At 32.7% G+C, this 72,089-nt stretch overlaps 6 protein-coding genes across 10 annotated transcripts in view; 3 read left to right on the forward strand and 3 right to left on the reverse strand.

The window, feature by feature from the left end:
- Positions 1-5,301: 5,301 nt before the first annotated feature.
- On the reverse strand, positions 5,302-13,282 carry LOC129904571 (glutamate receptor 2.9-like). 2 transcript variants are annotated; one of them, XM_055980132.1, is made up of 5 exons: positions 13,003-13,282; positions 8,993-10,299; positions 7,441-7,756; positions 6,381-6,775; positions 5,302-5,839 (listed from the first exon to the last, which is right to left on the reverse strand). In XM_055980132.1, exons 1-5 carry the CDS (start codon positions 13,280-13,282, stop codon positions 5,417-5,419), a joined length of 2,721 nt encoding a protein of 906 aa, XP_055836107.1. In that variant the 3' UTR covers positions 5,302-5,416. The 2 variants fall into 2 exon arrangements, with proteins under 2 accessions (XP_055836107.1, XP_055836108.1); XM_055980133.1 differs by having other exon boundaries at positions 6,381-6,580; positions 13,003-13,242.
- A 5,236-nt stretch (positions 13,283-18,518) lies between these two features.
- LOC129903645 (protein DCL, chloroplastic) lies at positions 18,519-23,155 on the forward strand. The gene is made up of 3 exons (XM_055979193.1): positions 18,519-19,084; positions 20,397-20,511; positions 22,617-23,155. The coding sequence occupies exons 1-3, from the start codon at positions 18,705-18,707 to the stop codon at positions 22,791-22,793; spliced, it is 672 nt and encodes a 223-aa protein (XP_055835168.1). The 5' UTR covers positions 18,519-18,704; the 3' UTR covers positions 22,794-23,155.
- An 8,126-nt stretch (positions 23,156-31,281) lies between these two features.
- Positions 31,282-36,233, forward strand: LOC129902177 (ABSCISIC ACID-INSENSITIVE 5-like protein 5). Of its 3 annotated transcripts, none has more exons than XM_055977255.1 (5): positions 31,282-31,411; positions 32,014-33,246; positions 35,134-35,205; positions 35,282-35,311; positions 35,870-36,233. In XM_055977255.1, exons 2-5 carry the CDS (start codon positions 32,071-32,073, stop codon positions 35,942-35,944), a joined length of 1,353 nt encoding a protein of 450 aa, XP_055833230.1. In that variant the 5' UTR covers positions 31,282-31,411; positions 32,014-32,070; the 3' UTR covers positions 35,945-36,233. The 3 variants fall into 3 exon arrangements, with proteins under 3 accessions (XP_055833230.1, XP_055833231.1, XP_055833232.1); XM_055977256.1 differs by having other exon boundaries at positions 31,296-31,411; positions 31,867-33,246; XM_055977257.1 differs by lacking the exons at positions 31,282-31,411; positions 35,282-35,311; positions 35,870-36,233 and having other exon boundaries at positions 31,465-33,246; positions 34,269-35,206.
- A 1,054-nt stretch (positions 36,234-37,287) lies between these two features.
- Positions 37,288-44,971, reverse strand: LOC129902476 (THO complex subunit 5A-like). Its single transcript, XM_055977730.1, has 8 exons — positions 44,618-44,971; positions 43,163-43,453; positions 41,934-42,270; positions 39,587-39,921; positions 39,232-39,488; positions 38,271-38,865; positions 38,047-38,181; positions 37,288-37,708 (listed from the first exon to the last, which is right to left on the reverse strand). Exons 1-8 carry the CDS (start codon positions 44,825-44,827, stop codon positions 37,442-37,444), a joined length of 2,427 nt encoding a protein of 808 aa, XP_055833705.1. The 5' UTR covers positions 44,828-44,971; the 3' UTR covers positions 37,288-37,441.
- Positions 44,972-46,191: 1,220 nt separating this feature from the next.
- Positions 46,192-53,452, reverse strand: LOC129903897 (annexin D5-like). The gene is made up of 6 exons (XM_055979419.1): positions 53,295-53,452; positions 52,038-52,183; positions 51,583-51,801; positions 50,862-51,077; positions 50,697-50,786; positions 46,192-46,594 (listed from the first exon to the last, which is right to left on the reverse strand). The coding sequence occupies exons 1-6, from the start codon at positions 53,368-53,370 to the stop codon at positions 46,391-46,393; spliced, it is 951 nt and encodes a 316-aa protein (XP_055835394.1). The 5' UTR covers positions 53,371-53,452; the 3' UTR covers positions 46,192-46,390.
- Positions 53,453-68,957: 15,505 nt separating this feature from the next.
- Positions 68,958-72,089, forward strand: part of LOC129903104 (uncharacterized) — a 4,856-nt gene continuing 1,724 nt past the window's right edge. The window contains exons 1-7 of one of the 2 annotated variants that reach the window (XM_055978592.1): positions 68,958-69,176; positions 69,273-69,339; positions 69,742-69,850; positions 69,963-70,055; positions 70,162-70,848; positions 71,264-71,624; positions 72,051-72,089. The exon at positions 72,051-72,089 is cut by the window's right edge and continues 43 nt beyond it. In XM_055978592.1, coding sequence (XP_055834567.1) covers positions 69,142-69,176; positions 69,273-69,339; positions 69,742-69,850; positions 69,963-70,055; positions 70,162-70,848; positions 71,264-71,624; positions 72,051-72,089 — 1,391 coding nt within the window. In that variant the 5' untranslated portion in view covers positions 68,958-69,141. Of the gene's footprint in view, positions 69,340-69,741; positions 69,851-69,962; positions 70,056-70,161; positions 70,849-71,263; positions 71,625-72,050 lie in introns of both variants that reach the window. The other variant, XM_055978591.1, reaches the window with a different exon arrangement.

A 72,089-nucleotide genomic window follows, 5' to 3' on the forward strand; every position in this document is an offset into this window, starting at 1 on the left:
TAAACATAACTACAAATTTTAATCTGTTATCAGTTGGACTATCGATTAAACTATTGGTTATATAGAACGGGTACATGTTATTTTTACGAAATTCAAATTTTTTTGGGATAGAATATATCTATTAGTTTGTTGGTATTCAACGGGAAAGGGAATATCCATTTTTGGTTTACTTTATTCTTTTTTGACTTTTTATGGTGGTTGATGAGTGAAAATATTGTTATAGAATACTGATATTTGCAGGTTTCTCAAATAGATAAATTTATTGGGTTACAAAGGTCGATTTTTTTTATTTGATTTCAGTTAAATTAGTGCACAAATTAAAATTGTACTCAAAGAATTAAAAAATATTTGCAATGTGAGCAAGTGACTGATTTCTACCTATTTAACTGTGGTTTTTTTTGCGTTGCATCTGCTCTAATTAATCCTGTTTGATTTTACATTTTTTTCATAATTTTTTTTCTTTTCAAATAATATATGTTACTTCCTCTATGAAATGTGAGCAGGTGAGTGATTTATACCTATTTAAGTGTGATTTTTTTGTGCTGCATCTGCTCTAATCCAGCTTGATTTTATGTTTTTTTTCCATAAAAACTTCCTTTTTTACTTTTCAAATAAAAAATCTTGCCCTCTATCTCAATTTATGTGATACTGAATAGAATTTTGAAAGTTAGTCAAATATTGTATATATTTTTTTAAAAAATATTTTGAAGTTGTTAATTATTGTAATTTATCGAACTTTTTTTTATGTAATTTTCAAATATATAACAAACTAAAAAGGAAAGTAAGACAAATAAATTGAAATGCTTAATTTTTCAGCTACCCTCGCCTAAAAATAGGCATGTCGATGAACAACTATCTACTTATAACCACTTATTAATGTAATGTTTGAAACTCATAAAAATAAAATATGTATCTATAAATTAAATTTTAATTCTTTATATTGTATATTTTCAAACAATATTCAGTCTTTTTGACCTCGACAAACAAGTCATCACACAATATCCATAATGATTTTTCAGAGAAATTGAACTTGTACTTTTTCCATTCAAAATCATTGTTTACTCAAAATATTATTTTACAATAGTGTACATTAATATCTCGACATACACATGTAACGTGTTGAGAAATTAGAATTTAAATCTTTTTGAATTGTGTGGTCTTAAATTTAAAATATATAGAATGTACCAAAATGTTATTTAGTATTATTGTCTTAAATATGTCATGTGAAAAGTTAAAATTAAAAAATTCTAAAAAAAACAAATGAACATCCTTTTTAAAAGGGACTAAAAAGAAAATTAAGAAAAACGAATTAAAACGAAGGGAGTATCTACAATCGATTGACGATAGTAGGATAGATACTACATTTTGTTAGCCGGACTTACTTGGCCCATCGACATGAGTAAAACACTTCAATGTATTTTTGGCTTCTATGTTTAGGACTCTATGCAGGAATAGATGATGAGGATGTAGAGACTTGAAAGAAATGAATATTAATATTAAGACAAAGTAGTCAAAGTTTTCAACGTATAAATAATTATATATCATCTACTATATGTTATCACACATGCAACGCACATGCCGAAAAACTAGTATATATATATATATGGTTAAGTACTCAACTACTACTCATGATTAAGTACATTAATGTTGCAAGTTGAACTCAATAAATTCATAATTTATTAATTAATGAGTTATTATAAATATGGTACTAGTCACTACGACATCAATACGTAGCAATTAGTTGAACAAATACAATTAATCAATGTGTTAACATAAACATTCACTTGTTGAGTCGCTTAATTTGTAGATTTATATGATAATTTATTTAATATGTATCATTCCAATTTATTGAGTATTCCCGATATTTTTGGATCATCTAGAAGAGGAAGAAAACATTTAGTCAAGATTAATATTTTAAATCTCAGTTACCAAATTCTGGGATGGGTCCACGAATCTACACGTAAATAGTTGTACTACCTCTAGTCAATAACTCTTCCTATAAACAAAATATAATTAACGGCTTCTAAATTCATTTTCTAGAAAGTCTTTTTTTTTTTTAAATTCGATATTCGATATTCGATATCCACTTTAAAGTTCGATCAAATTCATTCACGCATTATAAGACCTATTTCTAAGGGTCACTCAGTACAAAGCTCATTTCTAAGAGTGGTGCTCTCAACAAGACCTTTTACATTTCTAAGCTGACTTGAATTCAAAATCTCTAATTAAGGTGCAAGGATTCCGAACCATCCCACGACAATTCATTTTTTTAATCGGGGTTGTATTTTTCATGTATTAGTATTGTATTGTCATTTCTAAGAAAAAAAACTCAAATTGGTACTTGCAAATTTTGCAGCATTTTCTGTCTTATTATTTTGTAAGAAAAAAAGATTCAAATTATGTCACGACCCAAAATGGGTCATGAGTAACACCCACACTTAACCTCCTAGGTGGGAGAAACAACGATACAAACCCCAACTAATAAATATAACAATAATTCAGAAGCTCAATTAAATACGTTTTCCCAAAACCTGAAAGTCATCACATGAAGGACATCTAAATTCTAAAGCTAAGTCTCGAATTATCAAACACCCAATAAATAAATAACATAACGTGTCCGAAAACTAAAGACACCATGCCATGACAAGAGATTTCATCGCCAGCTAGAAGGATAGCTCACCCTCAAATCTTATGAACTGGAGACTGACTAGAGCTGAGGTCAAGTCGAAGTTGATGGAACACTCGCTGCACTCCACAAAATAAAACAAGAAAAGATACAAGTAGGGATCAGTACAGGACAATATGTACTGAGTAGGTATCATCGGCCGACTCAAAATAGAAATTAATAGGCATAAAGTAATAGCGGAAAATCAACAATAATACTTAACAGGTGGAAACCAATGAACAATTATATAACCAGTCAACACTATCAAGATCACACATGAGGACTCAAGCCTCCACATCACACTCTTTTGGAAAATTAGTTATTGGAGATTGGGTAGTATTAAGTCATTTTAATTTATTTTCCTTTAATATAACCGTGCCGGAATGTGACACCCGATCCAAATATACCATGTCGAAATGTGACACCCGATCCAAATATATCGTGTCAAAATGTGACACCCAATCCAAATATACTGTGTCGGAATGTGACACCCAATCCAAATATAATTAATTTATCATTCTTCATGATTACATTCCACTTCATTAACAATATTTATCAAGCCTTCTTTATTCAAAGCACCATTTTTGATAAGGCAAGTTCAAGATTATGGATTTTACGGTCTTGGGATTTCAGACAAATCACAAGAACATACCAACCATTCAAACCACAACAATTAAATACATAGTAAACTTTACGCATTACTCAATGACTATCAATCATTATTAAGAGTCTATCTATGATATAGAATAAACCATAACTTACCTCAACCGAAGAACCGAAGTAAAACAAGCTAATCCACCAATGTCATTTCTTTCTTCAATGCCTCATACCGTTTTCAATCTATCAAATATATAATATTTATAAGTAAATTAGTCCGTAGACAATAATATTATTTATATGTTTAACCTAGACCCAACAACTCACCCAATATTTAATCAATTTCTTAAAATCTCAAGTCTAGGGTTAAGTCTTAATTCCTCCCAATAACATAACTTTAATGGTATTCATATAATACAATACAACTACTATTTAATTACCTACCTCAATATATTAAAACTTGAATTAAATTGTGATAATTGTGAGAATAATCACTGCCGAAACTAACAAATTTGAAAGCAGTGGCGCACCATATCAAATCGCTGAGCCATTCATCATGCCATCATAATGGCTACCATCTTTACTACTTAATGTATGGCACTGTAGTACTATTTACTCTAAAGTGACCTCTACCATATACATATAATGTAGATTTAAGGTGTAGTTACCTGATGCAGTCGGTGCTATCTCTTCTCTTTTTCATGTTTCTGTCTTTCTTCGCTTCTTTTCTTTTACAAATTAGGGTAATTAATTATAAATCAATCAATAAATAAAAGTTAAATTTCACTAATATATTTTTATATGTATTGAACAAGTGGTATAGGACATTAAATAAATTACCACTTTAGCCCATTAACTACATTATTTATCTAAAGTTACTCTTCAACTAAATAATCATAGTTATCGAATAGTTCAAAATATCCATTAAAAATTTACGGGGTGAGTTTTTTATGAAATAAAAAGCCCTAGTACTCAAAACGACCTAAAGGGTCGTTACAAATTAGTACTTAAAAATTTCATGTATTAATATTGTATTGTCATTTCTAAGAAAAAAAATTTAAATTAGTAATTGAAAATTTTATTTATTCCTAAAAAAATCAAGTATTTAAAATTGGGAATGAGTTATTTAATTTTGAGTTTTTCAAGTGTTCTTCCGTTAAAATTAAGGGTGGATTTGTACCAAAGTATAATGAGAGGGGTATATTTGAACCAAAAGTATAACAAGAGGGGTATATTTAGCCTGAAAGTATAACGAGTGATATATTTAAATTATTTCCAATAATATAGGGATATATTTGACCCTTTTCCGTTTATTTTAATCTTGGAAACTGTACTCTTTTTCCAAGAAATTTACCTAAATGTTCGATTAAAGAAAATATTCTCAATTTTGCTTCTCTTTCAGAATCTGCTTATGTTAGACTTGTTTACTGATTCATATATGTATGGGAAACTTACATAAATATACAATATTAAGAAAATATTTACCATCTATAATAATAAAAAAAAATCACTGAACACTTATAATACATTTATAATATAGTTTTAATACATATTGCAGAGAACTATTTATAAAACATATATAATACAAGTTTTATAGATGGATAGTACATTTATCACATACTTTAATAGACTTATAATACATTATGTCAGTTTCTTACTGCACAAACATAATATATATTTTAAAACACTTATAATATACATTTATATTGTATGCATAATTCACTTTTAATAAAAGTGTAGATTTATCATAATATTGCTATGTATTGCTATAAATTGTAATAAATAAAAATATCGCTAAAATCAGTAATTAATTTTTAAAAAACACTCAATTAAGTAATTTTTCCTATATGTATCCTATGTGTGCGCGTTTGCTTAAATTTATGTGATGCTCATAACTATTTACATAAGCTCTGAAGAAATGGAGCATTAGATCCATCATAGACTAAAGATTGACAATGTTAAGCTGCATATGTCTGTTTGGAGCTTTCACCTGGTGAAATTTGAAATGATACAAAAACTACGTATAAGCCCCCAAAAACTAAATAAATAAGCAGTGGATTTACAAGAGCACATTAGAATACGATTTATTAGACAAGAGAAAAGTAGCAGTTGATCAATTTCTGTCCATGATTTGCCAGCTTTTAATTTGGCCCATCAGAATACCTCTGTAATTTCACCATTCTGTTGAATATTTGGCCTTTGGTCAATCACAGTGTTGCAATTTTTAACTAATCTTGGTCCTACTATTCTTGTATAGCACTGAGTTAGAGCCAGAGAAGCCCATCTAAGAACTATATTTGCATATTTTGCAATTATAGAGCTTAAATATAGCCAGTGTTTTCTGACTAAACGAGCGATTGAGATCAAAAGTACAATTCCACATATAACACCTGAAATCAGTAATGGACCTGAGAACAACTCTGGTCCTAATCCAGGAACCTGTTCCTCAGCTGATGAAGAAGAGCAATTTGTAGAACTAAGCATTTGTTCTTCTAGTTGATTTATCTCTCCACTCTGTGAGACTTTAAGTACAGCTTCGGAGATATCAACTGCTAAGGGAGAACCCTTTGGAAAAACCTGATAGATTAAAACATCAAATTGTCATAAAGAAACTAGTTTAAAAATTTAACAGGCTAACAAGATGGTTAATTTTTTGCTTATGGTCACCCACCTTTGTCCATTGTAATAAAGTAACTAAATTGTAATAAAGTAACTAAATTATATTTTGTCATATTTAAATAACTATAACAGTAAAATCACTAAATCAGTAAAGATGCTAAATTATCTTTGTCATATTATAGCAATTGAACTTTACCCAATATAATAGTAAAATCGCTAAACATTAATGTTGTAACTTTATAATCTACCCATCAAGGGACTTTACTGTAATAGTTGTAAAATTTAATGACTTTAATGTCATAGTAGGGTAAAGTTTTGTTACTCGGTGATGAAAAATAGCTTAATGACTTTGTTGTTATAGTAGGTAATGTTCATAAAATGACAACAATTGTAAATTTACTGCTATACCGAGTAAAGTTCAGTGAGCATATGTGAAATTAATCTGCTAAAGATGGAGAAGGCAGATTGAAAAGCTAAAAAGATGAATATTTGATCTTACAAAACCAAATCCACCAAGTTTAAAGACAGGTCCTGATTTGGTGTAACCTCTGCAGTACTTTGCAAGGAAAACTTTGGCATGTGGAGCTACAAAGAAAGCAGCTGAAATTTCTCCCTTCCCAAAAGCTTTAGGGTAGTCACTGATTGAACTGATTTTCTTGATGTTCCCTGGCTTGAATTGCAAATTCACCAGATATCTGACTATAAATGAATTACCATTGCAACCAACTGGGGCGTTAGTCCTTAGAAGATAATCAACATTTAGTAAAGAAGGTTCCAGCCTAGGAACTGTCATAATGGAGGAAAGAACTGCAGTAAAGCAAGCTGTGACAACCACAACTACACATAGCCATGTAGTCAGCACAAGTCGAGATAGATTGCTTTTGATCGATTCTCCTGTTATGAATTAGACCAAAGTGTAAACAATAGTTCTGTATATATTTTTATTCTAAAGGGAGAAGTCCAAAGCTATCTCTCTATTATACAAAATATGTTGGATTTTATCCTCCGTTATACTTTGGATCATTACATATTTACCATTGGCACATCCTCTATGATTTTCCCTTGACTTTAAGGAAGCTCCATGTAGATTAGGAAGGATTCCATGTGTCAAAATATTTCAGGAAAAGTTCTGAATTTACTCAAATACTTTTCTCTATGGTTTAACATTAGTCCATTACCATCTGTTATACTTCAGGTGAAGTTCCGTTAAGGTTCAAGGACAAATTCTAGATGATTTGCTAACAAAAAGAGTATGACAAAGAGTAAAATTAAGATATTTCATATAGTAAAAGAGTACTTTTTAAAATCCTTTTTCCTATTCTATACTCCCTCTGTTGCACTTTATTTGACATAGTTTGACTCCACATGTAGTTTAAGAAAAGAAATAAAGACATTTAAACCTTGTGGCTTTAAACATGTCATAACATTCATGTGCTATAAAAGCTTCTCATTAAGGAAATATTGAAATGTGACATTGTTTTTTGTATGGATTAATAAGGAAATATTGTCAAAGAAGGTAGAAGGGAGAAGTCTAATGTATTTCTAAGTTTGAAACTTACTTTGTGAAAAAGAGAGAACAGTGACAGAGAACCAAAGCACGGATCCAATAAGCTGAGGGAAAGAACCTCTGAAATCTGGGTTGTCATTTACGTACTCATTTAACCAGATGACAACCCCTGTGGACATGCTCATCACTGCCAGCTGAATCCACAACTTCAACTTGAAGGCCTTTATAACAATAAAATGGTGCTTTTTGAGTCTTGGTCTTTCGGTCACTACCATGACAAGTCCAGAGTCAATATAGGGCTGTGAAAATTCTGCATACTCATAGCGATCCGCCAATATATCGGTATCACCTACCGCTGCATCCAGATTCTATTTCATGAACTGGTGAGTATTTACAGATGTTAAAGACAAAATCACTAGCAACAATGAGCTCTAAGCAGCAGACTTCACTGATTGATGATGATGAAAATCTTAAGGCAAAAGGGTCAAAAAGTGCTCTCTGCTGTACGAAATATCTTAATTTTACCTTTCATTATACTTTGAGGTCTTCCATACCCTTACCGTTAGCAAATTGTCTCCTATTACCAGATGTAGATCTAGAATATAAATTTTATGGGTTCAAAATTTAAGGTTCTTAGCATTGAACCCATTACTATTTGTTGCAATTTTAGTATTTTGATACGTTTTCTTGAAGTATTTTGATACGTGGAATCCACCCAGTTCACGTTGGAGATCCTTAAAGTCAGCCACAATTAAAATTTGTTAATGACAAGAGGTATAAATGACACTAGGTGTGTTTACGGTTTGGATAAAAACCGATCCAAACCGAAAAACCAAACCAAATCGATCAAATAAACCGATTTTTTATTTGGTTTGGTTTGGTTTGGTTTTACATTTTTAAAAACTGATAATATTTGGTTTGGTTTTGGTTTCGTTCAAAAAATCCGAAGAAATTACCGAACCAAACCGAACTGACAAATTATATACATATTTTCTTATAATTATAATTATATATATATATATATATATATATAATTTTTTATGGACACTTTTTTATGCAAAAAAATACAACACACTAATTTAAAATAGTAAGATATGTTGCATCTTTTATTTGTACAATCATATCATTAGCTTATGCCTTATTCGGTGAGTTTATGTTGTTTAGTACATTGGATTAATTAAAAAAATAAGCAGGAAGTTAAACATAATTAATGTTCTGGTATAAGAATTATAAGATCCAAAACAACACGAAGACAATTTATTTTCGCTCTTTTGAATAAATCGTTTCTTTTATTTTTGTGTATGGTTAAAAACTGAATAACCAAACCAAACCAAACCAAAATCGATAACAACCAAACTGATGGATGTATGTTTTATTTGGTTTGGTATGGTTTTAATAATTTTAAAACCGATTAAATTGATTTGGTTTAGGTTTTGACCAATAACCGACCCAAATCGACCCGTGAACACCCCTAAATGACACCAAAGTATAGCAGAGAGTAAAATTGACATATTTTGTATAGTAAAAAAAATAGGTCTGGACCTTTGTCCAAATTTGAAAAATTAAACCAGAATTCACTAGGAAATGCTAAGAGCCATGCATACCTTATTTGAAACTCCTACCACCATTTCGTCATAAGTTCCATTGAAGGGAACAAGAACATAGGGCAGATAATAGGGAAGTTCCCTCACGACTGCTTCAAAAACATGAACTGAAAATCCATCAATCAGAGTCTCATTCCTCTCTTTGTTAATATTAACTGTCACAAACTGATTAAATGCACCCTTTGCAGGTACCCCAATCTTAAGTGGTTTTTCTGGGCCACCTATTGTCCACCCTTTTGGAACAGTTTGCTTACCACCAGGCCACAAAATTGACCCCAAATCCCCTCCTAAACCATTGCCAATTTTCAACTTCACCCCATTGTATTCAACAAGATCCTTAGAAAAACCAAACTCTGGTGACCAAAATGACACTTCTCTGTAGCTTTTGCCAATCACATTAACGATCCTAAAGGTTGTCTTTTGATATAACATGCCATTCTTGAAGCTAACTTTCCCACTTAAACCTTCAAAATCACTCAACAAAATGATTTTCACTAGTTCACTTGAATTGCCTCTGGATAACTTTTGCATGGCCTTAGCAGTTGCCCAAGTTGCATCATAAGCCTTGAGGGCATATGAGCTAGGACTTGGATATCCTTCTTCTTCTTCAGGATATTGTGATCTGTACTTTCTCCTGAACTTAACATTGAACTCTTTAAAAGACTCAGTTTTTTCATTAACATTTGCCTTAAACCCAATTACACCTTGCATGTTCAGTAAAACAGAAGGTTCAACAGAGTCAAGAAGACTTGCCATATTGTCTGAAATAATCCATACATAATTTTCCCCTATCATTCCCATTCCATTTGCCATCTCAAAAAGAACCAAACCAAATTCTAAAGAACACTGTAACACCACAAAAACTTTAACATTCTTGGTTCTTAACTTCTCCAGCTCTTCTTGAATGAAAGTTTTTGCATTTGACATAGAGAACAGAGGAGGAAAAGCTAAATGATATTCAATAGAGGAGTCAACAACTTTGAGTGAGTCTGAGAAGTGAGTGATGAGTCCAGAATCCATATTGGAGAAGCTGTTACTAATTTCATATAAAGCTATCACTTTTCTCCACTTGAAATGTCCAATTAAGGCAGCAAGGCATTGCATTTGGGAGTAAACATCATTACTCATTTGGATAAGTGAAGGTGGTTCTGTGAGTAATACTGTCGAATAGGTGGCAGCTGGACTTAGAGAAATAACGGGGATGCCCTTGTAGGCTTCATCATCTAAATCAGAAAATAGAGCAGCTTCTTGTTGTGTCAATGATCCCAGGATGGCATGTACTTGCTTCTTGTTGGCAAGATAAGTTGCTGCAAAAAATTACACACTTTAAAACAAAGAATTTTACATTAGTAATTTCTATCCATTTGAACAGTATATTCTTTTGTGTATGTATATACATAATTCACATCATAAAACAAAGCTATGACTTGGTATATCCTTAATTTCAACAAAAAAAGTTTCTATCTTTTAAAATTAGTGTTAATGATGGTCTAAAGTTGATTTTTCAAGTTATTTGGCTTTAATCACAATTGAACTGTTTAATAGCATAGGTATATATTTACACGTAAACTTATGATAACAAAATACTAGTTTATAAGTGCAGACATTATGCCACTCTAAAAGAGGTGTTCAATTCTAGTTAGAGTTCTTGGAGGCTAATCAACTCTAAACTCTAGTTCATGCTTATATAAAGAGTAATATATATTCTTTGAAGATGCATCTCAGATATCTCATAAATTATTGAGTATTCATAAAGAGCTCGAAATTTCGATATCTCATAAATTCTTGGGTATTCATAAAAATCAAAATCTCAAAAATTATCCTTAATTCGAGAAATACACTAAGAGAAAAGAATCAAGGGAGAAATATAATTATATTTATATTGCTTTAATATCAATAAAATTATGTTTCTTCGTATTTTATTTGTGATTGCAATTTATTTTTCATCAATTTAAAATTTGTTGCAAACGAATTGACATGCCCAATGAGACTAAATCTTCAAATATGAAGCCACAAAACCGCAAAGGTGGAAACTCCATATATACTTCAAGTCTCGTTTTTGAGTTTCATCAAGTCTACACTCTGACAAGCATTGAAGTAGGGGGAATGCATTTGTAGAATTTATAGGATTCTACAAGCCGTGTTCAATTTCAATTGGAACACTGCAAAACATGTTCAATTTAAGTTAGGGTTCTTGGAGGTTACTCTATCCTAAATTCTAGTTGATGCATATATATATATATATATATATATATAAAGAGTATTATATTCCCTTAAATAAACATTGCGAATGTCTCATAAACTCTTGAGATATTCATAAAGAGATTAAGGAGGTCCAAATCAGCCTTAATACGAGAAATACGCTACAGAATCAAGGGAGAAACAAAATTGTACCCATATTGTTTTAATATCAATAAAATTATATTTTTTCATATTTTATTTGTGATTGCAATTTATTTTTCATCACTTTAAAATTTGTTGCAAAGAAATTGGCACGCCCAGTGGGACCAAATCTACCCTTTATCTCTTCTCTCATAATTCAAATCTGTAAATCTGAAGCCACAAAATCGTGAAAGTGGAAACTCCACTTTTATGGGTACTTCAAGTCTCGTCTTTGAGTTTTATCAAGTCTATACCTTGAAGTAGGGGGCATTTGTAGATATTCAAATTTTATGGGACTCTACAAGATGTGTTCAATTCTAGTTAGGGTTCTTGGAGGCTACTCAATCCTAAACTCTAGTTCATACCTATATAAATGATAATATATTCCCTTGAAAAAGCATCTCAGATATCCCATAAATTCTTGGGTATTCATAAAGAGGTCGAAATCTCAAATATCTCGTAAACTCTTGAATATTTATAAAGAGATCAAAATACGTTAGACTCGTCTTGATAATCTAATAATTCAATAAGATCCATAAAATCATTTCATGGAGATCAAGTCCAAATCATTCTAGTTTAAAAAATATGCCACTAACAGCCCTCGAATCACGAAAAAATCTTAGGAGAGAAGAATTAAGGAATAAACAGATTTATATCCACAATGTTTATCAATAAAATTATGTTTCCTCATATTCTATTTGTGATTGTAATTTATTTTTCATCACTTTAATTTTATTTTTTTTGCAAAAAATAAGCTTTTCATATTATTTTTGCGTTAACTCATGATAACAAAAAACTCATTTATAAACTTTTCATATATTATGCAAGCATTATTTATACTTTAAATTACGATAACAAAAGGGTAATTGTTTAATACTGCAAATTTTATACAAAGATTATTTTCCTATATAGGTGAAAAAAATTGTGAAATCTAAAGGACTCTTTACGAGCATTAGCCCTTTAATTTGAAGTTGTTGTGTTCTAATTTTATAATTTATATATACTAAATGAGTTCTTTCAGATAAATATAAGGTTTATACTACAACTGGTGGGAATGTTGAACTTATAGTATAAACGGTACATTCGCACCTATGTAGGAGAAAAAAGGAAAGAGACAAGATGATATATTTTTTATGGAACTCGTCACATAAAACTTATCTAGTGTGGTTTGCGGGGATAGTATGGGTTTCCTTGTCATTTAAAAAGAAGAAGAAGATATAAAATAGGCATAATACATAAATAAGACCCTTAATTTGACTTCAAATTATAATTTTGACCTTTAATTTTGACAGTGAACAAGTAGGCACTTTAACTATCCAACATTTAAATAAACAACACTCGAATATTGCAGCCCAAATGTGTGATACGTAGACGCTCCGACGTGGATTACAGAGTCACTCAGTGACTGTCACCTAATTAAAATAAGTATACATGGATTTTAAAAATAACCTTTAACTTTGACAGTGAACAAGTAGACACTTTAACTATCCAATACTTAAACAAAAAAACACTCGAATATTGCCCTCAATTTTTATCCGATATATGATATATGATATATATATATATATATATATATATATATATATATATATATATATATATATATATATATAGATTAAGATATTTACCAAGGGATGCTGCAGGACCATGAGAATAAGCAAAGTTGAAAACTAAGTGCGAACATTTGGAATTTTGGGCATTGAAGTCATCAACTGCCATCTCCATAGCTATCTTTTGCTCTTTGCCCAGTCTTGTTGTTGGATCACTAATTGCTCCTATTCTCCATATTATCATGTTACAATCATCATGTATTGAGCCATTCTTGTTATAAGCCAATGAAAAAGTTACATGATCATGAATCAATAATAAAAAATAGACCAACAAAGAGAACAAAGTAGCTGCACTCATTTTTGCACCCAATTGTTGTCAGACTCTACTCTTGGTTGGCAGTTGATGTGGTCATTATATGAAAGAGCTATAGAGAAGGACTAAGACTTTTCTAAAATATTAATATCTCGACTATTCTATTGAATACTCGTGATCATGAAGTTATTTTTGTCCAATGAATATAACTAATCATTACTCCTTTACTATTTTTTCTTTTAAATTATACTTTGACTACTAGTATATTAACTATCACCTATCAACACATACAACAGGTAATTCTTAATCCTAAAATTTAGATTGAGTTTTAAAAAAAGAATCATCAATTAACTTTTTTTTTATCTATATTGAAAGTTTAATTTTTAATTTTCTATGATTTTTACCTATTTCATTAGTCGCTAGACTAATTGCACAAGGAATAAGACTTTACTGTAATTGTAGAATTGACTATTTTGAAGAATCTTCCTTTGGAACTTGTTCAAAGCTCAAAGTGTTTAAAGAACAACTGTATAAGTAATTACTCCATCCATTTCAAAATAATTAAATTATTGGAATATGGCACACATCTTTAAAAAAAACATAAATTAGTCATGTTATTTCATTTTTGTCCTTTTCAAAAATATCCCCTTTTATCACATTTAGGATCAATTGGTGATTAAGTATATCTAAGTCAATTTCCATGATCAACAATGAGCAAATAACAATTTCATCCATTCATAATTGCATTTAGGCTATCATAACATTTCATCAAGTTTCATTTCAATTTCAAGTCAATGAGTTCACATTTACGATCAAATCATAGCACTTAATTAGCACATAAGTTTGTTTTTACTATCCTGACCATGCTAACCTCTCAATACTTATTTAATTCATTCTTGGAACTCAACCTTGAAATTTAATTAATGAATGGTAAAATTGGAAAAAAAATCAACATCTATCTTGAATGGTGAACAATTCAATTATTTTGAACACTAAAAAATACCCCAACAATTCAATTATTTTGAAATGGAGTACTACCCGCTACAACAATATTGCAAGATCCGCGAACAATATAGCAAGATCCGCGAGCTTTGACTGAGTTGATTTGGTGATTGATTTTCCACAAAAAAAAATCTGCAATTGATTTTCCTTATCAACAACCTTTTAAGTTAGAATTCATCACATTAGATTTGTCTGGTGTTTATAATCTATTACACAAAAACATATTTATTTAGTGTGCATAAAAAAACAATATTGCAAGTTGAACCAAACAAATCCATATATAGTTAATGAGTTAAATATAAACATGGCTCTAATCACTACTACATCAACGTGGCAAGCTTTTGATCAACTCAACAAATTCATAGTTAATTTATGTGTGTTAATATAATTTGCATCAACATAATTCTAAAAATATCTCCTGATTTTTTGGAGGGCGCTATCGATTGGTGCATGTTATTTGCTATCTTTTCTCTATCGTTTTAACCTATCAAAGTTTAAATTGTTATTAATTTGTTTATTTATTAGCTTAATCAGGAGCGGAATAAGATAGGGCCAAAGAATTTTATCCAACAGAAATTATACTGTTTATATATGGCTAAAAAATATATTTTTATATATATATACTAAATGTTGAATTTTCTAGGTTTGTTCTTGTGCTTATTTTCTTAAATATTTTTAACCCCCGTGATGAAAATTTTTCTCCGCCAATGCTTAGCCCATTCAACACATAAAAATTTGGGTTAATATCTAGCCTAAATTGATTTATGAGAAATGTTGTCAAAATATATTTTTGTAAATTTTTCTTTTATTTGATGTGTTATATATAATATAATAAAAAAATATTAACTTTATTAGATGCTAAAAAATTAAAAATAACAAATAAAATAATTAAAACTTAGAATTGGATGAGCCATGGATTGAATTTTGATCCATTTTTAGCTCATTTCAGCTCAAATAATTTTTGAATAGGTCAATAACACGTTTATTTATTAATTCAATTCATTTTAATCAGTTCAAATGTAGTCCAGTTCGTCCGTTTGCCACAGCTATACTGATTGGTATTTTCATCCAGAAGGAAGAAAACTTTCAGTCAACATTAAAATTCAATCTTAGTACCCATATCTTGGGAAAGGTCCACGAATCTACACGTAAATAGTCCTATGATTTAAATGGCATCTAAACTAATTTGCTATTTTTAATTTTTTTCCTTGGTCTTATTAGTTATTGGGGTTAGAAATTCAATCAATATTTATTTGCTAACTTGCACAAATTACAAAATATCCCAATCTGAAACATTCTTTTAGAATTTCCCTTAAGAATAAAAAGGGTAAGGAAAGAAAACTATTTTGCAAACTAATTCGAACTCCCTGAACGTATGAGTGTCTTGATATATAGATAAGTAAAAATGAATGTCTATTGTTAATAATAATAAATAAGTAAAAGTGGACAAAAAAATATTTAACTTATTTAAATAATCATTTAAAATTTGAATGGTTAAGTGGTCGATATATTTATTTATAGGTTAATTTGTATTTTATATACATTAAACTCTTTTTTTAATTTGGTCAACTTGCGCTACATTACTAGTCCAAATCGACAAATAAATGACTTTTGTCTAAACAGAGAAAAAAAAAGCTACATAATTTGTCGTGAATACTGTACTCTTTTCCAAGAAATTTACTTAATTGTATGATTTAAATAAAATAAAAATAGACTATCAAACTAAATTATTATTTTTTTAAAAAAAAAAGATAATCAGATTGAAGAGTTGAATTATGATCCACTCATAAGTCATTGAATTCATTTTGGCATATCCCATTTAGTCCAAACAAAATTTAGATAGGTGCGATCAAGCGCAGATCTAAGAGGCGGAAGGGTGTTTATCTGAATCCACTCGATAAAAAAATATATATTATATATATAATGTTGTTATTTTTATTTTTAATGTATATATATAAATTTTGAATCACTGAACACATAATTAGAGGTTGATTACTTGACTCAGTAGTTTAGAAAATTCAAAAGTCATCTTCAGGTTCCAAGTTTAAATCCTAAAAGCTGTATATTTATCTTAAAATACTTATTATTTGAGAAGTTCAATAAAAATTAATTATTTTTTCTCATTTTACCTTAAGATAATTGTTCTTGACACGTAAATAGAGTGCCTACTTAATAAAGAAATATTATATATTAAGGCATAAAGATAAAATAGTCAAATAACTCTTTTAACTAATATTTTATTAAGAGACGTGTAAATGAAAAAACACAATAAATATTTTGAGACCAAAAGAGTAATAATCGTGAATGCAATATAACAAAGATAAAGCTCAAAACAATCCCTTATCTTTGAGTTGAGACTCAAGTTATTCTTATTCTTTCCCAAAAAGCACTAATAATTCATCTTGTTTGTAATATTGGTACACTTTGAGTTCTCCTCCAAATTTTCGTCTATTTTTTAATGTTGATTTTATCTACAGTTTAGTGTATGGAATGTGCACCCATCATCCTCTTTGATTAGTAGAAACAATAATTTCATGTGAGAGAAGTTGAGAAGAAAAGTGCTTCTTATTTTACCCAATTCATATCATTGCAGCTAAATAATCAAGAACTTTTATTTTTTGAATTATTCTCTGCATTTTTCAGGCTTATATTGCTTTAAAAATCATAATAACATGAAGCTCTCACAAATATAATAGAAGACTAGCTATATTTCGAAACTCAATACATGAAGAAAAATTAAAGGATCGAGATATAATAAGATAAGATTGAACCTAACACTTCAGGCTGTGCAGGAACCTACAAGTAAATAAAATATAGTGAATAAGCTTCTAGCAACCCCCTAATATTAATCAATTTCATAGCTGGTAGGTGCTCGTCCGATAAAAAATACTCTTCGTTTCGTATTTGAATCTTATCTAATTAAGAATCTTATTTAACAGAAGACATATCCTCGAAGATATGAGGGAGGAAAATGAAAATGAAAATAAAAATACAATTATTTTAAAAATTATTCAAGTTAATTACATGTGTATATAAATATAATTTATTTTCAATATAAAGAAAAAAAATTATATGGTACATTTCCTGCCTCTAATTTAAGCTTCTTTTTTTTGTCTAACACCTTATTTATTTGGACGGTTGACACTTCTTGTATTATATTATTAGTTTAAATACAATATTTATATTGATACTTAAATTTTATTGTATCATGTCGTTCAATTCATCATTATGTCACGAGAAAAAGTCTCATTTTGTGTAACGATCGATTTGGTGTGATCACATCGTTATCTTAATATTTTCTTCTTATTTTATCTTTATTTGTTATTTAATGATTTTATTTTATCCTTTACACTACTTTTGTATTGAGCTCTATTTCATACTACTCCCTCCGTCTCATTTTAGTTATTAGGTATACTAAAAATAGTTGTCCCAAATTAGTTATCAATTTAAACAATCAAGAAATAATAATTATTTTTTTCAACTCTACCCTTAGTAATTAAGTCATTTTGAAATGTAAAAAAAGTTATTGCTACAATTCTACTTTATTACTACAGTTTTTAGAAAAGTCATTTTAAAATTACAAGACTACTTCTCGTTAAGCTTTTGGTATTCCTTACCTATCATTCAATACAGAACACATCAATCAATGAGATTTAATGTATAAATTTAATAATCCATTAATAAAGACTAATTCCTGGAGAATATTTATAGTAGGGTTATATTAGTCAAATTGCATCCCTTATTAATTTTTCTTAAGGGTTGTGCCAAACCTTATTCTGACAACTAAAATAAAATGGAGGGAGTATCACTTAAATTGTAGATCTGTGACATTATGTAATAACGGAAAATGATACAATCTACTTAAATATTGTATTGCAAAAATTGAACCGACCAATAAATCGAATCGAAAAAAGTGCTATTTGTTTATTGCTAATAGATTATTGGGTTAACGGTTATTTAATGGTTTTATAAAAAAATTATTGAGTTATTAGTTTGGTATTAATTTTTTAATATTTGATTATTAGGTAAATCGATAACCCATTAAAACTATAATAATTTACTAATTTAATTTTTAGTTTTTACTCATACACAAATATCAAACAAAAAGTATTAATATAAATATATAATCAGTTAATCACTATATCATACTATGAAGTTTGAGAATTTAATTAAAACATAAGAGATATAAAAATAATTTTTATGGTAAAAAAAATAACTTTAAGCACTTGAAAAAAAAAGTTAAATCCTTAACTTCATTTTTGACTAGGCTTAACGCCCATCCAAACGGGCTACACTTATCTTCTTCTTCATGGTAAAGCAGCAATTTAGTTTTGAGCACTGTACAGTACTTTGCCACGAGACCAAATTCTCCTTCTTCAATTCTTCTATGTTGTTGCTAAAATGTTGAATTGTGAAGTAAAGCAATAAACTCCATTAATAGGCGTTTTCGAATTTCAGGCGCAAAATGGCTTCAATTTGCACTTCAAATTTTCACTTTTCATGCAGAAACAACCCTAGCCCTATTTCTCATCACCTACTATTATCTCCGTCTTCTCTATCCTTCTCCCGCTGCGGCGGATTGCGGTTGTGCCGTTGCGCGGCGGTGAAGACCGGTTCAGAGGGTGGAGGGATTCGGAGTGATAACGCGGAGCTTCTGCGGAAGCCGGTAATTTCGACGGAGTTGGAGACGGCGTCAGCTAGTGAGGAGTTGGTGAAGGAGGAATCGGATGATGAAGTGGGGAAGAAGGGCGGAAATGGAGAGGGTTGGGTTGATTGGGAAGACCAGATTTTAGAGGACACTGTACCGCTTGTTGGCTTTGTTAGAATGATTCTTCATTCTGGAAAGTAAGGTCTCAATTTTACTTCTTTTTCAGAATCTGCTAATGTTAGACTTGTTTACTGTTTCATATATGTATCCTATGTGTGTGCCTTTATCTCGGAATATAGGATACATGTGGATTTTCAATGTAGAGACTTTCTGCAACTGCTTCATGTTTCTTTCCAACTGGAAAAAAAACTACTGTATTATACGAACTAGCAATAAAAAAAGGAAACTTGAAATGCAGGGAATACAAAGTAATCTCCCTCTCTCTTCTTTGACTGCTCATTCGTTGTAATTATGTTTGCAACGAATTACAACGAAGTCTTTGTTTATTCGATAGCAAAGGGCAATTAAGTTGTAATTATGTTTGACTTAAATGTCTGATGCTCATAACCATGCCCATATGCTCTGAAGAAATGGAACATTAGACTCCTCATAGGCTAAAGATGGACAACGTTAAGCTGCTCCAAGCAAAGGGAGCATTAGACCCCTCATGGAGCTTTCACGTAGTGACTTTATATGTCTTCTGCTTCAGCAATTCCAGTCCATTGAATCTTTTCTTATAGCTTTTCTGGTAAACTGAAACATGGGATGAAGATGAACTATGTTCAATCAGTTCACAATCTCAGTGAGTCAAGCTGTTATTTCGCCATCCATGTTGTTTGGTAGCTATAATAATTTATGTGGTTCTCTGTGAAAAGCAACTACTTTCTCATAGAAATAGATGTCGGCAACTTGGAGCGGAATACCTTACCTAGAAGCTTAGACAGTTTATGCCCTTATGAGTCATAAACGCCAACTCCCTCACAGTGCGAAAGCATTTGGTGAATGTTGACATCTGGTTGTTGAATAGTGCTGTGGATGAAGTGAGCCTTTGAACTGCTCAATCAAATCACCACATTGTTTTGCTGTTATCGCAGAACTAAAAATATTATCTTGGAGATTGTTGGTCATCAATCTGTTTTCACCCCCTCTTCCTTTTCTTTTTTTCAATGGAGTTACTTCTGAGTTGTTGACAGAGATAAGATACTTATCAACCTCTCTCTGAGAAGTGTATTTTACAAAAAGGTACTTGCCTCAGTCAGATGTCTTGTATGTCAATACAACAACAACAACCCAGTGAAATCCCACAACGTGGGATCTGGGGAGAGTAGAGTGTACGCAGACCTTACTCCTACCAAGGTAGGACGGCTGCTTCCTGGAGTACCACTATGCATACTAGATATAAAATGTTTAAATATTCCTACAATCTAACCCCAACCCCTGGAAAAGAACATTGATATCATTTCATTTTTATTTTTTTCATTTCATTTGTTCAATCTATGAATTTTGCAGATATGCAATTGGCGATAGGTTAAGTCCTGATCATCAGAGAACAATTCTACAAAGGTTGCTTCCATATCACCCGGAATGCGAAAAGAAGATTGGCCCTGGAGTTGATTACATCACTGTATGCCATCCTCCTCCTCTTTGCTTCATTTACAGATCTGCCTGCATTGTTATCTCACATCGCATCTTTCTCTGTTCACTTAGTTCAATCTCTCTATCTGTCCACACACAAATGCTTCTTCTTGGTAGAACGACTGGATAACTACCTTGCATGCACTTGAAAGTTGAAACTAGTGTGAGCAATCTCAAACTAGAGGTACAACAACAACAACAACATACCCAGTGAAATCCCACAAGTGGGTTCTAGGGAGGGTAGAATGTACACAGACCTTACCACAACCTCATGGAGATAGAGAGGTTGTTTTCAAAAGACCCTTGACTCAAAAGTATCATCCCCAAATAAGAGAGAGAGAAGAATCAATATATATAACATAACGGCAAAAACAAGCAACACAACACAATAGCAATAACAATAGCAAAGTAATGAGATAATCAAAAGGCACTAACAACACAACTATAGTGGCACGCCTAGACCTACGACCAACCCTAAACCGTCACAGGACAAGACACCATACTATTCCTACTAGCCTTCTACCCTAATCTCAAACTAGAGATAATATAATCTTATTTTTGGGTAAAGAATTGAGAAAAGGTTTCCTATCTTAATAGCTTTCTTAAACACTGTTCATATTATGGTGAAATATAGTACTATCAACTTCTTTATTTTTTGATGAGGAAATTAAATATTATATAGTAATACCAACTATTTCAGGTTATATCTCAAACTTTATATCTTGCCCTCTGGGCAGCACTTTCTGTGTGTGATGTGTAACCCACAAAACAATTACTGTCTGAAACTTGTTAATCTGTTAGCCGGGAACTTCAGTTATTTCTTGAACTCTTTCATATTTGTTTTCTATTGTGGATTGTTTTAGGTTTATGGAAGGTCAACACTGCGATTTTTTATTAAAATAATGATTGTTGTGGACATCTATCCTGCTCATACTTCTTAGGGTTGAAACAATATCAAATCCAATCCATAGGTGAATTGCCCCAACTACTGTATGGGAAGGGGTGCTTGTGAAAAGCTGTGATGGTGAAGAAAGGGATGACACGTTTGAGGTCAAATGGAACTACAAACAAACAGTAAAATTAAGGGAAGTAAATGGAATGTGGAAATTGCCAAGTCTGAATGGTGTAATATTTTAGGGAAATCCAATGTTATTGATAGTGATGAAGGGTGTTCATGGAGATAGGGAGATTGCACAACTGTGGAAGAATCCATGGAAGACAAAATCTTGTGAAGTAACTATGATGTACATCACGGATGAGCAAGATATGGAATATTGATTAGAATATATTTTGGACAAATGGTTCGTGGATTATTCTGCAGATGACTGATGAGATATATAAGCCTATCATTGAAGCTGAAAAATAATGAATCAGATTTAAGAGTGGAATAAACTGAGGGAATTCAGGAAATTTTTGGTAATATCTTGGTGACAAAATAAGAGAAGGCAAAGGCATTATAAATGAATGTTGAAGAAACTGTAAAGTTGGTCAGAGGGAAGTGGCCAAAAGAGCAAGTCATACTTGAAAAAGACCAAATTCAAACATTACCAGGGAATTGAGGCGATTGAAACGTAGGTTCAGGATAATTTTTCTGTTATAGAAAACAAGATTTTAGCTTTAGGGTTTTAAAGGATCTAGTAAAGAGTTGGTAGTGCAATGGAGAATTTTTTATCTTTAAGTTGGACTACATCTTCAAGGTTTTGCATACACTTCTACTTGGATAAATAAGTGAATACGGGAAGATAAATAAGCTAGCATAACTAAGCCTAGTATTTAAGTGGAGAACAACCAAGTTGTTATTCATTAACCTAGGATGGCCCCCGTCCTTCCTCCCAAGGTTTTTTTCTATTATCCACTAAGTGGGAATTCCCTATTTAAGCACATTTCAGTAACTTGCAATTCCTTTGTTTTAGGATAAGTAGCTCATAGACCCGTGTTACTTGTGAAATAGTTTTGGATTGTTTTATGTGCTATTTCCAGGAAGTTGATTGTACATTTTGGTTTCTACAACTTTATATGTGCATGTGGAGTGCGTGGAAAGATTCTCTTTCGCAAATTTCTTAACATTGTATATCATTTGTTTTTGCTTGACAGGTAGGGTACCATCCAGATTTTGAAAGTTCAAGATGTTTATTTATTGTCCGCAAGGATGGTGAATCAGTGGACTTTTCATACTGGAAATGCATAAAGGGGTTAATTAGAAAAAACTATCCACTCTATGCTGACAGCTTTATTCTCAGGCATTTTCGGAAGCAGAGGCGTAATGACTGAATGTATCATTTGGAACTCGTAGCTACCCTGAATTTCATGCAAAGGAAATTCTTTTACTATGGTCGAGCACATTATGCTGAAGTGTCGATCAAATATTTTTGAAGGTTGTGATATAAGTTTGTCTTTAATGGGAGCCTAGTGCAATCTAATCACTGTAGAATTGCCCTTCCAATTACTTTGTCTAAAAATCTACACTGTAGAATTCAATTTACTGTAGTGATCAAAAGGAATTCAAGTTAGTGTAAGTTTTGCTTAGATGGCCAGGTCTCATACTGTTGCAAAAGAAGCATTTTAGTATTTTACAAACTGTTGAAGTAAAAGCTTCCTTTCCTGCCTTAATTTTATTATAAATTTTGCTCTTCCTTGATCTGCGTCTCTTCTTCTCTCATTTTCTCCTATCCCTGCTCTCTTCCCATGACCTTCTGTTTGGATTTTGCAGTTGGAGGTTCCTTCTTTTCCTTATTGTGACATCATTGTTGTATCAAAGTGTCGTATATGAGTTTCAACAAAGATAATTTACTTATTCTAATGAGTATATTGCAGTCCAAACTCAGATGGCATTTCAGATTGAAGTTTGTTTTTCTATAACTAGACTAGAGTCTTAACCATGATGTAGATAAGAGAACATGCTATGACTTCTTGCAGAAAATGACAATCCTGCATTACACAGGTAGCTACTTTTTTCCACTAACACAGATATCGAGTGACTATATTCATCAAAATTTGAATAGATGGAAGAAATCATCTATAGTAGTGTTTTTGCCACTACTGAGAATTGAACCTGAGACATCCATGAATGTTATTAGGTATGAAATTTATCCGAATATTATGATTATTAAAAAAAAAAAAAAAAAAAAGTCTTCGCGTAGATTACGTGTTGTGTTGTTCACTAAAGCATTAGTAACATCCATATGACCTAAGATCCAGAATACAACAAATTGGAGATCTTTTGAAATCTCAGCTAAGATATTATGACTAACTGACTGGTTAGAAATGTGTGTGTCTGTCCTTGTTTTATTGGTTGCTGAGTTCTGCAACCATTCAGCAACCCAAGTCAAATCATCAGATAAAATTTATAGATCAGTCTATCAAGAAAACACATAATTAGTCCACTAATTATGAATGCAATGACAACTATCGTTAAGTATTCTTTCATTTTTAACTAGTGAAAAATTCATTAATTATGAATGCAATGATAACTATCGTTAAGTATTCCTTCATCCTCATCCATCCTAGTTAGCTGTTTCAACTCCGTATCAAGGTTAGTATCATCAATAAGAAAAATTTTAGGTTTCTCATTCAGATATTTATTCAGAAATACCGTAATGAAAAAAAAAGTGTATTATTAAGTATTTGATCAAATAAGATTGTCCAGTTCCTAATACTAATAAATAAAGTGGATAAAAACATGAGAGATCAGGACTTTTATGGGTACATAAAAAATATATTGAATCGATTCTTTAAGTCAAGTAAATATTAAACGTGATCTAATAATTATTCGCATAAACTTGATTCAAATAAAATCCTTATTTTTTTTTTTTAAAAAAAAGAAGGGTCATTCTAGATACTCTTTTATGGTACGTACCTTTTGTCCCTTTTAAAGTTTGCAACTTTGCACCATGGTGCCTGAATTAATTTGACATTATCAAATTTACAAATTAAACTAGTGGTGCTAATAAGACATGTTGAATTCAGACACGTAGCAGTGGTGCGGCTTGTGATATTTCATGGGCAGTTGAGCACTAAAGTTTAAAGATATTTTTGTTTACTAATCACTTTTGTCATTTAATTGTCTTAACTTAACTCACGTTTTCTAGAAAGGATTTAGAGAATTATCCACAATTGACTTAAAAATAATTTTATAGTGTAAAATATTGTTATGTTATTCATGTATATAAAAACTAATCTTATCTAGAGTAAGCTGTTTTATTCCAAAGAAAGCATGATAAATTTAAAAAAAAAAAAAAAAAGATGGATAAATCCAGAGGACTGATTGTGCCAATACAAATAGTTTCTTTGAAAAAGGAAATTATACTTGGCACTATAAGAAGCAAGTTATATATCCTAAAGTATTTATTTATTTTTAAATGTGCTTTGAATGTAGCTACAATAATGGATTGATTCATAAGAATGGTGTTGGAGGTGAGTTGGTTTTAAATATTTGATCTCCCTGGTATCATGATTAAAACATCAATTTTTTTAAAAAATGATTATTGATTTTAAAGGTTTACTCATGAAAAAAGTCGAGTATCAAAAGTTCAATATTATCCATTTTCAAAATTGTACAACAGGTGTTGACTAGAAACATTTTTTGATAGGGTTTTGATAAATAATTAAAAAAAAAAAGGAGTTTGACTCTTTTACGGCAAATACTTTTGGATTGGATTTTGACAAATGGCTTTATTATATTATGTCTCTGGAGAGAATATTATATAGTTTGAGTGACTAGAAACATTATTATTATTTGGTTAGACATAACAAGGACGAGACGCGGTTTAGGTCAATTTCTAAATCAACTGCATTTCTATTTTGCATTATTTTTTGTGAGTGCTTACTCTATCATTATTCGTAAAAAAAAATTGATAAACAGACTATATCTTTAAAAGATAAAAAAAAACAAATAATACATATGACTATCTATATATATGTGTGTGTTTTTCATTTATTTGGACTCTATTTGTTAAATAATGGCTTTATTGTATTCAAAAGGGTTTTGCCTTTGTGGCGTAGACAAAAATTTTACAAAAATATTTAAATATTAGATAAGTAAATTTTCTTTTGATGAGTGGGGCATCGAAAATTTTAAAATCAAATTATGTAATATTAATAATCATTTTTATACATATATATTGATGCATAAAACCATTTACTGAGTAATATTTACCTTTGCTGAGTTCACCAGCTTTGACAACGATACAAACGATATACAAAGAATGAGGAGCACAACTAAACGAGTTTTATTTCTTAGTTTTTTGTGTAGCCTTTTTACTTTTGATTTTGATAGAGTTATATATATAGAACTTTTAGAATTTGATTATTAACTTTCAATTAAACCTCCGCGCAGCAGCTACGTCAACTTTTCCTGAACTCCCTAGACCTTTGAGCTACCTCATCTAGTTGTGTCAACGGTGTTCGCCTGCCCATCCTTGATACATTGTAGCTCCATCCCTACTTGCTTGTATTTTTCCAAATTTTCTTATTTTTTTTTAATTTCAAATTATAATTTTTTTAATCTAACAGAGTATCTGAGGCAAAAATATGAGGTGTATATATATATATCCTTATCTTATAATCCAGTCTCATGTAGATATATATAACTAACATTTTGTCACTTACTTTTAATACATATATTGTCACTATACAGAAGTAAACTGAACTTTTGGGACTCTCTGTTTATAAAGTGACAATTACATATAGGATATCTTTAAGAAGGACCGTCTCGATCATAAAGAGATATGTATATGTATATAGTACATATATATTGTTAAAAAAAATCTCATGTATTGATAAAAAAATTTTAAAAAAATTAGGTATAAAATATAATAATTTTTTATCTTATTTAATATAGAAATCGTTGTAATAATTGAAAAATGAAATAACGTTTAGTTAATTGTAGCTTTCTTTTCTATATGACTATATTTTTTGTTGCCTCATTTACATTCTGACGATTATCATGAACTAACATTATTATTCTTACATTTACTTTTTTGTTCCCCTTTCACTATTTTTATTCTCTCATTATTGAATATTCTAAAGTCTCTCAAATGGTCAAACCTTCTATATTATGTAAAATCTATTGTTGTGTGTTTATAAAAAGATCAAATTTATTTTTTAGTGTCTTCTTCAAATTTCAAGCACTAAAACTAATCAATAATTCTACACTGTTTTAATATCATTATACCAACTTATTAAATTCAATGCGACGCTATTTCAATATTTATATAACTTTTTAAATTGTTTAGTCAATTTTTATTATTTCAACTTTAGATTATATATTTTTTATTGAAACTTTACATTGTTTACATTCTTACTGCAGAATGTCCGTGTATATCCTACCTCACCAGATCTTATTTGTAGGGCTATATTGAATATGTTATAATTATTCAATTTTATATATCAACTAAAAAATATAAGGCCTCTCTATAAAATTTGACTTTAGACCCCCAAACTTATTGAGACGGCCGTGTCTCTGTGTTATAAATTAAAACGATTGATGGACTTAGAAAATTACTATTGCTTTAGTAATTCTTAGAGAGATAATTAATGAGTGACACGTGTAAGTATATGCATGCATCATCCTCAATTGTTCTCAAAATGGTCTTAATTAATTAGTGCTTTAAATTCACAAATAACATGGCATCAAGAAATCCAAAAAGGCATATAGCTTAAGTGTTGTGACTTGTTAACAATTGGCAACAATTCATAGGTTGTATAATTAATTACATCATTGTCCATAAAAGTTCAAACTTTTCTTTCTTTTTTCTTCTTCTTCTTTTACCATTTTTAGCCATGAGGATAGCCACAAAAAAAGGAGGAGGAGGAAATTCAAAGAAAAGTATATGAGTTCCAATTTTAGAGTCTTCAATATTGAAATTTGATGTTGAGACTTGTACAATATTCCCCTTTTCTCATTGCGATGGTTTTCGAGTTACCTTACACACATTTTAAATTATCAATTTTATCAACTTATATAAATCTCGAATAGTTTCGATGATTTCGAGTTAACTATATATCCTGTTAGGTAGCCATCAACATATATACATATTAAATAACTCTATTCATCAATACTTAGATCGATAAAAAGAAATTATCTAATATTTTCAGTTTTTACTGAAATTTAAAGTTGAAATCTCATATACAATTCCATTTTCACTTATTAATCATTAAATCACGCTCTTAATTCCGATGTTTCTACAACCTTTTTCAGTCGAAGTAAATGTTTGTATCATTACATATCTCTTGACAATACTGTTTGAGTTTAATAAAGCTTAGCCAATTTCACAAAATAAATTGAAGTCTAGTTACCCTATTTATACGTCTTTCTATACGTCTCCTTCTAATTGGAACAGCAAGCTAATTATTGGCTGCGTTGCCTATTAGGATGTACCACATGGCTAAAAACTCACCAAATGATGATTTTATTTTGTTGGGATGATCTATTGGGTAACTCCGCATGTGTGAGCTTGTTCATATTGTTATTTCCAAATCTGGATAGAGGAGAAGGGTTGTTGCGGGTAAGTCGGAAACAATTTTTTTACTCCATAAAGATAGGAATAAAGCTGTGTACACCTTATCCTCTCTAGATTGTAATTACATTAGATTTGTTGTTGTTGATCTCTATTGGCTAGCTATTTGCGAAAATAAAACTCTAATGTAAAATATATTTGTAAAAATAATAAAAACTCTTGATGTAATATAATTTTCATGCATATATTAATCCTTCGTCATATATGGTCGAGGTGTTGATGTGCCAAAATAAATAAATTAAAATTATTTGGAACTTCCTATATTTGTTTGGAAATTGGAATATAGGAAAGAATTTTTGGGTGTGTATATAGTAATGATTTTAATTTCAACCTTTAATACGTATTTTGATTGCCATTTAATTTGTGTATTCAAATATTTTCTAATTATGTTTATAAACTGTATCATCTCTAATGGAATACTATTAACTCAAACTAATTTGGATCAATAAAGAACATCATGAACAGTTTAATTAATCTCCATAACATAAACATAGAGAAGATGGTATGCATCCCCAAGTATTTACATTTTTAGTTGTTTAATAGTTAATGTAATTATATTTATACTAATTCAGAGTATGAATATTCATTCTTGAATACAGATTCTGACCATAAATTAATTAATTACTGAAATTAAAGTAAAGATGCCGTCTTGAGTCTGGAGTGTGTCATGTCAGTATCTTAGTGATCAATTGATTATAAAATAATTGTTGTTTAACATTAATGGGAAAGCCACATCTTAAGATATTGACTTTGAATTGAACAATCTTTTAGATTAGTTCTAGTTTAGGTAATGCATATGTAAGCCCTCATATGCTTCACCTCATGTTAACAAATATAGATAAGCTTTCATTTTCTACTTCTTTCTCCGAAAAATCTTAGTACATCAGTTGGTTGACTAAATGAATTTTTACTTTATATTGATGAAAATTTGATTCTCTATCTTGTAATCCCTTTCAATTCCCTTTCCCCTATCCATTTTTTTTTAAAAAAACAAACTATTTACCTATGCAATACTATTTTTTTTTATATTAATCTGTTTTAAAAAGAATATTAAGTATATTTTCATATTTTGAAATTTGAAAGATAAAATTGTTTTTCTCCTTTTTAAATTTAGGGAAGTCACTTCCTTATCAATCCTCGTTCGAGGGTGCCTATTGTTAATGAAAAGTTTCTATAGCACACAAAATTATGACATGCTAAAACTATAATTTCAAAAAATATTTTTTTTACATTTCGAGTCGAGTAAAGTTATGTTACTTGCTTTCTTTGCGCTCACCAATGAGCAGTGAAAGTCTCGGAACTTGTTAATTGACTGGCCGGTCTAAGTTCTTCCTTTCAATCCTAGTCGAGGTAATAGTTTCTATGATAGGGCTAACAAAAATTAGAATGAAAAAAAAGGAGTAGTATAGTTGAACCTCTCTATGTAACAATAGTGTTTGCTGCTATAACGAAATATTATCATGAAAAATTAATTTCAAAGAAAATTTCACCTTTATAATTAAAAAGCAAATGACTATTATGGAGAGATGTTAGTGTGTTATAAGTTTTAACATAAAGCTTATGTCATGATAAACCTTTATGATTTGTGTTTGGTGAAGAAAATGTCTTCTTGTCTGGGTGAGTAGACAACTTATGGAGACCCATATTGTTCTATCATTAAAATAGTTTGTTCTTTCTTAATTAGGTTACCCATTTTCTCACATCTGCCCACGAATATTCATTTATTGCTATATAGTATAAGAGTCTTTATACCATTATATATATGTCTCACACTTTAATTAAGTTGAAACTCTGCAGTGCTAACACATGGCTATGTGTCTTGAACTTCACATGTCGTAGTCAATCAGAGATAGGTCTAGAGACATATTTCCAATCATTTACCTTCTAAATAGAAAAAAAAACAAATTGTAAGAGGGCATAGTCCAAATGAAGAAAGATATAGAGGCCGTTTGGATTGACTTATAAGCTGTTTTTAATTTTTTTTAAGTGTTTGACTGATCAACTTAAAGTCATTTTGTGCTTAAAATAAGTCCCAATAAATAGTTAAGTTTATTTGGATGAATTTATTTTAAGCAGTTTATAAGTTGAAAACAACTTATAAGTCAAAAAAAAGAAGTTGGCATTCACCTACTTTTTTTTTAAAACTTATAAGCTGCTTAAAAATAAGTCAATCCAAATAGACTAATAAACAAGAACCATGATTAATAACATATATAAGATAAAAAATTTATGGAGAGATTGTAATGCAACAACTAATAATCACTAAGCTATTTAGTACACATTTCTTTTTGGATAATATTTGGTTAATTGGATTAAAAAGGAGATATTACAATATTTTAACATAAGAATTTGAGCATTTGCCTTTAAAGTATTATACAAAATAAAAAAGATGACATCAATATTATTTTTGTAGCTCTAAGTGCTTCATCATGTAAAACTAATCCACATATAAGTTCTCACACCTTAGATCTAATATGAAAAAAATAATACAATGGTGTGGTACAAATATTATACCAATATTACTTATACAAAACCACCCTAAAAATGTTAACCAAAGGGCAAAAGATAAACTAATAGTGAGACTAGTCGCAATTTCATGAATACATTATTACTCTCATGGCACCAAATTCATTATTGACAAAATAATATTTAATTAGACCATTGTATATATTTGGTTTTTTTACCTATTATTCGACACCCATTTTGGAATGCTTTCAAATTGTAACAGTACACTGAAGAGGCATTTTTGAAAAATTAAATTTAAAACATATCTCAATTATATCATTACCATGTGGTATTGTATTGTACCATTGTTTGTCCTCTTCAAGAAACTTGTTAATAAAAGCACTGTTAAACTTCGATCAAAGAGATCTCAAACCAACAATAGCCAATAAGAAAGTGACAAATTAGTGCAAACCCAATAAAGGATCACTAACTTATTTTAGTATTTAGCCAATCACTTAACACCAAATGGCGCCTTCACACAAGGGAGAGTACTGCATACTTTTGAGCGTGCCTCTTTTTTGCCCCACTGGCGTCACTATCCCCAAAACCAAACAAACTAATCTCAACCGTTCATTTCCTTTCTACGTGGATGGTTAGATATCATCCCACATTTCACTCAATTATTGGCCAAAAGTCACACCAACCCTTCTCCTACCTCATCACTATTGGGCCAAGTTTTATACTTTTGTGCCCCACAAAAGCCCATTATTATATTATCCAAAATTATATATTTGGGCTACCGACTTCTTAATAAATAAAGTTCTAATGAGACACTTGGCACTTTCAAGAACCACTCAAAGCCAAAGAAGAAACGTCTAGCAGTGTAACAAGTGAAGGCAAAAAAAAGGAAAAAATCAACAAAAAAAGGTAAACAGGAAAACAAGTTGTCCCATTTCAAAAAAAAAGTTTTTTTTCTTTTTTGTTATTATCAGCTAGGATGAAAATGGTGTTTCCTTAAATATTTTCTATTTGTGGATAAGTAGTCAAATGATAAGTTTTGTTGGTTTCTTACCTTCAAAGTTTTGATCTTTGAGCTTTTGTGATTTTTGACTTGAGTTTGTGTATTTGAAGGTCAAAAGGTATATGCTTTATTGGATTGGTGGGTGGGGGAGTTTGTGTATTTGAAGGTCGAAAGGTATATGCTGTATTGGATGGATGGGTGGGTGAGTTTGTATTTTGGGGTTCTTGCCTCTTAGTGTGAACTGAAAATGCAGTCAATTAAGTGGGATGACGTGAATTTCATATAGAATTTGTTTTTGATGATTTTACTTTTAAGGGGTTGGTGAATTTTTACTTTAAATTGATTTTCCATTTCTTTCCAGGTATATTTTGCTTTCAATTAACTGTGTCTGTAAATAGATGTACATTTATATGAGGGATTAAAAGCATGATAGTGAAAAGGGTTTAAATTAAAGGGAAGTGGATAACTTGTTGATCTGATATATTGTTGTGTGATTCTTGAATAACAGAGGCGAGGTTTGAAGTTAGAGGATTGGGGGAGTATTGTGTAAGGAATTTATAGTGAAATGGGGAGTAATTATCATTTCAAGAACTTTGGAAATGAGCCACCAGGGGAAGGTGGAAGTGGTGGTGGTGGGAAGCAGCCGGGGAACTTTGGGTTGCCGCGGCAGCCGTCTATCTATTCATTGACGTTTGATGAGTTTCTGAGCTCAACAGGAGGGAGTGGAAAAGATTTTGGATCAATGAACATGGATGAGTTGCTAAAGAACATATGGAATGCTGAGGAGAGTCAAACAATAGGAGGGCCTGGGAATAATGGGCAAGAGGTTGGTATTCCAGGTGGGCATTTGCAGAGGCAAGGCTCTTTGACTTTACCTAGGACTCTGAGTCAAAAGACTGTTGATGAAGTTTGGAGAGATATGTCAAAGGAGCATGGTGGTGGGAAGGATGGAAATAGTGTTGGGGTGCCACCAAATATTCCTCAGACTCAGAGGCAACAGACTTTAGGGGAGATAACACTTGAGGAATTCTTAGTTAGAGCTGGAGTTGTGAGAGAAGATGCACAGTTAGCTGCTAAATCGAATAATGCTGGAGGAATCTTTGCTGATTTGTCCTATGCTGGGAATAATACAGGGCTTGCATTTGGATATCAACAATCTAATAATAGGAACACGGGTTTAATGGCTGGTAGTATCCCTAACAAGAATGGGGAAATTATTATTCAGTCTGCTAATTTACCATTGAATGTGAATGGGGTTAGATCCACGCAACAACAGCTAAGACCACAGCAACTGCAACAGAACCAACAACCACAGCCACAGCAGCCACAGCAGCAACCTATTTTCCCTAAGCAGCCTGCTTTGCCTTATGGTGCTCCTATGGGTATCCCAAATAGTGGTCAGTTGGGCAGTCCGAGAATGAGGTCGGGGATGGTTGGTATTGCTGATCCAGCACTCAACTCTAATTTCATTCAAGGTGCTTCTCTAATGGGTGGAGGAATGAATATGGTAGGTTTAGGAGCCAGTGGGGTTACTGTTGCAACAGCATCTCCAGGTGTTTCATCATCAGATGGACTTGGGAAGAGCAATGGAGATACGCCTTCTGTATCTCCAGTTCCTTATGTGTTTAATGGTGGTTTAAGAGGCAGGAAATACAGTACTGTGGAGAAGGTTGTTGAAAGGAGGCAGAGGAGAATGATAAAAAATAGAGAGTCAGCTGCTAGATCAAGAGCTCGAAAGCAGGTAATAGCTTGAATCTTACACATACGCTATCCCTTTAACGTCTGCATGCATTTTGTATCACATGTAACGTCGTCAACGCATGCATATTATGAAGAATGATGTATCATGTATGAACAAGTTTGATTAATAAGCTGGGAATCGTCCATTGTTATTTTGTTCACATATGTCTACTTTCGGGTAGCAATACTCTCAATATTATCTGTCATACAGCTGAGAGACTTGAACAACCAATCTGGCTCATTGGATGTCAAATGTCAATACCAATTTGCATTTTCTCCATCAAAGTTGATCTCTACATTACTCTCGAAACCTATTGAAAAAATTAGTACAACTCTCCGAAAATCCTTTATGTTAGACTTTAATGTTTTCAGAGGTTTATTAAATACCACTCTTCGCCTCTGATTTTATGTGGAGCTATATAGGAAAAAGACATGTCTGCAGGTGTCAATTTCATTGCCAAAAGCACCAGACATTTTCATAGTCATTTAGTTCTGCAGTGTCAATTATCAGGAAACATGAGAGCAGAGATCCAGAGAACACGAAACAGTAATAGGAGGCTTACTTTTCAACTCAGGATCTCTCTACAATATTTTGAAGGATTGTAAGTTAGAGAGATACTGTGATAGTGCTCGGAGAGTTATTTCAAGCTAGGAATGAAAGTACACAGGCAGTGGTAGAGCCACCTTGTCTAAAGGGGTATCAATTTGTTTGTATATTTACTATATGTTGAAATTCTGAATTCCCTTGGCTTTTTCATGTGGTTACTTCTTTATATTTTGACTCCCCTTAGTGAAAATCCCGACTCCGCTATTGCACCAGTACATCGTATGGTTGGTATATTATGGACATGAAGTCATAGGTGAACACAACAATAGATGAAATGATATTTATTTGTCAGAAAGAAAGCGCCGATGATTTCTATTTTCTCATGTAGTTTAATCTTTTGAATAGTGCAGTTGAGTATTTTAAGACAAATAGAAGGCTTTTTCATTTATGTCTAATCTATTTGTTGTTTGGAACAGTGTTGTCAAAGGTGCACTTAAGCCTTGAAGCGAGGCTCAAAACGTGTTTAGCGCTTCGACTCGCTTTATGTGCGCTTCAGTGTGGTCATCAAGGTTCTAAGGCAAACTTTTCCTTGCCAATGAGCCTCATTTGAAGAAGTGACTCTAAACAATTGATATTTCACTTTATCATACCTTTTTTTTCAATTTCTTTGGCCATATGTTTATAATTATTGGTCTTGGACTAAACGTATATATTTGTATTTTTTTCTCCCTTTGCGCCTTTTTTCATTAAAACCCACATTTTATTTATGCTCTGCATATAAAGCCCCAATGGACGTTGGAGCTTTTTTGTGCTTATCGCCTTTGATAACACTGGTTTGGAAGGGTTGGAAGAATGATAAGCTGAAAAAGATAATATACATTTGTGTAGAAGACCTGTAGAGCTCAAAGGAAAATATAAAGTAGTTTCATCTACTTGTCACTTTATACAGTACTTGATTAACATCCTGTCTTTTATTATCCACCCATGGACGTGCATCTTTTAACTCGACAAAATATTTGATATGCGGCAGAATGATAGTGTATTGAGATCTAATGTGACAAGATTTGAAAGTTCATGCTTCATAGAAGCTATAAAGATCCCGTTTACTACAAGGTAATGCAATTTGTGTACGAAGCAACCAAAATTTGTATGACCAACACCATTCGCAACGTATGTATAGCTTAGAACATTGTGTATTTGTCTTCCTATATGTAGCCTAGACCAAAAACTAGCCCATCAAATCCCTTAATTTCAAAGGATGTGATGTACCGAATGATACCTCATTTTAATTTGTTTTACACTCTTGAGTTCAGTGATTATCATCTTTTTAACTTTCTGTAGGCCTATACTATGGAGCTAGAAGCAGAAGTCGCAAAACTAAAAGAAGAAAACGATGAACTTCAAAAGAAACAGGTGACCTTTTATGCAATCACATTTCATGTTTTGTCTGTCTCAATGGTTCATCACTAACTAGATTGTACTGCTGCAGGAAGAAATGTTGGAAATGCAGAAGAATCAGGTAAATGAAATTCTGGTTCCTCTTTTTCCCTCATGCTTTGTTCTCTTCTGCACGATTTTTCTTTCGTAGACATAGTTAAATAACTCAGCACACACATGCTCGAGGAAAATGCACTAGTTCATCCTTATGTATAATACTCTCTTTTAGATCATCCATCCAATCATCACGCCTGTTATTTTAGCCCTATGGGATGGAGTAAACACTTCTCAGCATATTTCCTCGCTGCCTGAAGAATCAAAATGCTGTTCTTTGCTACTGAAACTACCCTCTGAATCAACCATCTCCATTATCGTATTCTTTACCATTGCTAGACCATAGACTTGACTTTATTTCTGGTTGAAGTGGCCAAGAAGGTACCTTTTTCTTTTAGCACACTATTCCATTCCTACAACCTACATTTTAGTTTAACAGCTCTTCTCAGTTTGATCCTATCCAATTTTTTTCTACAGAAGCTCAAAGCTAGTCTTCCTCATTGATCCTGCTGTTTACATCTTGAACTAAGTTAGCATAGGCATTTTTTGGATCCAAAAACTTATGGATTGCATTTTTGTGACACAGGTTATGGAAATGATGAACCTTCAAAAGGGCGCTAAAAGGCGATGCTTAAGACGGACACAAACTGGTCCATGGTAAAAAGGGTTTCAGAAATTAGTGGTATTAGCCATACTTACAACTTATAGTAGGTGCCCTGTACAGAAAGGGAATATGTATTCACTGTATATCAGAAGAGAAGAGTTGTCTTTTTTCTGTAGGTTGTTAATTTCTTTTTCTCCTTTGATGGCATCATGCATAGATTAGAGCCAGGATGTAGAAATACCTAGTTGACAGCAGATACACATAAAAATACATATATTAATGGCTACTCTTGTAACTTGTTCTGTAGAAGTGATCGGGAAACCAACTTACTGTTTTGACAGGCTTACCTTTAAGCTATGATGCTTGGATCCTCCAGAAATGATCAAGGATCCGAGACACGTCAGCTGACATTTTTGAAGGATTCAAACAATATATCTTAAAAGTAATTGTCGATGGAGTCTTTATATTTTTATTAATTAGTGTTCAAAGGAAATTCAGTATGCTGTCAAAACGTTTTTCTGAAACGGTCTTTCGGAGTGAAGTGGAGTTGGTGATTTTGCTAATTTTGACTAACATCTTTGTATGGTGTTAGGTCAAATTGTGTTAATTTTTGAAACTCGAATATCACTATACTTGAAAATATGTGTAAATTAAGACCAATTTTCACCGTAATATAGTGTAAATGGATTAAGTTGAAGATAAGTAGTGATCTAACAAAAGAGCATTTCTTAGATTTCTCAATAAAGACAAGTTTTGAGTAAGGATGGCTTCATGTGATGTTTTGACATTTCGATACCTCAACGGATGGTTTTCCTTTCAATTTTTTAACAGAATAAGTAAACGAAAAAAGAAAAAAATGTTTCTCATTTCAATTTCTTCCTCTGAGGCTATAAACTTTAATCTTATCTATTTTGTTTTCCACAAGTGGGGCTTAATTTATTTACTTCTCAAAAATTACAATATGCGTTCCCATTCGTTCTAATGCCTCTTTCGATCAAATGTCTGCACGACCTGTTTTAATCGATTGCGTTACTGAATCCATTCAATTACGTTAACACGGACACGAGAGAGCATTTTCCCAAAGGCTTTTCTCATGCAAATGCTGAAGGATTTTTGCGTTTTTTTGTTATTTACACGGGGCAATAGTATATAAAGATGTCGACCAAATGGCATACATAATATTGCACCGTGTGAAGCGCTGTGGTTGACATCTTTGACAGAGGGCGATATGAAAAAGCAATCAGCCATTGTCTAACCAATAATTTATTGAATCATCCTTGCAAGCAGAAGCAGAGCAAGGCAACAACAATCAAAAAGAAAATGGGGAGACGGGCAAAGAAGAAGTGGCTGTCATCAGCCCCATCATTTTGGAAAGATAGGCAACAAATACCATCGTAATGTCATCATTAAGAGTCGTAGTATTTTGACTAGGCATGTTGCAACATAAATCTCGGTAGTACATGGTATAGCACGAAAGACAAATCACATGGAATTAAACAACCCAATACACCCAAGAAATAAAGCTACCAAACGTAACAATATTTGGGATATTACCTAGTACGGATAGCCAGGGGTGCAAGAACCGCCTTTCCATGAGATCATCTTTCTATGATCTCTTCCTCTAAATGATCGAGCAACAAGCTGACCAGTCATAGGTTTGCATAAACCAACATCAATCACACAAGTGCTCCTTCTCTTCTCAGAAGATGAACCCCCATCTTCAACATAAAAGTCAAACAGCAACGCAAGACAACGAACCTGATGAGCCAGGACTAAGTTTTCTTCAGCTGCAGGTATAGCATTTAATATGTGAACATTGACCTGCAACAGATTAGATAGCTACTTCAGTATAAGATTGTCCATAAACTTGTTGAGAACTGACATCGACCAACTCAATAAATGAACAAGTATTGTCTGAGGACTCCTTAAAACTACAGTGAGTTAATGAAAATTTTCTGCCAGCAATTAAGGAATAAGCCTGGAGTTTCCCTTTGAGTGAGACAGTAGCCACAGGTTTGCGGCTGAATTGCATTAAAGACTCAAAACTTTTAGATCTATGTAAAACATAGAAACCCATTTAACACGGGCCAGCAAATAAAGAATCCATGTAACATAGCTACAGACTGCAAAACCAAACCATTAAGTTTGTTACTGCTAACCTCTGCTTCCATGCTGCGAAGTTCATTGTACCACACAGAACTATCCACCTTGCAATAGCTCTCTGGCTGTATTGCCTCATAGAGGCTCAATGTGAAAAGAGGAGGCCTCAGTGGATACTCCTTGCTGATTTTGATCTGCCATAAGAATTACCCAAATGTTAACCATGAAGAGGAAATTCAAATTGAATTCTGAGATAGAAACTGAGAAAGGAATGATGTTAGACCTTGGATTCCAATTTCATTTTTCTTTCCTCGTTATCCATCTTTCTTATCAAAACAAGACAATATTCCTGAACCTTGCAGTCCACCCATGACTTATCACTGACCCCACCGGATCCAGGTGTATTATCACTGTCCTGCTCAATCTGCACAATGTCATCCATTTCACTATCTGATTCCAGAATAAGGTCTGTATCATCTCCGTATTTTTTAAAACTCGGTGACTTCCCCTTTGTGATTGGAGAGCTGGTACTCTTTGAAATGAACGCCAGCTTTGCAGAATGATCAAAATCAGTCCTTTTAATTGGTGTGACGTTAGTATCATTTATAGAAGTGGCAGGAACTAAGGATGGAAGCTCCCCATCCTCCCTCGTGCTTTCTACCTCCTCTTTTGAAAAGGCAGATTTTCCATCCACCACAACTTCCGTTGGACGCTGACCTTGTTCCGTTTCTGTGAAAGCCAATGATGAAACCTGACTAGGAGATGAACCAAGAGGGAACCATGCATGCAAACTGCAGCGAGGATCATGTGAAGCCCAAGGAACCCTTCTACCAACTAGAGCTGGCCAGTTTAGGTTCATTAAAGAGTCAAACTGCTCCCTGTAACTCGGCCAAAAAAAGTTAAAATTTCCAATATGAGTCAAGACCTTGCTTTCTAACCTTATGGGAGAAAAATAAAAGAGGAATAGGAGGAGTAAAAGACAAGTCTAGAGATAGAATTTCAGTACTGAAAAACAAGGAATACAAGACATCACACCATTCTCCATGCGCAAGAGGACAGTAGAAAATAGAAAGAAGGCAGCGTACGAACTTGCAGAGCAAGGGAAACATTGCTATATTTAATAAATTCAAACATATTCAGCAAAATAAAACTGCACGTAAGATCGCCTCTGCCAGAAGTCAGTCTCATCTATGACATTTGTCCCTACAGATCCACAACTCTAAACATACAGTTCAGTGACTCACACTAGAGCCAGCTGAGCCTTTTTACGAGCACGAACTCTTTGCACAACCGTTTGCACCCGATTTTGCTGCCGATACAGCGACAGACCAGAGATAACAGCAGTGTGCTTTGATGTCTCATCATTTGAAGTCTCAAAACCCCTAAGCGATGGTGATACCTCAGGTAAAAAATCAATGCCTGCCAGATGCTGGGCCCACTTGTATGGTCGTGAGGTTCTCCTTTCATCGAACACAATTGAATGATCAATTAGCTTCGCAAACTGCAGAAAGCAAAAGAAGTTGAAACAATCAGAAAGACTGAAACAAACAGTTGAAAGTAAAAGGAATAATAAGTACTCCGATATCTCAAGCTGAAAACCTGGTGTGGAAGCTCAAGGCCCGTGTCATCCGGAAATAAATTGCATAAGATGTCATTATCAGCATTCTCTTGAGAACCTTCAACTCCGACACACACACTATTCAACTTAATTAAGTACTCAAATTTCAAAGTGACAAGTTTTCTAGATTGTAAATCAGATTTCTCATCATCATATATATGAAGTGTGACTTTAAGAGGGTGAGTTTGATAAATTCCAGCCTGCTCCAGACTTTCCTTGCTGGGTATCTTTTTGGGACGCTTTCTTCTCCTTTGTCCGTCATCTTCCTCATCTATATCATCATCAACTTTAGAGCTCTCTAAGCTGGCAGACACACCTTCACATGAATGATTTACCATTCAGGTAAGAACATTTAGAAGAAGAGCAAATGAAGTAAAACCAGGGTACTTAACTAGGAAAAAAAGAAAGGGATCAACAACATAAAGACAATCAAGCTCAAGCAAATTAAATGAGATATCATCATCGAAATTGAGTACGAAAACCAGCACAGCCACTACATTGCAACCAAAAACGACAGTGCATAAATGAACAGGCATACAGATAATGATTATCATTTTTTTACTTGAATTTCAGTACTGCCACTATCAATAAATGAAAAACATACCACAGCCGAGAACTGAAAGAAAAGAGATCTTTCTTTTTAAGTCAATGGAAAGAAAAAATAAGATCCGAGTATTTTGCCCTTCCAATAGAACAAGCATTTTCATCAAGTATTGTGTATTAGTTAACAAAATCTCAAATAACATACATAAAAACTGATCCAAACTTTTTGCGGAAAGGACAATTAACTATAGATCATATAAAAATATTACAAGACCAAAAGAGTAACTTTTTATAGGACTCTAAAAGAAACAGGAATTTTCTTTTAAAAAAATGTTTTATACCCTTTTTAACTAGTCCATTATTAACATTTCAAACTTATCATTTTAAATCCTCATTGCAATATAACAATCCCCTCAAATGTTTTACTCTCAGTCTCCATAAAAGTCAATCAAATTCAAAATGCACAAGGTGACAACAAGCTTGATAAATAGAAAAGTTTCTGATATAAACATATCATTCCCTACTATGATATATCACCACCCCTAGTTTCAATCACATGTATCCAATCTGATAATATGTAACTTCGACTATAAGCATTCGTAATGATGGAAAGAAACATGTTGATGAGTGTCCAACAAACCAATATGTTCTCTTGATTATGTCATGATTTAAGGATTTGTTAAGCCACTAAGTATATAACTAGCTTCAAGAGAAGTTATTCTCTCAAATGTAACAGCGAAAACTCCTTGAATTACTAAAACTTGACACACACACCTATCACTAGGAAGTTATTAAAAAGGAAAGTCTACACAGAATTTATAGTCTCAAGTTGGATAATATCTTCTCAAAAGTTAATATATATAAACAAAAGATAAAAATCGCCCAACGAAACCTTGGTCTAAACTCCAAATTAAACAGACACTACATAAAGGAAACTTATACTATAGTTTAACAAAATCATCCTTCTCTCTAGCTATGATAAATAATATTTACAAACGCGCCCATCACAAAGCTATATACTAAAGATTAAAATCGCCCAACATAACCTTGGTCATAGCTCCTAATTGAATAAACAATACATAAAGGAAAACTTATACCATAGTATAACAAAATCATCCTTCCCTCTAGCTATAATATATATTATTACAAAAGCACCCATCACAAAGCCCCTAAGTAAGGAAATAGAGACCTAGATATTGAAGAATTTTCAGAGTCAACATCTACAAATAACGTAGTTCCAGTTTGTAAATATCCAAGTACTGTTAAAATAGTGCTCCCTCCCTCTGTCTCAATTTATGTGGCACTCTTCCCTTTTTGGTATGTCACAATTTATGTGGCACCCTTTCCGTTTTGGTATGTCCCAAAAAGAATGTCACCTTTATATAATTAGAAACAACTCAACTTTAAAATTCTCCCTTTACCCTTCATGAAATGATTTATAGTCACAAAAATATCTGAGGTTTGTTTTAGACCACAAATTTCAAAAGTCTCATTTTTTCCTAAAAACTTTGTATCAAGTCAAACGGTGCCACACAAATTGCAATGGAGGGAGTATAAAGGTACGGCTTCAAATTGGGGTTATACATTTTACCTCCAAGAAAAATTTCTAGCAAAGAAATATATCAACCTTGAATTTGGTGGAGAAAATAAACATTATAGAAGCTAGAGAAAAGCAGAATGAAGAAAGCACGATAAAGATAAAAATGATATTGAAATTACACAGCAATTACAACAAAGAGAAAAAAATGATGTGCCCAAACAAGAAATCCATAGAATGGGACCAACCAGTGTCTTTATTTGCTTGTTGGCGGGCAACAGCTTGAGCATCCTTCACACTACCAACAATCTCCAGATCCACAATTTCTCCAAAGGCTTCTTTTTGGGCCATTAGCTGTGAATAAATAACATAGAGAGGCGGAGGAAGCAATTCTGCGTATTGCACCTGCTTCAACTTTTTTGTGTGATGAACTCCAAGCTGGTTCTGCACCGGCAAGGATGCTTTCTTGAGTGATTTTAGGTGTGATGGGAGACTTGACAAAAACTTCTTCCTATTTGCAATGGTCTCCTGTAAAGCCTTTTTTTTCTGTTCCAGTTTCTCACGAAGCTTGCATAATTCTTTGCGCTGACACAGCAAATAAGTAAATTCAACACAAAGCTACAGCCAGACTTATCACACGCACCCAAAAAAAAGGAGCTTCAGTCACTCCTCCAATGACCATAAAAATATGGGGATTATCTAACAAGCAACATACAGCTGATACAAATTGTATAATACAAGTATTATATCGAGAAGCATAGAATTTAACCTAAACTTTAGCCAATACTAAATGATGTCAAGATCACTTTCCAGCTCATGAAATAACATTTTACAACATCTACAAATAAATACATTAGAAGAAGATTATACAAGTGCAATATGTGCAGATTCCACTTGAAGCACCACTAAAAGGGAAGCCAAGGTGGGCATATTTTCAGAATCTCTAGATTCCCTATTGACGTACAAACCTCCACGTGACCTCAAACTTAGCCAAATAAAAGAGAAGCATAGAATTTGACCTCAACATTAACCAATACCAAAATACCCCAAGATTTTTTCCAGCTCATGCAATAACATGTTACAACCTCTACACATATTAAAAAAACGAATAGATAAGTACAATATGAGCAGAATCCACAGTTAAAAGCATCACTAAAGGATATCCAAGCTGGGTATAGTTTCAGAGTCTATCTTTATTGATTGTAACAACATTGATATGACCCGTTCTTCACCACATCCCCTTCTGGAAACAATTTAGTCATTGACATAAAAAAGATAGTCCTTATGTTACCTTTTTCAAAAAAAAATAGTCCATGAAGACAGAGTTTAAGAAGCAAGATAACAATTTTGATTCACCAAACAACATAAAACATCTAATAACTCCATTTAGCACGGGATACTGAGAAATAACACTAGTAAACAATTACTAATGTGGAAATAGAATAAAGAGCTCGCCAATTGCATTAAACTAGCTTACCTGGAATAACTCAAAATTGAACCGCTTTAGCATCAAATTGTGTGAGTTATCATTTGACATAACAGTGTTTTTTATCTCCTCGGGTGCATCTCTAAAGAATTCTTCCTCGGGAACAAGTTCAATATCAGGATATTTTGACCTGAAATCTTTGCAGGCCTTTATAGCTTTCACGTAATGACTTTTTTCATACATCAAATTGTGGAGCTGAAGTGTGGTGAAGTCCACAGGAGCTTTTGCACGTTCAGTTTCCCCTTTTACACGATCCTCTTCGAGCAAGATTGATCTATTTGCCTATGGGAGGATGTTTAAGGTAGTGTCAAAAAGTCAGTTGAACATATTAACATAGATTTCAAGGCACAAATTATTTTTGTGCGTAGATTTCATGGCACAATTATTTTGCTATCCGGCAATCCTGGCATTAGTTTATTGAAAGAATTTAAGAATGGTTAGATGAAATAAGATGGCCCAACACTTTACACAAATTCCAAAGCTTAGAACCTTAACTCAAAGTGTGGAGCTCAAAAAATTAGATAAAAATACACAAATCTAAACTTTACAAGAAATATTCAGCCTAACAGGCATTATATACAGACCTAAGAGACATTATCTGTGCAATTTGCAATGAAGCAATCAAGCAACAATATCATTCAATGAGAATAAGAGTTCAAATACAAGTGGATACAACCGACTCTCCAATATTAAGGCAACAACGCAACAACAAGATCTGATCTTCCACAAACAATTAGAAGACCTACATAAAACAATTCAAACCAAACTAACTCTAACAATCTCGATAAGATTAGACGTACTCAGAGACAATTCAAATGAAAACTAACTATAACAACTAACAGAATGACTAACAAACTTGATTAGCTCAATAGCAAGAAGGAATGGAAGCACATGTACATAGATTTTTTTTCTTAGGACGTGCACAAAGATTCAATTACTCTATAAATTGCATTGAGATCACCGACCAGAGTGATCAAAGACATATACTAACAGGTGTTTTGCAGGATGAAAATCAAATATAATGGAGAAAGGTCACAGATTCCTAAATCCGGCAAACTAAACTATGCATAGACTCCCTCCATGATAGTCCCAACTGAACTAGTGCCAGGGCAGCTGCAACTCAAAAGCACAGGCCTCGGGTAAACCTAACTACCAAGCTAGAGCAAATGGACTCTCACTGAGTATTGTAGCTGAGTCCATTGAATTACACCAACCAGCATTCATACGGATGATATGTTAAGTATATGTGCATTGAGTGCTAGAGTACTAACAGGTAACAGCTCATCCTTAACCTTAATATCTTCGTTTAACTAGTTTTATCACTTCCTTGATAACAAAATGCTACCTTTTACTCCAAAATCGGATTGACGAGTGGTTTATTTTGTTGGAAACTAGATATATAAAACTTTCCAAAAAGAACAAACGTAGATGCAATGAAATATTAACCTGACGGAGAGAGACGAAGTTGATGAAAATCTGAGTGACAAGTTCGCGAATTTCAGATTTCGGCGTGCTTTCTTTCTTCATATAAAGCATTTTCGAAACAATTTCCTCTACTGAAGCTTTGCTTTGCTGCAGAACCTCGTACGGCGACTTTTCCGGCTTGTGCTCCGGTAGTATCTCGCCGGGTTCCCCCATGGTTACGTCCATCTTCATCTCTGCTCAATTTTCTGCCTACAGGTTTAAGTTATACATTAGGCTTCTGAATGTGTACGCTACTAGGGTTTGATCCGTCTGCTCGAGTGCCAGCCTTTCGGTCTTCTTTTCTTTTTGCTTCTTTTTCTCCTTCTTGTTTAAGCATTTATTTCCAGAATTTAAAAAGAAAAAACCCTTTGGGCAAAAGAATTTTGTTTTTTTTTAAAAAAAGGAGATAGTTTATGCATTGTTTCCAGAAGTTCTTGCATTTCTCAAAAATTGTTTTCTATGTTATACATTGTTTATATTTTCATAAAATAATTTTAGTAGGTTATTTTCTTTTAAATTTTATTTTTTAGTATGTCTTAGAGCCCGTTTGGATTGGCTTTAAGTTGGTTAAAATCAACTTAAAACCCCTTTTCAGCTTTTGGACGTGTTTGCCTAATGCTAACTTTAAGCCAGAAAGTTCTTAAAGTCAGTCAAAAATGAAAAGTTAGGATTCCTAACTTTTTTTTTCTAAGGGCTTAAAGTCATTTTCTTTGACCATGGAAATTACTTTTATATCCCTTATATTTTAATTAAATTCCCAAACTACCCTTTTTATTCTTTTAACCCTAAAATTCACATAATTTTCCTCATTTAAGCACTTTTATCCAAACACTCAACTGCTTATTTATAAAAATAATTTTCAGTACTTTAAAGTTCTAAAAGCACTTCATACATAAAAGTTACTTTTTTTAAGCTCATCCAAACGGGCTCTTAATGTTAATTTTATATGTATTGTATTGGAATAATTTGACTTCAAAAATTTAATTTCACCTTTAATGAAATAATTTACCATGACACGATCATTTAAGATAGATTCAATTTAGACAACAAATTTCAAAAGTCTATTTTTTTCTTCAACTTCTTATTGGTTATTCCTTTCATATTTCCGACTCTCCTTCAACTGCTTGTTGGTCATTCCTTTAATATTTCAAACTCTTGAGTCTCTTTATAGTATACTTAGCCGAGTATAACATGTTAGCTCATAAGTAAGTATTATGATAAAATCGTTGTTTATCAACACAATTGTAGAAGTCACAATTCACTCAACATGATCATCTGAGATGAAAAAGAATTGGGGATGGAATGTGGGCGAAAATCACACCAACAGATGAGATGTAAACTAACACTTATAAAACTTATTTTTATAAAACTTATTTTTCCTACTCTCATTAAGAAGTCATTTTCCTCATTTTATAAAAAGAAAAAAAAAACTATTTTATTGAAAAAATAGTTTCCAAAAATTTTAACGAACCATGAGAAAATCGAAAAAAAAAATGTTTTCCTCCGTATGAAACACGCCCTTTAAGTGAACATCTGGAGGCACCTTCACAACACCATTCTGAGAAACAACACGTTTAGCATTTGACTAAATAAAAAAGTATCCAACTAGTCATGGACAGACACTCTTCCAAATCAATCAACTCGGCAACTAAGCAAACATTAATTAGCATGCAACAGAAACTGCCTGCTTTATACACACTGGTTTCAACACTGACGCCATACTATAAACACATATTGTATGGCGTAGAATCTTCATCAGTGACCAGGCCCCAGAAGAGATAGAAGAAAGGTCCGATAATCACCAGACGTCTCCGAATGAACAGCATCATTAAGAGATTTCTTATGCTTTTTCTGGTACTCTGCTTTTATATACTGCATATCGATCTCAGTTCGGGTGACAACTATCCTAATGAGAGTTGTATCATTCGTCCCCAAGCCCTTCATTGCCTTGTGCAACTCCTGCATCCATTAAAAATATGTAAGGTGCAGTACAGCTCCTCAGAGCTCATACAATTTATTCATGTAAGAATTAGCAGAAAAGAATGGCTTACTAAATCTTAGACAAAAATGATTAAACAGATTATAGCAAACTACTTGAGATTATTCTGAAGTCCCCAATGAAGGATACTATAGCACAAACATAAAAATCTTTAGAACCCCTTCCATGTCCAAGTTGAGATATAGAGCCAAAAAGAGTAAGCAGTATGAAACTTGCCACATGAAGGAGAACATATATTGTGGTAAAGTAGAGGCAATGCATCTAGATGACACACAACATGAAATTAGAGTCTACTTGAAGGAAAAGAAAATTTGGACGATAGTGATGTCCAGCAAACCTCTTGAGCAATTAAAATCATAACCAATATGCACTTTAGCCACTATTCTTGATTAGTACACATATAACTAAAAGTGGGGAGACGAAGAAATCAGATAGAAGGAAGGGGAACAAATATTAAGTATAACATATCAAAGTACAATGACCATATGTCATCTACTAAAGATAAATATCATTTGACTATTTACTTTTCACTTGGCAACTTCAAAGAGAAGAATAGCAAGTACTACTCTTTCTACCAATTCAAGTATACCATGATTTGTCTTTAGTGGTCAAATTTGACTAATTTTTTCACTAATATGAAACATAAAGTTCAAAAGTTGACGAAATAAGAGTAGACAGTTATTAATTAGAAAAAGATACTAATAGATTTAGGTTGTGTTTGGTAGGAGGGAAAATGTTTTCGATAAAATAATTGATTTTCTTACTTATTTTTAGAATTGAAAATATTTTCCGGAAAACATCTATAGTGTTTGATAGATGAATAAAAAATATTTTCGGGAAAATAAATGATCCAAACTGCTGTGAATACAAAGAAATCCTAAATTGTGAAAAAAAAAATTAAAAAAAATTGGGGTGTGTTTGTCTATATAATATGGACAAACACTATGGTGGGGGTGGACTAGGGGTGCAAGGGTGGAGGCGGTGGCAGTGGCGGAGCTAGACTTTTTGCAAAGGGTGTGCAAAATTTTTAAAAGTAACGAGCAAAATTGAGTGAGTAGGATTTATATCCATCTTGCTCAACCTACCGATTTTATTATCAACACCGTCAATAAAAAAAAACTATCAAACACAAAACGTGTGAAAAAAATATTAATCTCCAATTTGGTTTGCTTTAAAAAATACATGATAAATTATATCAATTAAAATAATAATTTTATAATAAATGCATCGAGATTTTACTGAACACATATCACACAGTCAAAAAGAATAGGGAAAACTACACAAAATGAACCCTTTAAACAAACTATTTACCACTCCATACCCTTTCCCTAAATAATTTCCTTATATACCCCTTCGGCCAAACTAATTACCCATGTGCCCCCTTTAATTATTTTTAAATTCGCGCGCTAACATCATGTTGACGATAGCGTCCACCCCACATGATTATGATACCAATAGGATATCATATACCGATGGAATATCACAGAGGATTAAGCTCAGTTCTATATGATACCGATATGGTATTAACATACCGACGGAGTATCACAAAGAATATATTTACTAATTAGTTTAATAAATAAGATTGTGATTTTAATAATTTTCTCTTAATTATTTTATTTTTATTTCTTAAAAAAAAGTTCAATCCTATATGATACTGATAAGGTATCAATATATTATTATGGTATCATTGAGGATTTTAAAAGTGTTTCATTAATGATTTTTCATATCATTATAATATACGAATATACTGTGGTAGTATTATTTATGTAATATTGAATAACTTAGGAAAACCTTTATGATACCATCACAGTATATATATACTACGATGGTATCACTCAACATTTGTATGAAACGATCCTTAATGATTATATGAAACGATCCTTAATGATATCATGCCAGTATATGATGGTTTTCATGGAGATATAGCTGAAGGATTGAAGTAAACATCAATGATACCATGACAGTATATAAATATATTGTGGTGGTATCATTAAGGACTGAAGCAGCCCCAATGATACCATGTCAGTATATTGATACTGAGACGGTATGTTGCTCGCAAATCTCATGCCTTGGGGGTATGAATTGTAAAGGGGTATTTGTTTGTAATTATTTTATTTTTATGGGGCATGAGCTTAGTTTTCCCAAAAAAATATCAATTTTTACTTAAATTTAAAGTTATTTTCAATGTATCTATTTTGCTACTTCTTTATTTCAATGGATGTATGTTAAATTTCTTTTGTTTTGATAGAAAATATGTGAGAATTCTAATCAAAAAGTTTCAAATCTCCAGATTCACTTACGAAATCATCGAAAAATTAACCCCTTATGAACTGCTTTTTTTCAAACCTCCTAATAACCTACTTAGGAGGAAATGGAACAGTGTAATTGCATATAACCTTTTCTTCTAATTCTTTTATCATAAACTACTTTGAAATATTATTTTACATTTGATATAAATATACATCCAAATTAAGGTTTTAGTTAAATTTAATATTTTCCTTGTTTTGATTTATGTAGCACATTTAAAATTTTGAGATTCAAGTTTTAAAATTTAGATCGTGAATTCGAAAATAGTAGCTTTTGAAACAAAATTTATATATTTGAAAATTATTTAAAATAATATAAAACGCAATAATTAATAATTTAACATATTTGAAAGACATAAAAAATATGTAATTTTTATTGCATTGACTCTAAATATTTCAACAATACCGTATAAATTGAAATGGAGAAAATAATTATTAAATAAGTAGTATCTAATGACTCCTAAAAAAGAAAGTAAAATATAACTTTGATTTGAGAGAGTGATGTGAGATTAGGTGGACCCACGAAATTTCTTTTTGAAAGAATTGTGCTAATAATATAACAGTGAATTAGACAAACAAAGGAAAGAAAATCATACATCCCGACCTTTGCAACACGTTTGAGCACTCTTTCCACTAAGCCAAAAGCACTAACACTGTCAAGGTATGCAAAATAAATTATATATTGGCATTTAATAAATTTTGACTTATATAAATAGTGTAATTTTCGACGAACAGTGTTCACCTGCACACCCTTACTAGGATGTAGCTCCGCCCCTGGGCGGTGGGAGCTAGGGGGTGAGGATGGGATGAGGTATGTTGGAGGATAGGTAGGAGTGGAATGCCACTTATGGAACTTGGTTTCCCTACTTCCCCAAAGGAAGTCATTTTCCTCATTTTTAAACAACTTATTGTTCTAAAAGAAAATATTTCCTAAAAATTGACCAACCAAACATAGGAAAATTAGAAAACATTTTTGGGAACACACCCTTGGTAATTGGTATGGAAAATATTTAAAAGGGGTTGAAAAAGCAGAATCACATTTATTAAATATACCAATAATATTGCAAGAAGATGATATTAAAAATGTTGTTTTGATTCTTTGTGATTTCTCACGTGAAAAGAGACTACACGAGCCCTTCCAAGTTAATATTGAAGCTGTGTAGTATCATTTGTTCTTGAAAAGATGCAAAACATTCAACCAAATAAATAAAAACAAGGAATTCATTGTAAAGCTGACATGGAATTAAGAATCAGAGAACGCAACATAAATCCGGGAGTCTAGCGCCTCCTTTTTAACTGGAAAATGACTTACTTTGGATCCTTAAGGAAGCCATTCCACTAATCAGAGGAAACTGTGTTCCTTAGCCAAATATTTTCTCAAATATGTGCAACCAAACATGAGAAAATTGGGGGGGGGGGGGGTGATGTTTTCCTTAATACCAAACACACCCTTAGTTACAAATGCCAAATACATATAAGAGCAATTTAATAGATAAGTGTTATAAGTCTGACTTTAAAGTTAACTTGGACCATCCAAGTTACGGAAGGTAAAGAAAAAATGACAGAAGTAAACAACACCCATAATTCCCAACCAGAAACTCAACCCTCACATTACAATAAGAATGAAAAAGGGGACAATATCATTTAAGAAAAATAAAGAGCTAGTCAGAAGCATGAGTTCAAAAATACAATATTATAGGCAAACTGGTCATCATAATTATGACTTGATAAGAATTTAAGCAAATGCAACCCATACCTTTGCAAAGTATTTTGCTGGATTCTCAGCACATTGCAAAATAGTCAAGAGAGCAAACTCAAAGAGTCCAGAGGTTTCACCTTTTACAGCCTGTAACAATTGCAATCCGTTGTTTAACTACAATTTTGGAATTATGAATAGGTTTTCTAAATAAAGTCAGCTTACCTTTTTCAACTGCCTGGAATACATGCTGTGATAAGCAAAACTAACAGCAGCCAAGTGTGCCCTGCTTCTTTCAGAGAAAATTCGTATAAAAGTCTTCTCATCAGTTCCCAGTTTCTTCTCCCCAGCTTTATAAAGAGCTTTAGCATCATGATCAACCGAAGCTCTATCAACTTCTGGGCCTTCATACCGCACCGCACTTACATATGCTAGAAGTAACTGTAGTGAAAGAGACAATAATATGTCAATATCTTCCTTCATAAGATTCAAGCAATACGTGCAATTATTTGTTTGAATTTTAGAGATCATACAAGGTAAACTCCTGTTTGGATAAAGCAAGTAAGACTCCACAAAAAGTAACAAATGAATTGAAATCAGAAACCATACTAGACTCAGGTTAAGACCAGACAGATGCATCTCAGTTCCATTCAACAGAGGCATAAGTGCCCTGTGCCCCAGCACAAAAGGGTAAATGATATAAATACAAAAGTTATTAGAGAGTTTCTTATTTTCCCCTCATCTTTCTCAAAGATTATAACTTCACAAATAAAGTTCCACAAACTACTATTACTCATTTATTTACTTTTATGCAAGATGGTCTTTTAGGTAATCCAGAATTGTTTTATGTTCTCTTATTTCATGTACTAGTAGTCATCATTTAAAAGACATCAAAGGACTCAAGTGAAAAAAGGTTTTATTTCGTACAAATGCAGAGGGTGACTACCTTTTTGTGATCACCAGATGCGTGAAGCTCAATATCATGCTCAAGGTAGATACCATTTATGGAATGGTAAAGTTGTTTGAAATGTACTATTTGAGAAGGAGTCCGTGAACATATCACTTCAGTGGCAGCTCTGAGATCAATGGTGTCAGCACTCAAAGCTTGCCTTACTAGGATAGCATCCCTTCCTGCTGGATCATACATCCAAAGCAAGATTGCTTTCTGGAACCATTCAAAATGATAAACAAGATGAAGAAACAGGCTTGAAAGAGAAAAGACAAAAGGAGGAATCGCAAATTTTGCCACATGCAGTTTCATTTGTCATTGATGTTCCTTCTGCCCTAAATTTTTAACTCTTCTATTTGAATGCAATAAGCTTCAGGCCTCTAAAATTCTTGTTTAATGCAAAATGATAGAGTTAGCAAAGTTATCCCAGAATTTCTACCCTCCATCAATACCTCAAGTTTACCGCTAAGCTCTTTGATCAAGCGTTTGGTTAGCTCTTCAGAATACATATTTCTGTATTCCTGTTGAATAAGAGCACGCTGAGTTGCATCACGATGGGCAAGGATGTTAATGACTGCTGCTTTATCACATCCAAATCCTGAAAAACACAGACCAAGTAATTCACCAGAAGGCAAGCTGAATAGAAACACACTATAACTTAATGAATGGTACTGATTTAAAAGTCACCTCCTGATTTTCAAGTACTGTATGCAGTCGTAAGAAACTACATCAAAGATAACTTGATTTTGCATTTATTTTCTACTTTAGAGTACATACACTCTAAACCCCGAAACTAAACCCAAATGGAATGATGACAGTAATTTGATACCCTGATAGCACTTAAAGTTGAAAGTAGTGCATTGTCCTCTAAGCATAGTTTACTACAAATTCTAGAAGCAAAATGTATCATCATCTGCGTCCTGTTTGATAATTTTATTGGTTCAAAGTAATCCATGTGATACAGAAACTACAGAGCTTACATGAATGGAGAAATACACTGTGAAGCTTAATAATTATCTCAACGATAAGCTACCATCAATGCCTTGGAATACACCATGTCTTGAAATAAGAATAACTTCTTTGTTAGGAGATTAGTTATCTCTATCCCCCCGAGGGGTAGAAGGAATGGGACATACTCTAAAGACCTTGTGGTAGTTCTAGATAATTGCACCAATTCCAAGTCATAAACATTCTGCCAAGAAATAAAATTGCAATTTCAAAATTATAATGTGCTAAACTTCGTAAACTCCATCAACCACTGCATTTCCTCTTGACGTAAATGCATAGAAGAAACACACCTAAAAAACTATGTGAAAATTGTCAATTACACACCTAAACTATGCGAGAATATCACCCTCTTAAATTTTCAATTGCAACAACACCAAGTCATAAACATTCTAACAAGAAACAAAATTGCAATTTCAAAAATTATAAATGTGCTAAATTTTAAAGTCCATTATCCTCTGCATTTCCTCTTTGTTTAGCTAGGGTTACCTCTATAATTCTAGAAAACATATAGGCTAATCTACACAAATAATTGGAGACAAACTCATGCATCCCTAAAAAAAATTATGGGGAAAAAAAGAAGTTACAAACTACAAAGCAGGATGAATTACAGTAGAGAAGAGAGAAATAAACGAAGCGGAAGAGTAGTAAACCCTAGAAAGTTGAAGGAGAGAAGATCGGGAGTTAGTGGTGAAGAATTTTACCTTTGAAAGCTTTGTAAAGGTGCATGGCATCATCGCGAGGCGAAATTAAAACTGGAGGAATACTCAGAGTAGCCATTCTCTCTCTTCTCCCCCTTTTTTTTTTTTTTTCTTCTCTCTGTTGAATTAAAATAAATAAATGAAATGAGCACACGTTCTTGTCAACTGGGTCAAGTAATGTATATACTAAAAAGAAAATCAAATAAAGTTGGAAATTTTCTGTATATTGATTGCCTTCCAAATGTACAATTCTCGTATATTTAAATACAAAGAAAGAAAGAAATGGAACCTTCTATTCTAATTGATATACCAGTTGTATGATTTTAATTGGCTTAACCTATAATGAACTTTACACTCTTTCTATGTGGCCATCTATACGAAATAGTCTGCTAGTTTCGTGAGAAACTAAGATATACATTCTTATCAAGTTATCATATATATTAATTTTATATATTTTTAAAGAATTACGTATTTTATAACTAATTAAGAGTTTTTTATCATATATGAGGAAGATGCATTTAGAGACATATATTTTTGCTATCAAATGTACTAAAAATATGGGGAGAGGCGAGAGAGATGGAATGAAGTCGAGCGAGATAATCATGTAATTCAAATACATGTGAATCACACTAAATATATATATATATATATATATATGTGGGGGGGGGGATACCATATACATAATAATAAGAGAGTAGCAAGCGAGATAGAGGGAAGAAAGCGATATTTGTCTATATATCTCAGATATATACGAATCCGCTTGGATACAATATATCTAGAATAAATTACATCTAATTGACCCATGTATCCTGAGATGCATTTAATTTAGCATATCTGAACACATCAAAATCTGGTAAGATTCATAATATTACAAATTAAAGTATATTTAAGTAATTAGCTTTTAAACTAGTGAAATTTCTAAGAGTTTCCCTTTATTTAATCCGAATCGGGCTTCTGACTGACCCAATACAAGAGTAATTCTTTAGCCCAAAATATCAAATCCTTTTAGAACAAAAAATACAAAGGGGAAATTTACATAAATGTATTGCATTAAGAAAATATTTACCATTTATAGCAATAATATTTTTTTTCACTGAACACTTATAATACAATTTTAATACATATTAGCGAGAATAGTTTATAAAACTCATATAATATAAGTTTTATTCATGGATAATATATTTATCACATACTTTAATACACTTATAATACATTATGTCAATTTCTTACCAAACAAGTATAATATATTTCAAAACACTTATAATACATTTATATTGCATGCATAATTCACTTTTAATACATAGTAGATATACCATAATATTGCTATAAATGATAATAAATAAAAAGTATCGCTAAAAACAGTAATTATTTATTAAAAAATAATTTTCCTAATAATTTTTCCAAATACAAATCTCACTAGTTTAGGGCCTAATTACGTGCTCCACTTTAGTTTTCAAAATTATCTTTTGTACCACATTTACTTTGCCATGTACATGTATCTGGCACACTCAAATACATGTATCTCAGTTACATGTGGGTCAAATTAGGTATAATTTATTTCAAATACATTATATTCAAGTGTGATTCACATGTATTTAGGACATATTAATTCTCTCGCTCGCCTATTTATATCGATATTTCAGAATGTATATGGTATCTCAAATATATGTATATAGTGTGATTCACATGTATCTAAGATACACTAACTCTTTTGTTCTCCTCTCCCCTTATGTATCTGCATTTTAGAATATAATATATCTAGTATCAAAAATATATGTATCTAGTGTCAAAAATATATGTATCTAGTATCTTTGATACATGTATCTAACTTGAAATCTAAAAGAGTAATGTATATGACTTGAAATTTAGTACGAAATTATTAATTAATAAAACAACATCTAATTATTTCAAATTATATGTATTTGTGTGCCAGATGAAAGGGTTGGTCTTGTTCTTCGATGAAACCTAGGTCAAACATAAAACTCTTTTCTGTTTCTTTTTCATTCTTTCCTTAATCATCATCTGTAATTTCAAGATATACGTACACTAAAGCAACTAATAACCAACAAAAGTAATAATCGCAATCATGGCATTACATATCCAGAAGAGGGAAAAATATTCAATAATCTTATCCAATCGTGCTAATTCAAAAGGACTCGTTACTCGAGAGAATTTGAATTTAATGATACTTTTTCGCAAATAATATACGGAATAGTGGTTATGCTCGAATGTTTTTAAATATACGTTTTTAAAATGTGAAATATAATTCAAGTTGAATTTAAATTTTACACAGCAATACATAATTTTCAAATAAAATTAATAAAATTTTCGAAAAAACATAGGAGTAAATATTATTTTATGGTCAAATGAGTAGTTTATGCATGCTTCTTCTAACTTTAAAGTGTGGTATTGACATCATTAATGATTTATTCAGACATTACACAGCTTTTGGTATAAAAAAAAAACAGCTTTTAATTAGGCTGTCCAACTTGTACAAAATTTTCCTGAGAAATTCTGTGAACTTAAGAGCTAGCGCATTAAACTTGTATATTTAATTGTCTTCATTAAAATAACGCACGGTTCATTAGTATTATTTAAAATCGAATTCAAATAGATAAATCGAATTGAAAAAAAAATATTATTGATTTAGTGATTTTGATAATAATTTTAATTTTTTTTATTATCGAATTATCGATTCTTAACAATTTGAATTTTTTTAACGGGTTAACCGATAACATGATAGTATGATAAATTACTATATTTATATTATTTTGTATATAAAATCCTTGACTTGGGAATTCGTTTTATATTTTTATTTCTAGTTAACTCAAATTCTTGGTTATTCTATAATTTGCCAGTGTTTGTTTTTGCCCAAAATCAGGGGCGTCTCAAGTACAACGGTGGCCTAAAGCCAAAGGCAAATGTAGGCCTCAAACTTTTTTTTAAAAAAATTATCAAGTCTATTATTCTAGTGGTTTGAAATCAAATTTGTTAAAAAAAATTATAATCAATTTCATTGAATAATTTATCTTTAATCAATAATATAGCCAATCCATTTAATCATTATTCAATAATAATCCATTTAATCATTCTTATGACATACTCGCTCAATTCCATATTAAGTAAATTTGCGAGGCAATACACACATATTAAGAAAAATATTTAAGGACATAATTTTAATCATACTTTCCACGATCGTCCTTTATAAAATCATAAATATAATTTTGCGTGTGATTTATCTCCTAGAAAATATAAAACTTCAATAAATGAAAGGACAAATATTGAAAAAATTTCAAACATCTATCTTAAACTTTGACCAATTCAATTAACATGGAATGGAGGGAGTAGTATTCAGGATGTGTCCAACTTTTTCTAATAATTTATTTCTCTTATATAAAAAAATACATTTTCTGTAAATAATATTTCATATTTATTTTTAAAATACTCTATGGCCTATTATCGCTATAGAAATAGTAATAATGAGGCCCCTTTTTAAGGGGCCTATAAATGCAAGTGTATGATTCATTTGATTTGTCATTTTAAGTGATTTTTTAATAAAAAATTTTGTATCAAATTATAGCAATTAAAATGATAACGAGAAATTGATTATCAATAAGACAATATCTTAATGATTTTATAACGATTTAGCGTATTTACAAATTAATAATCGATAAGTCAAATCAATAAAACTTTAAAATCAAATCAACCGATATGCAATGATTCATAAGGTTAATACCGAAAGTGCAACATTTTGTCAAAAAATATGAACAATAATAGGTATTTTTTGTTTGGTTCAAGAGACTGTTAAGGAGGTTATAATGTTGATATCATAATTAATTTCACTTCCTATATTAGATTGATAATCTTGAGATTTTGATATAAACCCTATTCTAATTTTACTTGATATCCACAACCAAACACCGGACAAATTTGATATTGGGATAACACCTATTCCCTGCAATTAGGGGTTAGCATAAACACTGGAATATCGAAAAATCGAAGCAAATTGAACTAATTTAATTTTTCGGTATTGATTTTTTGGTTTGGTGTTGATTTTTTTTTTTGAAAACTTTGATTCTTGGTATTCGATGTACGGGTAACGAAACCACGATGCACGAAAAAATCGAAATTTTATTAAATAAATTTAAAATAATATTTTAAATTATATCATCCCGCAGTCCTTTTGCCTTCAGGTTTCACTCCCTTGTCAGACACTCTTCACTCTCCATTGCGCTCTTCACCCAATGAAATTTCTTGCTTTCATTACAAAAGACTGGTTTTTTATTTTTGAGTGTTAGTACTTATATTTCTAGTCTGTGTATATTTCAAATTACTCTATGAAATATTTATTGAACTTACCTAAATAGAGTGAAAAAGATATAGATTATCTATATAACTAATTTGGAACAAAGACATAATCAAAATAGTTTACCAATATTTTATTTCTATCAATTACCCGATAAACTTCACCTAAGAAGTATAGATGTCACGCCTAGATTCAACAAATCTCTTCTTTTGATTAAAGAGTAAACCATATATAGAATAATCATAGTTAATTATATCGAAAAATCATTTTAAAAACACCGAAATAAATCGAATCAAAATTAAAAAAATCAAACCGAATCAAATCGATATAATTTGATTTGAAATATGATGTACATTTTTCAAAATCAAACACCAAGAAATTGAATTAAATTTTAATAAAATCGAATTGAAGAATCGAACACCCACCCACCAATGCGAGCAACCAAAAAAAAAAGGTGCAATGTGCGGGAAATAGGATCATTTTAAGCCAAAGTCCAAATATAATGAACTAGTTTGAGCTTTTTCTCTATTTGTTTACAAGGTCAAAAAGTCACGTCAGTTGGACAAATTTTCAAACTAATTATGGCACCATCTTAATTGAGATTTTTTTGGTGGTTCAAATAGACCAGATTTATTTGTTCCTTGACTTTATTTTCCTGTTTCTGCCGTACCTAAAATATTTCAAATGACATCCTATGATTTATTATTTTAAGTTCGCACGCCAAAGTTAATAATTGTGCAATTGTTTAATTTATGTTGTTCACGCATTGTCTTTAATAGCATGCTAGCTTAAACTTAAGTAATTGGTGATCCTTCGTCCGGTTCATTTTAATTGTCATATTTTTTTACTGTACATTCTTTAAAAAAATATTTTTCTTTAATTTTAATTTAATACTACTCTTTTTTTCATTTTATTAGTCTCTCTCCACATTTATTGAGTAGGAATATAAATGAAAAAATAAAAGTTACTTAATTATATCTTTGTCTTCTAAAAAATATTATTATTTTTGACTATATATTTTTAAATAAAATGAATAGGAGGGAGTATTATTTCGTAGCACAAAAAAATCCAAATCCTAACGACTTCATAATGCAAACTTAAGACACAATTTTCTTTGTTAGAGATTATCTCTTATTGTCATGCATAAATGATCTGGCATATTTGAAAATGAATATCGTTCAGAAGTTAGAACAAGTCCAATATTAAAAGTTCAGATAATTGCAAATCTCACCAACTTTAGGCCAATATGTAAGCTGAAATTCAACAAAATTCTTACTGGGGAGCAAGGAAACAACAAAGTAAAAGTGAACATTGCGATTTATTACTATGGTTCGGTTTATCCCAATAAATTAAACGAGTAATCATTGTGGCGGTGCCACATATACTTGAGGGTGTCGAATTGACATCCCTTCATCGAAAAATTATATTATGTAGTCAAATAAAAACATTTTTTTAAACATATATTACATATTGATATTACCTGATTTCTACGCAATTTTACTTTTTTATATTTTAACACCTCTTAATCAAAATTCTGACTCCATCATTTATAATAACTACTGAAGCAATACAGAAGACGTCAACTGTCAAGTCCTTATAATAATGAAGGTTAATGAATTCAATCAAATAACTTGACGAACATAAAGTTACACCCACACGCAAAAAAAAAAAAGGAAAAAAGGAACACTATTTCCACATTGAGAGAGATAACGTAACATGTTAAACTAGCAAATTTAGGATTTGAAATCTACACTGTAATAAATTAAATAAATATATATATTTAATGAATTTTCTAATAAAAATATAAATTGAGATTAAAGTTATTGAAGTTTACAGAACCATTACTTTGCATATTAGTATATCGAAGAGGTCACGTTCCCTGTAGTATTTATTTTCTTTGGAATTATATAGTAGATTGAGAAACTTGTTATTGTCGGTCCTAACAAGAGAACATTATTATTGCTCGTATTCCTCTTTGAATGAAATTGTACGTGCTGGACCTGCTTTGGGTTGACAGACAGGGGCGGACCCAGCATGTATCGAGGGGTTCGTCCGAACCCCCTTCAGCGAAAAATTATACTATTTATATATGGTTAAAATATTTTTTTATGTATAAATAGTAGATGTCGAACCCCCTTCGACTAGTTCGTGTGTCTACCTTTTTAGATTTTAAACCCCCTTATTAAAAATTCTGGCTCCGCCACTGTTGACAGATAAGGGTCGGTTCCAACTGCCAAGTACTCCCTCCCTTCAATTGATTTGTCTTTTTTTAAAAAAAAAATAATAATCTATTTTTCAAATTTTGATTATATTATATTTTTTGTTTTAATTTATGTATTATTTTTTTTAGTATATTTAAAAAAGAATATTTTTTTTCTTTTTTTCATATCTTTTTAGTTTTAACTATTTAGCACCATAAAATTAAAAAATATTTTGAACAATCGACATATTTTTAATTCAAATCTAGAAAATTTTAAAAATTTTAATCTTTTAAATATTATGTCAAATTAAATTAAAACGAAAGGAGTCGATTGAATGTATTTATAAACAAAAGTGGTATATATTTTGGGTGCATTTACATGCACGTCCCCTTTTTGACCGGCTTGAAACCGGGCTGTCCAGCTAACTCCATTAATTACGTAACCTCTGCTTATGAAGCCTGCAATATTTATTTATTTCGACAACTACAGGTCAATATCCAATTTTTATTTTTTTGCTTTTTTATTTGGTGTTTGTTTTATTTGAGAGGTAGCATCTTCTATTAAGAACTTTTTTTAAAATTTCGGACTCGAATTCGAAAGCTCTAGTTAAGAGAGGAGTTAGTAGCAAACAATCTCATTTACTGCACCATATCCTTTGATGATCAATACTCCTATTAATAATGAATATAGTAGTTTAATTGGTTAATCAATTTTTACCAGTCTTGTAATTTCCTGACTTATCTGTGTCTTTTTCTACCCTCAATTTGATTTTTCATTGAAAAGAAATACCCAATTAACTTCACTAGAATCTAGAAGACATAATTTATTTAAAATAGTAATAAAATATTTTTAAAATTTTTTGTTTTGACAGAGGATTATTATCTGTTTATGAATGTGGATAACGTAACGTATTATAGAAGTTTTTGAGGACGATCTTGATTCAAAGTAAGCCCGAATATAATTAAAAAGATTCTTCTGTTTGGTCTGCAATCCGATCCGCGATCCTTGTTGACCTAACAATTTTGCCACAAAAGGTAGTATGGCAGGGTCAATAATTCAAGAAAATAGAGAAATTGACGAGGATAGTATATATGTATTGAAGCGGGGCGGATGAAATGAAGGTTTACATTCGATGTCTGCTTTGATATAAGACTGTTTCTTCAAGCCTTAAAGGTAAATTCTATAAACGAATGATTAGATCAGCAATGTTGAAAGGGATGGAGTGTTGGCTGGTCAGAAACCTCCACGCCCAAAAGATGAAAGTCGCGAAAACGAGGATGCTAAGACGAATGTGTGAATATTCAACAAGAGACAGGATTAGGAATGAAGATGTCCAGGACAAGGTAGTATCAGAGTAGTCTTTGTGGTGGACAAAATAAGGAAGATGAGATGAGATGGTTCGAACATGTGAAGAAGAAATACACATAGATACCATAGTGAAGATTAGTGAGAAACAGCTAATAGGCTATGGTGGGTATGCAGAGGGAGCTAGTGTTGAAAACACCACTGACACTGTAACAGAGGCAAAAGAGATTCTAGAAGAAAGTACAAGATTCTAGAAGAAAAATGGTCATGTCCCTGAATAATCACAGAGATGGTGTCACTGTGATAGAAATCAAAACATCCTTACAGAACAAACAACATACATTTTAGCACATTTTCAGGGAAGAAAATCAACTAGCAGACTACTTGATAAATATTGCAATCGATAAAGGAGGGTGCAACTATCAAGATTTCAGCAGTTTGAAAGTAGCAGGAAGGAAGATCATTAACAGTGATAAACTAAAATGTCCTTATTTGAGAGTAACTCTAGCAATGGGATAGAGGGGACAAGGAGGTTTAAAGTGTTAGGTATTTTGTTTTTGATTGTTTGTTTATTTCTTTCCTAGTCGATTGGGCCATGCAGGGAATGAAATTTGCGCGAGGTGGTGTATGGTGGTGTTTATACTCGTTATTTTATTAATAAAATACTAAAATTTACCCCCCCCCCCCCCCTTAAAAAAAAGGTTATGGTGGATATGAGGAGAGGTAGAGGTAGGGCACTGAAGAAGTATTGGAAGGAGGTCATGATTAGACAAGATATAAAATACTTGTAGCTTATCGAGGATAAATGAGCCTAGATAGGAAGATATGTAGGTCGAAAATTAGGGTAGAAAGTTTGTAACTAGTCAATCGAGTGTTGTCTTGTTTTCTTATCAATATTGTTATTTTTACTCTCCAACCATCTTATTTTTCAATCTTATTATTAATCGTTGTCTCCTTGGTTTCAATTATCATATTGTTTGTTGTTGATCAAGTTCTTTTCTCCATTAGTTTTAGTATGACTTCTTCACTAATGTATTTGCTTTACATACTTAATTAATGAAACACCATCCTCTTACACTATTTATAAATTTACAACACTGTATTATTATTATTAGTATATAATTATTATTTTTAAGAGGATGTGATGAACAAGGAAAAATGGGTAGGGAGAGTATATAGACGTACTTTGTGTTTTATGCAAAGAGCATTTTAACCTCGAAGAAGAATAGAAGCATTAATAAAATTATTGCATAGGAAATCTGTTGGGGGGAGGAAACACCACAACCAAAGTTTGATATGATGAAAATAATAAAAATAAATTGGACACAAGAATTTTATGTGGAAACCCCTCTAAATGATAGAAGGGAAAAACCACGGGGTAGAAGGATCTCACTATTTAATATGGAGTACACAGCTCTCAAATACAAGGAGAAAACAACAATTAACACTTCTCTCTTGTAAAAGGAACAACTACTAAAGAGGACACTCAAGACTACAATATTTATCTTGGTGTATAACTCTCTTTGTATTCTTACTCTCTCTTTCTGGGATGGGATAAATGAGGGCAAGAGGTCTTCTATTTATAGGAAACTAGAAACGCGTAAAATCCGCGTATTGAACCTCCCTTTTTGACTACGCGTTCAAAACGCATTTTGTTCCTTTTTTGACTACGCGTTCAAAACGCGTTTTGTTGACTACGAGTTCAAAACACGTTTTGACTATCTTGCATTCTCCCACTTGAAGATTTAATTGAGAATCAATTAAGTCTTCACACCATCTTTTCTACCCAATTACTGCAATGTTACGTTTCTGCTAGGCCAATAGAAGATCGACACCATATGAACTTGTTACTGTTGATCGGCTTCGTAAACATATCTGCCAGGTTGTCATTAGTGTGAATTTTCTGAATATCCACACTGCCTTCTTCCACCTTCTCACGAACAAAGTGATACTGAACTCGTATGTGCTTTGTCCTTGAATGAAATGCCGGATTCTTTGCAAGATGCAAAGCGCTCTGACTGTCACAAAATAGAGCAACCTTCTCTTGTTTGTGCCCGAGCTCCTCCAGTAACATCTGCATCCATGTTGCCTCTTTGCTAACTTGTGTAGCTGCTACATATTTTGCTTCCGTCGTAGATGTAGCCACATAGATTGCAATTTTAAAACTCAGCTTACAGCTCCTCCAGCATGAGTAAACACATAACCAGTGGTGGACTTGCTTTTATCAAGATCACCTGCATAATCTAAATCAACATAACCTTTAACAGTAAAGTCTGATCCCCCATAACACATTGCAATATCTGAGGTACCCTTGATATATCTCAGGATCATCTTAACAGCACTCCAATGCTCTCTACCAGGATTAGCCATGTATCGACTAATCACTCCCACTGTTTGTGCAATGTCAGGTCTTGTACATAACATGACGAGCATTAAACTTTCCACTGCTGATGCATACCGTAATCGAGACATCTTCATTCTCTCTGCTTCATTGCTAGGACTTATACTTGAGGATAACTTAAAATTAATAGGAAGTGGGGTAGAAATTGACTTACAGTCTTGCATCTTGAAGCGTCTCAAGATTTTCTTCAAGAAGTTCTTTTGAGAAAGCCAAATCTTCCTATTATCTCTGTCTCGGTGAATTTGCATCCTTAGAATTTTGTTTGCTGGTCCCAAGTCCTTCATTTCAAACTCCCTAGCCAACTGTGCCTTTAAATTTGTGAGACGATCTTTGTTGGGGCCTGCTACCAATATATCGTCAACATACAACAGCAAAATAACAAAATCTTCATCACCAAATCTCTTGTAATAAACACAAGGATCTGAACTATGTCTGTTGTATCCAAGGCTTATAATAAAGGAATCAAATCTCTTATACCAACATCTCGGCGCCTGTTTGAGACCGTATAGAGATTTGTTCAACCTGCAAACCAAGTTCTCTTTTTCCTGTTCTTCAAAACCTTCTGGTTGGAGCATATAAATTTCTTCTTCAAGTTCTCCATGAAGAAATGCAGTTTTGACATCTAACTGCTCCAAGTACAAGTCAAATGTAGCACACATTGCCAGGACCACTCGAATTGTTGTGAGTCGAACCACCGGAGAAAATATCTCATTGAAGTCTATACCTTCATTCTGAGCGAATCCTTTCACCACCAATCTTGCACGATACTTCTCCACTTGATCATTACCATTGCGTTTGATCTTGTAGACCCATTTGTTTCCAATGGCCTTCCTTCCTTGTGGTAATTGAACAAGATCCCATGTTTTATTTTTATGGAGAGCTTCAATTTCTTCTTGCATTGCTGCCACCCACAGTGATGATTCTTGGCCTTTCATAGCTTCTTGAAAGGTTGAAGGCTCTCCATCTTCTGTTAATAGACAGTATGCAATATTACTCTTCATAGAATAATCTGAGTGCCAAGCTGGTTCTCTTCTCTCCCTAGTTGACCGTCGAACTTCTGGAGTTTCGATCTCAGCTTGCTCTTGTTCTTCGTGCTTTGGTGCTACTTCAGAAGAAACTGGAACTTCTTCTATTTCTTCAACTTCAACTGTAGTAGTCTCTGATTTTTCTTTTGAAGTGCTACCTTTTTTTGCTTGTATCTTGTTTTCAACAAATACAACATCCCTGCTGATTACCACCTTGCGGGCTGTGAGATCCCACAAGCGATACCCCTTGACTCCATCAACATACCCTAAGAAAATGCATTCCCTGGATTTTGGATCCAACTTTGATTTTTCTTGGGTGTTGTACATAACATAAGCAGGACTTCCGAATATATGTAAGCGAGAATAATCAGCTGGTTTTCCTGTCCACATCTCCATTGGCTTTTCAGATCAATTGCGGTTGATGGTGACCGATTGATCACATAACAGGCGGTTTTGACTGCTTCTGCCCAGAATGGTTTTTCCAACCCTGTAGTTGCCAACATAGCTCTTGTCCGTTCCAACAAGGTTCTGTTCATCCGCTCTGCTACTCTATTTTGTTGTGGAGTATATGCCACCGTGAACTGCCGTTTAATACCTTCTTATTTACAGAAGTTATTAAATTCATCACCAGTGTATTCTCCTCCATTATCTGTCCTCAAACACTTGATCTTTTTCTCAGATTCAAGTTCCACCCGCGCTTTGAATTCTTTGAAAACTGAAAAAACATCTGCCTTCCTCTTGATTGGATACACCCAACTTCTCCTAGAGTAATTGTCGATAAATAACACGAAATATTTTGCTCCTCCTAGAGACTCCACCGGTGCTTGGCAGACATCAGAGTGAATCAGATCTAGTATTTCCTTGCTTTTAGCAGAGGAATTGCTAAACTTCAGTCTATTTTGCTTACTGATAACACAATGCTCACAAAAGGGTAGTGAAACCTTTTTGAGCCCTGGAAGAAGTTTTTGCTCAGCAAGAATCGTCAAACCTCGTTCCGACATATGGCCAAGTTTACGATGCCACATCATCGTTGATTCTTCAAATGAACTTGCTGACGCGGTTGATGCTTCTCCTTCTTGGTGTGTTTCACCTTTAAGCACATATAGATTTACAGCAAGTTTTTCTGCTTTCATCACTACAAGCGCTCCTTTGGATATTCGCATGACTCCACCATGAGTCTTATACGAACATCCATTATCATCTAGTTGTCCTAAAGACAATAGATTCTTCTTCAAGTCTTTTACATGTCATACCTCCTGGATGGTGCGAACCGTGCCATCATACATTTTTATTTTGATGGACCCAATACCAATAACATCCAAAGCATGATCGTTTCCCATGAACACAGACCCTCCTGAGATAGGATTATATTGATAGAACCATTCTCTCCTGGAAGTCATGTGCCATATTGCTCCTGTGTCCATGATCCAGACATCAGCGAAACATTTTCTGCCTTCATTATTTGATATTGCCTCACTACATAAAATATCGCCATCATCCGAGGTACATGCAACATTCCCTTGAGCATATGATGGCTCAGGATTTTCACTCTTCTTCTTGAACCGACAATCTTTCTTGAAGTGCCCTTTCTTGCCACAGTTGTAGCACTTGATATTCTTCTTACTTCTTGATTGAGATCTGCCATGATTGTGACTCCCACTAGGGCCACGTTCTGTTGGTCTTCCTCTCACTATCATCAAGGCTTCAGCTTGCTGCGAACTTGCTTGTCTATCTTCTTTATTTTTGCGCCGATTTTCTTCTTCCAAGACAGCGGCTGCAATTTCATCGAAAACTAGACTGTCTGTATTGTTCGTCAGGTTAATGATGAGTTGATCATACGAGTCAGGCAGACTTTGAAGTAGAAGCTCCGCACATTCAGTCCCCTCTATTTTGCAACCCATTATTGTAAGTTGAGAAAACAGAGTATTCAAAGTATTGATTTGTTCAGTAACTGACATGGATTCTGCCATTCAAAGAGTATACAATCTTCTTTTTAAGAAGATTTTATTATGCAAAGACTTGGCCTCATACAACCCTGTAAGAGTATCCCATATTTCCTTCGCCGTCCGCTTTTCCGCCACACTAGACAACACTTGATCAGCTAGTGCCAAGTGTAGATCAGCAACTGCGTTGCTGTCTATGTCGTTCCACTTGCTATCATCAACAAAGTCTGTGGGCCTACCTTCAATTGCAGCTAAGCAATTGTCTTTTCTCAATATCGCTTTTATTTTCATTTCCACAATGAGAAATTAGTCCCATTGAATTTTTCAACATCAAACTTTGTTGTACTCGACATTGTTATTTGCTTCACACCCTTCTAGATCGTTTCTGAATATTTTTACGAACAATCGTAACAAACTGTACCGTCACCGAAATTTACTATTCACGTGAATAGTACTATTCACCAAATTTACTATTCACAAATAGTACCTTCGCATAAAACAGACAGAATAACCGAGGGCTCTGATACCACTGTTGGGGGGAGGAAGCACCACAACTAAAGTTTGATATGATGAAAATAATGAAAATAAATTGGACACAAGAATTTTACGTGGAAACCCCTCTAAATGATAGAAGGGAAAAACCACGGGGTAGAAGGATCTCACTATTTAATATGGAGTACACAGCTCTCAAATACAAGGAGAAAACAACAATTAACACTTCTCTCTTGTAAAAGGAACAACTACTAAAGAGGACACTCAAAACTACAATATTTATCTTGGTGTATAACTCTCTTTGTATTCTTACTCTCTCTTTCTGGGATGGGATAAATGAGGGCAAGAGGTCTTCTATTTATAGGAAACTAGAAACGCGTAAAATCCGCGTATTGAACCTCCCTTTTTGACTACGCGTTCAAAACGCATTTTGTTCCTTTTTTGACTACGCGTTCAAAACACATTTTGTTGACTACGCGTTCAAAACGCGTTTTGACTATCTTGCAAAATCCAAAGGAAAGAGACAGGAAATGGCAGCAATAAATGTGGGCTGTCATTCCTATATGTGGCTGTGAGTTGAACCTAACGTAAAATATTACCAATTTCTGACTTAAAAACATTTATTGGTGCTAGACAAGAGGGGCCATTCCTCCATACCCTCTAAACTTTGATTCAACAAAAGCAAATAATGCTGGGAATCACAGGTGCAGCAGTAGTGAAACATGGATCATATAGTAACAAAAATTGTTTTGAGCTTCATGATTCTGAATTTTTTAAGAAAAAGGTTACTAAATTTCGGATGAATTAAGTATACATATTCATTACTCCCTCCGTTCAAATGTCATATTTCACTTTCGAGAATTAAGTATCAATTCAATATTTTACTGTTTAAATTTTGAGGTTCAAAATATATATGAAAAATATTATTATAATTTGTAATTTTCACATGTCAATTTCATAAATATATAAATTTTAAATCACTGATCAAATATTATATAGTTTCATTTATTTTTTTAAAAGAGAAACGTCATAACAACTAATTTAGAAGGAAGAAAGTAATTAATTTTTAAATATAAAGATAAAACTATAGTTGGACTTCTAGCTCTACCTCAAAATATAATGAACCATAAATTACAGTGTTGATTTTTCAATTCTTTGCTTTACGGAACTCACAACATAATTCTTCGGTTAAGTAAAAAAAATACAGTAATTTGTTTTTGTTTAAAAAATAAAAGTGAATTGAGGGAGTCCTGCAACAGCATCGATGTTCTCCGAGCCTACGTACTCATGACATTATGCTTTTATTTGTTTTCTTTCAAATTTTTGACCACCTCTCTTGGGATGTGTTAAGAGCTGTTTCTTTAATAATTGGTGTTGTTGGCTTTAATTTCTCCTTAATTCATGTTAATCAGTATAGTAAGTTTAGATAATTACAGTCAGCTAATTATCTAGTTTCCCACCAATAAATACTGATATAAAATTACTCTTAAGGGATAATTACATGAATATCTAAATAATTTAACATCTAATCAGCTATCTAACGTAATAAGAGTATTACTTATATAAAATTTATGCGACTTTATGTTCACAAAATCTAAAGACTGTTTTACTGTAGTTGATTGGATTTAACTTACGACTGTTAAATGACTTTATTAGGTTGAAATTTTCCGGTCAAACAGAGGAAAGTCTGAAAGGCATCGGGCATAGAAAGAAGCGAATCCCACTCTTAAATTGTGCGAATGATAACATAACATAATCATTTACTCACTGTCTTCCCTTCAATTAACTTAAAAAAATTCTTTGTCCTTTCTACGAAGATTCCATTGTTACAAACTTACATTAATATAACCATAATCATATTTAAATTGATTTACATAAAACAAATATACAATCAAAAAAATAACACTGTGCTTTTTTGTGGGGTCCCAAAAAGAATTTTGTTTTACATACATGCATCATCTAGCTAAACTGGTGACTAACACGCCATTTATAATCTATAGCAGTAACAGTAAACCATCTTTTATAGTACATTGCTATAATATATATACGTTGCCATTTTCATATAACTTTGTAAAGTCAGTATACTACCCTGACATGTTTGCTACGACGGCGACGGCGACGGAGATTGAAATTCCGGTGTGATTACCGAGAAGTTGAAGATGTAAAAACAATTGACAATGCCGGAGCTAGGGTTTCAGGATTCGAGATCGGGGTTAGGATTTAGTAGAAGTGTTCGAGATGTTAGTCCGGACTCTGTTATTTATACCGGCGATTCTAATTTTAGCATCTTCTCCTCTGCTTCTGGCAGCGTTGACCGGTGCTCATTCGCTTCCGATGCTCACGATCAGGATTCTTCCGTTTCCGATGTTTCTCAAGTACTATTTCAGCTCCGTTTTCTTTCGTTTTTTTACTTTTCACAGTCTCTTACCTGTTTGGTTTCTCAGAATTTACGTGTATTCTCTGCTATTCCTCTTCGGTGCAATATAAAAGTGAAGACAATTTCAGCTTCCGTAAGCTTAAGCTAAATCAATCGTTTATTCAGATCTCATCATGCATCATCTCACAATTTTGGATAATAAAAATAACCGATGAAGTTGAGAGAAAATGCTTTTATGGTGAAAGAACGAACATTTCTCTGTACTGGAAATTAAAAAAAATAAATTAACAAGCATTGGCTTAGTTCTTTTTTATGTGGAAATTGGTGGTATAGTGTGTTACTAACTCTACTTTTTGGAGTTTGTCCACTTCGAAGACTCTGAAATGTTTGATTGAAGCAGCATTTGGCAGGGCATGAATGCCGTGAAGCTTCGGGTGGTACAGTGACAGATCCAAACAAAGCCATGGTACACAGAAATAGTCATCTTGGCAGAAAGGAAAAAGCAAAAGGTACTCTCATAACTCTTTTTTTTCAACTCTTTCAGCTGGCTTCCTACAAAAGCCTCATAAAATTAGATTCTTCAATATTTCATGTGATAGTCACAAATTCACTGTCTTCCAGTTCAAAAGGCAGAGAAGAACAGCGAGATTGAGACAGAGGATGAAAATCTGTCTTTTGATTCCGCAAGAAACTCCTTTTCTCAAGCTCTCAAAGGTACTGCAGACTAAAGCTTTTCGAAGCATAAAGCAATTCACCACACATTGTGGGTAACCAATTTTTTTTTCCTTTTTTCTTTGGCTTGCAAAATTTGTTGGAATAGAATGTCAAGACCGGAGGTTTGGGTCGGGATCTCTACTGAAGAAACCAGATAGGCGAAGACCCGCTTCATTAGATCTAAACAATGCTGTGATTAACCCCTGCCACTCTTCTTCTCCGCGTTTTGGAGTCATGAAGAAAACCTCTATTCCGAGTAGCCGAGCTGGTTCATTTCCAAGTCCAAGAACGCCTAATTATCGCCATTCCAGTGTTGGGGTTCAAAAAGGCTGGAGTTCAGAGCGTGTGCCACTGCATTCATCTTCTAATAGGAGGCAGGTAAATACTGCATTGCTGCCTTATAATAATGGAAGGACATTGCCTTCCAAATGGGAAGATGCAGAGAGGTGGATTTTTAGCCCGGTCTCAGGAGATAGTTCTGTTAAAACTTCATTACAGCAGCCACAGAGGCGACCTAAATCCAAAAGTGGGCCTCTTGGTCCTCCTGGTCAAGCTTACTATTCATTGTATTCTCCTGCACCACCTGTTTTTAAGGGAGGAAATGGTTGTAATCTGTTAGCCAATTCCCCTTTATCAACTGGAGTGATGACAACTGATGGTTTGTCAGTTCGATGCGGAGGCAACTTGGGCAGTGGAAACTTCCGTGCGCTCGCAGAACCATGCATGGCAAGGTCAGTTAGTGTACATGGATGCTCTGAACTGGTCTGTTTATCGACCTTGCCAATATCCCAAGGTACTGATTTGTCTTCCCAGTTGATTGGTTGCTTGCTTAATCTAACTAAGAAGTTGCACATTGATTTGCATTGCAGCATCATGACTGTGACTTAGAATAATTTAGACAGTAATTTCTAGAAGGAAGAGGAAATATGTCACCTATTAACTGTAAACCATATTGCATAACCCAATTGCCAGGGGGTGTTTGGTAGTTTTGCATGTTCTCTTCGCTTTTGGAGATGCAATAACTTATTTGTCAGTTATCACTGCCTATTATCAATTTTGAATTTTCCCCTACATTGAAAAAGATATACACATCTTTAAGTTCATCTGTGCCACCCTTTGAATCGTCATAACTGTCGGTTGTGTAATTTGTGAAGAAATGATGATTGCCTTCCGGTTTCATTTAACTTTCTTGTAAATCTGATCTGTAGATGAGAGTGGGGATGATATTCAAGATGCAGACAATGTTGTGTCACGAGTTATATCAAGGAGGGATATGGCCACTCAAATGAGCCCCGAGGCAAGCCCGTCCTCATCTCCTATAAGACAGTCATCCTTCTCTCCTTCAACTCCATCTATTCTACCACTTGTAGAATTGCAGTGTGTGCCTTCTTCTAAAGCAGAAATGAGAGATGTTCCAATTGATGAACGGGTTACAGTGACTAGGTGGTCAAAGAAACAGAAAGCTCGAATTCCAGGTAGGAGCATGGAACTTGATGACTGGAAAAGGAAAGCTATGGAAATTCGGTCTTCTGGTTGGGATGTTTCAGACACATCAACGAGTATTTCAAAGTAAGTGATGCTATTTTATTTTTTAGCTTGTAAATAAATTATTTTGAAGCATTGTCAATTAGAGTAGTTTGATGGTAGTCTAAGGTGATTGGAAGTATTTCAAATAGAAAAGGAAAAGCTGATAGATCTTTTGTAGAAGATGCAAACACAAGGGAAGGGAAAACATCCAGCTGACTGTTAGATGCCTTCCTTGTGTTGTTATGTTCATTTGCATTGTTCTCCTAAAATATTGTTTTACATGTACATTACCTTAATCGTTTATCTGATCTCAAGTTGATTACGATCATTAAATTCTCATTAAGCTGTACAGTTCGAGAAAGGATAGACCACATTCATGCTCTTTAACCTCTCTTTCTCCAAGTATCAAAATGCATTTGTTTCTCAATTCATGGTATTAATTGTCTCTGTTTTCTTCTGAAATGTTAGGATTAAGAGGGAAGAAGCTAGAATCACTGCATGGGAGAA

Source organism: Solanum dulcamara, chromosome 9 (assembly GCF_947179165.1).
Source record: "Solanum dulcamara chromosome 9, daSolDulc1.2, whole genome shotgun sequence".
In the NCBI taxonomy this organism is placed as follows: Eukaryota; Viridiplantae; Streptophyta; class Magnoliopsida; order Solanales; family Solanaceae; genus Solanum; species Solanum dulcamara.

Coding starts and splice junctions, on each gene's coding strand:
- LOC129903897 (XM_055979419.1), bottom strand. CDS start 53,370: ATGGCTACTCTGAGTATTCCTCCAGTTTTAATTTCGCCTCGCGATGAT. Junction 51,802..52,037: donor AGCTTAGCGGTAAACTTGAG/GTATTGATGGAG, acceptor GAATGGTTCCAG/AAAGCAATCTTGCTTTGGAT. Junction 50,787..50,861: donor ATTCCAGGCAGTTGAAAAAG/GTAAGCTGACTT, acceptor CAATTGTTACAG/GCTGTAAAAGGTGAAACCTC.
- LOC129902476 (XM_055977730.1), bottom strand. CDS start 44,827: ATGAAGATGGACGTAACCATGGGGGAACCCGGCGAGATACTACCGGAG. Junction 39,922..41,933: donor ACAAGCAAATAAAGACACTG/GTTGGTCCCATT, acceptor ATTCATGTGAAG/GTGTGTCTGCCAGCTTAGAG. Junction 37,709..38,046: donor TTCGCAGCATGGAAGCAGAG/GTTAGCAGTAAC, acceptor AATCTGTTGCAG/GTCAATGTTCACATATTAAA.
- LOC129903645 (XM_055979193.1), top strand. CDS start 18,705: ATGGCTTCAATTTGCACTTCAAATTTTCACTTTTCATGCAGAAACAAC. Junction 19,085..20,396: donor ATGATTCTTCATTCTGGAAA/GTAAGGTCTCAA, acceptor TGAATTTTGCAG/ATATGCAATTGGCGATAGGT. Junction 20,512..22,616: donor CTGGAGTTGATTACATCACT/GTATGCCATCCT, acceptor TTTGCTTGACAG/GTAGGGTACCATCCAGATTT.
- LOC129902177 (XM_055977255.1), top strand. CDS start 32,071: ATGGGGAGTAATTATCATTTCAAGAACTTTGGAAATGAGCCACCAGGG. Junction 35,206..35,281: donor ATGAACTTCAAAAGAAACAG/GTGACCTTTTAT, acceptor GTACTGCTGCAG/GAAGAAATGTTGGAAATGCA. Junction 35,312..35,869: donor TGGAAATGCAGAAGAATCAG/GTAAATGAAATT, acceptor TTTGTGACACAG/GTTATGGAAATGATGAACCT.
- LOC129904571 (XM_055980132.1), bottom strand. CDS start 13,282: ATGAGTGCAGCTACTTTGTTCTCTTTGTTGGTCTATTTTTTATTATTG. Junction 7,757..8,992: donor TGGTAGGAGTTTCAAATAAG/GTATGCATGGCT, acceptor TTCATGAAATAG/AATCTGGATGCAGCGGTAGG. Junction 6,776..7,440: donor TGTTCTCTCTTTTTCACAAA/GTAAGTTTCAAA, acceptor AATTCATAACAG/GAGAATCGATCAAAAGCAAT.